The 72,089-nt window shown below is 35.4% G+C and overlaps 3 protein-coding genes across 6 annotated transcripts; 1 reads left to right on the forward strand and 2 right to left on the reverse strand.

The window, feature by feature from the left end:
* Positions 1-4,616: 4,616 nt before the first annotated feature.
* Positions 4,617-10,893, reverse strand: LOC133867776 (two-component response regulator ARR10-like). Of its 2 annotated transcripts, XM_062304537.1 has the most exons (8): positions 10,745-10,892; positions 10,433-10,552; positions 7,988-8,392; positions 7,584-7,660; positions 7,463-7,499; positions 6,624-6,831; positions 5,622-6,060; positions 4,617-5,160 (listed from the first exon to the last, which is right to left on the reverse strand). In XM_062304537.1, exons 3-8 carry the CDS (start codon positions 8,322-8,324, stop codon positions 5,014-5,016), a joined length of 1,245 nt encoding a protein of 414 aa, XP_062160521.1. In that variant the 5' UTR covers positions 8,325-8,392; positions 10,433-10,552; positions 10,745-10,892; the 3' UTR covers positions 4,617-5,013. The 2 variants fall into 2 exon arrangements, with proteins under 2 accessions (XP_062160521.1, XP_062160522.1); XM_062304538.1 differs by lacking the exon at positions 10,433-10,552 and having other exon boundaries at positions 10,745-10,893.
* A 15,295-nt stretch (positions 10,894-26,188) lies between these two features.
* LOC133868388 (plant cysteine oxidase 4-like) lies at positions 26,189-34,153 on the reverse strand. Its single transcript, XM_062305275.1, has 6 exons — positions 33,975-34,153; positions 33,090-33,452; positions 32,792-32,955; positions 32,498-32,645; positions 26,879-27,082; positions 26,189-26,765 (listed from the first exon to the last, which is right to left on the reverse strand). The coding sequence occupies exons 2-6, from the start codon at positions 33,187-33,189 to the stop codon at positions 26,647-26,649; spliced, it is 735 nt and encodes a 244-aa protein (XP_062161259.1). The 5' UTR covers positions 33,190-33,452; positions 33,975-34,153; the 3' UTR covers positions 26,189-26,646.
* An 18,165-nt stretch (positions 34,154-52,318) lies between these two features.
* LOC133869460 (protein MALE DISCOVERER 2-like) lies at positions 52,319-59,003 on the forward strand. 3 transcript variants are annotated; one of them, XM_062306465.1, is made up of 14 exons: positions 52,319-52,647; positions 52,778-53,227; positions 53,321-53,453; positions 53,677-53,748; positions 54,496-54,639; positions 54,719-54,859; positions 55,671-55,772; positions 55,868-55,929; positions 56,017-56,502; positions 57,128-57,318; positions 57,444-57,579; positions 57,673-57,830; positions 57,914-58,105; positions 58,247-59,003. In XM_062306465.1, the coding sequence occupies exons 2-14, from the start codon at positions 53,128-53,130 to the stop codon at positions 58,505-58,507; spliced, it is 2,178 nt and encodes a 725-aa protein (XP_062162449.1). In that variant the 5' UTR covers positions 52,319-52,647; positions 52,778-53,127; the 3' UTR covers positions 58,508-59,003. The 3 variants fall into 3 exon arrangements, with proteins under 3 accessions (XP_062162449.1, XP_062162451.1, XP_062162450.1); XM_062306467.1 differs by having other exon boundaries at positions 52,322-52,647; positions 56,020-56,502; XM_062306466.1 differs by lacking the exon at positions 52,319-52,647 and having other exon boundaries at positions 52,681-53,227.
* Positions 59,004-72,089: the final 13,086 nt, after the last annotated feature.

Genomic DNA, 72,089 nt, shown 5'->3' on the forward strand with positions numbered 1-72,089 from the left:
TTTTCTGACCCGATTAATAATCGGGTCGGGTTCGTGTCAAACCCGATTGTGTTTTCGGGTCAGCCGGGTTGACACGAACCCGACCCGCCGACCCAAATTGCCAACTCTACACCTCCTCCATAACCTTACCAGCCAGTACTACCTTCGGTGACCTGTTGATCAAGTAGCATGCCATACGCACTGCATCTGCCCAGAAAATCTTTGCAAGTCCAAAATTCAACCTGAGATATCGTGTTCTCTCTGCAATAGACTTGTTCATCCTTTCTGCCACACCATTTTGTTATGGTATCATGCGTACTGTGAAATGTCTCTTTAACCCATGTTGCTCACATAAATTTCTAAGCTTTTCATATGTGTACTCAATAGTGCTATTATCTATCACGAGGAATATAACCTTTCTTACAGTTTTGTTATCCACTTTAGCCTTCCATAACTTGAACTTGGCAAACGTCTCTGACTTGTGTTGCATGAAATACACCCAAACCTTTTTGGAAAAATCATCAATAAAAGTCAAGAAATGCATATGTCCTCCCCGTGATGTTGTCCTCACTTGTCCCCAAACATCAAATCCATAATACCCTCTGTCTTATTTGTGGCTGTCTTGAATTGCATCAGGTTCTACTTCCTCGGAACATAGAACTTACAGAACTCAAGTTTTAATTGCATGTTTTGACACCCTTCCACAGATTTCTCTTATGAAGCTCCAACATGCCTTGCTCACCCGGCCCATATGACCCAACCACATATGCCACAAACCAGTACAATCAGACTCAGACTCCACAGAGGCGACTCTACCTACAACTGTACTCCCTAATAGTTTATAGATATTCTTTGAACTTTTCTGCCTAGCTATCATCATTACCATTGCACCCTTAGTCACTGATGTAGTCTTGAGTCTGTCAATAATAAAATAGCCACTCGCAATAGAACGAATCTTTGTAGGATATGTTTATGTGAGGGTGTCGAACCTTAATGATATATTGTTGGTTTGGTTGTTAAGTTACAAAAATTAAATCTAATTTAATTCAGAAAATATTTTTGATTATTGATTTGCACTTGAAACTAAATAAAAATGTAAAAGTAAATAAAAGATAGTTAGGAGAAATGTAGGGGATTGATCTCACATCTAACTTCATCATAATCATAAATTGCATTTAACATGAAAATTTCATGTACATAAATATTATGACTCATGTGTTTGTGTCAAGCACTTAACAATGTTGTCAATAAAATTATTTTATTAATAAATATGCATAGTTCATCTTTCGGTAAGGTATAAATGCTCTACCTAAACTAGGGTATAGAAAAAATCATTCTTCCTAAGCATGGGCTATCAAATATCATAATTAGCTTACACATAATCAATGGATAATCATAACTCATCTTTCGGCAAGCATAAATTGATTTACCTAAATTAAACTAACTAGGGTGTAAAGCAATTTATTCTTCCTAGGCATGGCCTATCAAACCCTCTTGATTTTATGTCCATTAAAACCATTGTAAAACCATCGTTCACATAATCAGAGAAATTATGAACGTTGAATTCAATCAAGAAAATTAATTTTCTAAGACAAGATAAAAGATTTATCAAAATTGAATATAAACATTAGAAAAAAATCTCAAGATTAAACATTCAATACTCATGTTCGTCAAATTCCCAAGAGAAAACACAATTATACCATTACAACTTAGAAAGGGCTACATCAATACCCTACAGAACATTTAGCTGCTCATAGAGATCTGGACATCATCTTTATCGGAGAGAAATCCATCCCAAGTCACTACTAAAAAATCTTCACTTTTTCTCCATAACCCTAGCTTCTAATGCTATTGATTTCTATTCTTGAATGTAAACTAATCTCTATCTCCTTAATCTGGATGAGTCTAGGGTATTTATAGGGAGGACAAGTGAAATCCTTTACAGATTTGTACATATAAGAACATCTAATCCAACTAGAAATCGTAAAACAACTCCTAAGTGAATTTGGTGTCTTGCTCGAGCTCAGGTTGGCTCAAGCCAAGTTGCGTTGCGCTCAAGCCCAATGGGCTGGTGTCTTGTGTGCGCATGTCTTCTAGCTGTGCTCGAGCTCCTGATGCGCGCTCGACCCTCATGGCCTGATGCATTCCAGCCTAACTGATATGCGTTCGCACAGAATGGTCTTGCGCTCGAGCCCAGTGTATGCGCGCTCGACCCTCAAGATCACTTGTCTTGGTGAATGCTGGATTTTTTCTTAAGTACGGAAGATTACTTGCGTTTTTTCCTTGGTTCCTAAGAGTGCTGTTAACATAAAAACAATGCAAAATATCATATCATAATATAACTGAGAGGCTTATATATGCGAGCTAAGGGGCTTAAATGTGCAACATTCAATGCTCATTAGTCACCTTCATTATTCCACCTTCAGACTTATAACCAAAACCGTTAGAGTTTAAAGTACCAATGAAATTAGGTTCTTTTCCACATCTGGTGCATGTTTAAGATCACATAATGTTCTAACCATACCATCAAACATCTTAACTCTGATATTACATATTCCTGTAATTTTACAATGTGCACCACTACCCATAGTAAGTATATCAGAATTAACTAACCTGTAGGTGTCAAACAAATCTCTGTTGGACGTCACGTGAAATGAAAATGCTGAGTCCAGAATCCAAGGATTCACAGGATACTCTGAATTTGATACAACAAAAAGCATATAACCATCGGCAGCGTCTGAGTCATCCTCCACTATGTTAACAGATCTTGAGGAACCCTCATTCTCGTTGTCCTTATTCTTCTTTTGGTTTATACAGTCCCACTTTATGTGCCATTTCTTACTGCACTTATAAAAGTTGACATCCTTCCTCGTCCTGTACTTTGACCGAGAATTCTTTCCATTCCAACAACCCTTGTTACTGCTTCTTCCACGCTCCTGGTTACCCTTCACAATTAACCATTCTGCTTGAGAACTGTCATCACTGACTTTCTTCCTTTGATGAAAAGCTAAAAGGACTCCTATAACGTCCCCTAACTCCAATGACTCTTTCCCCCAAGTCAGAGATGTAACCAAATTCTCATACATGGTATAAGTTGGGAGTGAATTCAATAGCATCAACGCCTTATCTTCGTCTTCTAGCTTTACATCAACCCTATTCAAATCGCTGATTACTTGATTGAACACATTGATGTGTTGGCTCAAATCTAAGCCCTCCACCATCTTCAAGCCGTAGAGCCGCTACTTTAGGTAAAGCTTGTTAGTCAACAACTTTGACATATACTGACTCTCCAGTTTCAATCAAACTGCTGCCGGAGATTCTTCATCCATTACATGATACATCAAGTCATCCCCCAGACAAAGAAGAATAGTAGCCACCACTTTCGCCTCAAGCTCCTTCCAATCTATGTCTGGCATATCATCTGGTTTTGTCCCATATAAAGCCTTCACCATCTCTTGTTCCACCAACAAATCCTTGACACGCCTATACCATAACCCGAAGTTACCGGTTCCATCAAACTTCATCACGTCGAATTTCGCAGAAGATGTGCCAATCCCAGCCATCGCAGGTTTGGCTCTGATACCAATTGTTGTTACCATGCACAATAGTGATGAACAATATGGAATTGAAAAGAGAGAGAGCAAGAGAAAATCAAGACCTTTATGTGGTTCGACAATGTGCCTACGTCCACAGAAGTGCGGCTATATTTTAATAATATGATTTAGGGTTACAACATAACATATTTGTAAGTAAACCCTGATTGTACGAACATATTTTGGCCATTATACTGGTACTCTGGTATTACTCTCTATGCTCAAGAGAATATGAGCCACTTGTTCCAACATTATAAGTTTTAAACGTTGGGGGCTGGTGACGCTGGACAGAATAGTGATTATTCTGCAAGCTATTCAATAGGCAGTTTGCAAGAAAGAAAACAGAAAAATTATCCCAAAACACAGAGACAATCTCTAAAATTCAATGAAAATATCAATAATCAGTTGTCTTGGAAAATGCCCACAAGCCGGGCTAATATAGCTGAAAATTTGACCTTTAGTAGGCTTTTGCCAAAAATAGCAAAATCTTAATAACCCTAATAAAACGAAATACAGAATAAAATAAGTTAGCTGCCAAAAATCTGGCTCAAATCGGGCGATTTTGGGCTCGAAATGAGGCGGATCAAGCATAGCTCGGTGGCCTATACATGCACGCCGAAGAGAGCTTTCTGAATTGGAGTCATATGCGCGAATCGGACACTCGTAGCTAAAGTTATGGCCAAAATACTACAGCGCGCTCGAAAATTGCCCCAATTAAGCCAGATCACGATTTATTGCCAATCTTGAGGTGATCTGCCTGCTCCAGGTAATTCAACGTCATCAATGTACAATCTGATAGCTTAGTATCATCTGACTCGGATCCTCTTGCATCAGTCGGGCGTTACAGTAATTGTTGCTATGAAGTCACTATTGTTGCGGTCTTCTCAATCATCTGTCTAAATTAATTTTTTTGTTATCGTTGTTAAACAAAAAAATTTACCGGAAGATATGTTTAAGGGTTGGGAAGGAGTTCATTTGTATGCTTTGTTTGTATTTGAGAGAAATTTAACGTAATGCCATATGTCTTATATCCAGGGGAAAAACTTGAAGAAATGGGAGCTTTTTATATTGGAGGTGAGCTATCAATCAGGTCACAAGTTGCAGCTCCTTTTACGTACACCAAACTTTATCTGTGAAAGAACATGTGTAGACAAAGAATGAGTGTCCTCCACCACAAAATTAATGTTGGGTATACCTTTACGGAGATTGGATGACATAGTCAAGGAATTACCGAAAGCATTTATATGCTTCTAATGGCTTAAAGACAAGCACTTAGAACGATCTCACTCCTGTGGTGATTTTTTTTTTTTTTTTTTTTTTACATAATCAAATCCCAAGCACTCACTCTCAATTTGGCCTCCTTCTGTTGCACCAGATTTTTGTGTCTGTAATCTGTATGAATGTGTAAGTAGACTGTGCAAGCTGCCTTGACAAATATGAGCTAAGAAAGAGCAAGCTTAGTGCTAATTTCATGTGTTCCTTCTTCATGCATACTCTCATCATCATCGTCTACCCCAACTCTCTGGCTAAGTCTTAGCTGAAGATCAGGAAACCGTTCTTTGTCCTTCAATTTTCTCTCTTCATTCAACTGCATTTTAAAGAGAAATAAGTATAAACTAAAATAATGTCCATAGTTGGGATTAAATCCGAAACGACGTTGTTTTATAAGAGAATACTATTTTATATATATACATATATATATATAGGCAGAGACATATATATTCGCCTCGCCGACCCATATTCTGCCCGTTATCTATACATGTGTGCGGATATCAGAAGAAATAGTTTTATAGTAAAAAAAAAAAAAAAAAACAGAAATAAGGTTCATAAATGGGATTAAATCACGATATGACGTTGTTTTATAAGACGAAACTATATATGTAGACAAAGATGGATATATATTCGTCTCTGCCCATCCATATTTCATTATCCGCACATACGTGTGCGAATATCAGATATGTCTGTAACCTATGCATACGGGTGGAAAGCTGATAACTGCCCACCTGAAAAACCCTAGCCAAACGGTATTTCTGAAATTAAAAAAGTTACCTCAAGCCGAAATGGGGGCTCAAACTCTGGTTTGAAGCTAATGGAATTGCTGACAACATCGTCTGTGGTTGATGGCAACTGTCTAACCTTTGTCTTGTTTACAAGATTCCATTCAGTGGGTCTCGTATTGTAGGTTTCCTCAACGAACTTGGTCCCGTCACTAACCCACGCAATATTAGTAGGAGCCATTTTTACTTTCCATGGACCACTAATCATTTCGAATGGAGGCCATCTCTTTTCCTCAAGAAATCGGCTAGGTCTAATGGGACCTATTCCCATGCTCGTATCCATTGGAGGAGTTTGGTTTGAAGCTGATAACTTGCTTTGCGTTTGGAAGGCAGTTGAGCTGATCAAACCTTTGTCTCGTCCCACATCTTTGCTTATTATGTAACTTTGCCTTGTTACGCCATGCTGATTAGTAGGCCAGTACTGCTGCTGCCTGTTAATATGTGAGAGAGAGAGAGAGAGAGAGAGAGAGAGAGAGAGAGAGAGAGAGAGAGAGAGCAGCATGAATTCGAAGCAGTTTCTGTGTTATTCATAATTTTTTTAAAAATAAAATAAAAAAATAAAAAAGAAGCAATTTCTGTGTTTCCTAGAGTGCCATTAGCAATGTTGGAAAAATTTACTAGGAATTTTTTTTTTAATCAATATATGCCAATTAACCTTGATAGGTAAGAGGAAAATGATAGTACTGTCGGACCTAATTATGAGAGAATGGTTCAGAAGCGAGACCTACAAAGGTACTCCATCAAGATAATTGCTGATTGAAAAAAGACTCGTGATGCTTAAGAACTCATTTCGCCTCCCGCTCCTTGAATTATGTGGGACAAGCCCCATTTTCTTGACTAGGTTATTATTAAGTGGGGACTCTTCTTAACTTGAAAGAGTAAATATGACCGGCCAACTTCTCTCTTAATAGCCATAACACATCAGTAAGGGGAGTAGGTGATTATATGCAGTATGGTAGGAACTTTATTAGAAATTAATATTAGTTTTAATTACCTTGGAAAGCTAGCTTTGATATCTAACGGTAGTTGGGAGAGTGAAGACTGCAAAATACCCTGAGCAACATTATACTCATCAGAATGTCTTGCTAGAACTATTCCTCCATTCTCCATTCTGAATTGTTGATGAATACTCGTTGTTTGGTGCGACATGCTTTGAATATGATTTCTTCCAGCTTGCAATGGTCTGTAAGTTTGACCTAGTACTGAAAAAAACAAAAAACAAAAAACAAACGCAGTTTCATGAGTATTCTGAACTATATTTTTGTCTCCTTAATTAACTCATCCTCGGCGTTTGGAATTTGAAGGTTATTTGGTTCTTTTAAACTATACGTACCTGATAAATTTTAAATTCCAATGGAAAAAGTTGGAGAGTACTATAGCTGTGCAGTACTAAGAAACAATATCGATCACAACTTCTGATAAAAAATACAATAATGCCTTCGTTAAAAGTACCATGAAGCTGGAAGATTTTCTAAGTTTTATTAACCAATTGGTATTATTTGTTTCTTGTTCTAGATTTATCAAACACTTCTCATTTACAAGTTTATGTATATATTGTTAGAATATTAATTAAATAATTAAATTTATTATTTTTTATCCTAGTTCGAACCCTAACCCTACATTAATTAATTCACCCACTTTTAAATAATTAATTGAATATTCAAGGCTTTAAGTTGAAGGTTTCTAATATAGTAGTTACTGATTAGTTTTTATTCTCTCTGTAAATCTTTCTGTATATATCCAATGTTTCTCTTCAAACTTAAAGTTGGAGTCCTCTTTTTTTCCCCTAGATCATCACTACTATGTCATAAGCTAAGAATAACGAAACTTCACCTTGCCCGGCCTCATCAAGCTTCTTACTTCTGTACATCTGAAATAAGGAATTCCAAATTAGTAAACGACAACTAGCAAAAATAAATTAGAGATATAATCATAATTATACCGTTTGCAGTACCTGCAAGTGACTCTTTACATGGGCAATACTGAGTCCTCTAACGTTCATTAGCTGAAGAACTAATTTGGGAGTTGCTCCTGCACCAATCCAGATGAGTATTAAGTAATTAAATAGATAGGGCAAAATATAACTCATGTCCTCTATCAACATCTCATAGAGGGGAGAAAAGAGGTATTATGAATATCATTATTGAGATTTTGTATATATATATATATATATCATCGTTTTCTATAATTAATTAAGTATAGAGAAATGTTGTTTAGTAAATTGTTATACAACTGATGTACAACTGAGATGGCAGTGAAAATCAGCCTGAATAAACAAGGGACTGTAAAAAGGAAAAAAAGTTAATGACTGATTTTCACTACTACATCATTTCTCTTAAGTATATGATTGAAACTCACTCTCTTGTCCACCGAGCCTTTCAACAGCATGAACAAAAGATAGATGGAGGTCAGGAGTCCATCGAAGCCGAGGCATTTTGGATCTAACGTATTGCCTAACTTTAGCCGTCCTTTCATTTCCTTCACCATCACCAGAGGTATCATTGTTGGCTGAATTCCCGTCTGTTCTTTTATCATTATCCTCACCGCTGAGTTCAGCTACCTCTGCGATATTATCATCGTCTTGACTGCTGGCTTCTTCATTTAAGTCAAAAGACACTACAGATGCGTTTTCAGCCTGTTCCTGATCACTTCTGTCACTCTTTTCTTCACAATACACCTCTGCTCCTTCTGTCATACCTATTTGGATTTTCTTTATATCACCTCAGCTCCCAAAATTGAGTTCCTTCTTCAGTTGGTATATTGCTGAAAAAAAAAAAAAAAGAGCCGAAATTAATGATGTAAACTTGTTTAAGGCCATAAATAACTACATTTCATGGAAAAGGAAAGAGAATTGCGCCTGGTTCTTGTTTATGTACTTGATTAATTGCCTAACAAGTGGTAATTAAGATATTGCAAGCATATACATCTTTTCCATGTTCTATAAGAAGACTGTCAAACTTTATAAGTACAAATCAATATACATACATGTGTACATCTATATAAATCTTGGAGGTGCTGTGTGCTCTCTATTTATTAAAATTTGTTCTTGAAGAGTGATGGTCACCATATCCAACGTATTGTTGTTGCTCTCATAAATGATTTCTATTTGCTTTATTCCTTTTTCTTTTTTGAAACCCAGAAGAACTTATGTATTGAACTTTAAAATCTCTTCCTGTTCATGAACATATATCAACCGCAACAACTTAATAATGAATTGAAATTAAATCTGGGCCTTTGAAAAAATTAAAGTATTTTTACAGCACCTAATCCAAATCATTTAAAGAGTTTTAATTACTCCAAGTCTTTGATCTTAGAGGACTTTATTTTAGTTGATAGCTAACTGTGGAAACTTATTGCAGGAGACATTTAATATTGAAACCATAGACATAAGCTGTCTCATCCACCTTTATAAATGGCAGTAGTTTTTGATTTAAAGAATTTCAATTGAGAGAATGGTATCAATTTAAGTATTTTGAATTCACAGACTAACAACACTACTCTCTTTCCTATCCAGCTCATCCAAGTAGCTAGCTATGGTACCAACAGAGAAATACACACACACATGCACATGTACAGACTAAAGAGTTGACTATTGAGTGGACGTAGTCTGACAAATTCACCCCAAGAACTGTGTTCAGGAGATAAAAAAGGAAAGGAAACTACCGCGAACTAATATGGCCAAAAAAAAATAGAGCAAAGAAATTGAGAAAAAGGGGGAACTAAAACATTTTGCATGATCACAAGTTATGCTGCAAACTAAGTATCAAGTTAACGAAGAAGCAACTTGGTAAGGTTATCAAATGGTAATCGGAAAATTAACATTTTCCAATAATATAATTAGTTACAGTAACATGGTGAATGGAAAGACAGAATTTACCCCGATCTAACTAATTAACTAAGTAGGGATTATAGGTATCGGATTGATGTTCTCCAACTGTTAATCAGTGCATCGTATTTTCATTTTGTAACCTAATCAATATTTAGAGCACGAGCGATCAAATGGGTCCATGTGATCAAATGGCAAAAGCAAATATTTGTCCATTTAAAAAACAAGGTTGCTAGTTTTTCCCTTGATTCTTTCTTCAGAAAATGATCATTTAATGAAGAGATCGACAAATCAATGATATTGGAGTAGCTGTTTAATATTAATTAGATAACTATATTTCCAAGCTTTCTCTAAGATTATAGAGTTAGGTCATGAGAAAAAATGAAAGGAATGAATTTAAAAAGATAAGTAATTAATGATTCTTTCGGAAACTCTTGAAAGTTCCATTTAGATTCATAAGCAATCTGCAGGGAAAAACTCACAAAAGAGGAATATGTGATATTAGACATCGAAATCATCCTAAAGCTGAGGAGAAAGTGCTTCATGAGGTTGTTCGGGATGTAAAAAATAGAATTAGGGTGAAGAGAAAATTTAAAAAGAATGATCTAAATGTAGAAATTTGTAGAAATTGGGGTATAGCCCATGATGTCTTGTATTGATAGAGATTCGGTTGTATTGTTGTTAGCTGGTTTAGAAAGCTTTGGATTATCTAGATTCTGTTTTTTTAGCATCTGTTGTTCTAGCTTAGCTGCTAGAGTGTGGTGTATTTCTTGTTTTGTGTTAATACAAAATTCATTCATCAAAAAAAAAAAAAAACCAAACAAAACTCACAAAAGAGGAAGAACTACACCCAAGTGACGCGATATTGAAAGCATAAGATCTTGAGTTCATCTTTAGCATAAACTAGCAGAAAGATATATAGTAACTACATCACACATACAACTTTATTTTCTTGTTTTTTTTTCCTAAATACAAACCATTGACGATGAACATGCAACCTCACGAGTTTTCCCCCTTCCATGTCGCCGATCAATGATACGATCAAACGAATTTCTGAGCTGATCCTCGCATACTGGCCTCCTACGCTGCAAGCTTTTCTAAGGAAGTTCGACAGAGATCATATGAGAGAGAGAGAGAGAGAGAGAGAAGAACGTTGGTTTTGGGATGTTTTCTGGTTTCATCCAGCAGAGGAATAATGATATATTCTAAGACGACTGATGGTCTTTTTTTAAGAAATCAACGATATTCGGACACACCACTTGTGGTCTTTAAATTGCAATAATACTCACATTATGGATACAGATGCGACTGGTCCCTTTGGGCTGTTGGAAATCATGTGACTGCTCTCAGCCTTTTCTTCTTCCCCCCTCCTCTTTGACAGTTGTCCCTGTAAAATCTCTCTTTGTGGCTTGCTCGTGATTATCTTAATTGTTGACCTCTGTTAGAGACTCCTTCCATTGTTATTTTATGAATAACAGTTTTTTTTGTTTTCTTCATTGAGTTAGTCGAGACATGGCCGTAAGAAATGCGTGGGCCATTTCCTTCATCAACCTGTCAATTTCTTCCCACCTAAACTAAGACTTTCTTCACATATTATCATCACCTCTTTTCTTTGTCTCTATGATGTTATTGTTAGTTCCCACTCTTTATTTTATTTCCCCTATTTTGCCACGTCTTCTAATTTATTGGTCCTATATATATATTCAACAAATATAGTCCTAGCTTTGAATATACATGACAGAATTATGTGGGGTGAGTGAGATCTAGAAACTCTCAAACTAGTCAATTTTAGGATGGGACTCATCATTTTCGAACCTTTTCTATTGCAGGAAGAATAATGGTTTCATACATGCACACTAACAAATTAAGACTTCAACCTCTACACTGTCTGGGGAAAGAACAAGCAAGAAAGAATATATTAAAGATTTAAGTTGTTACATTCCAATGATATATATGCTCCAAATTAACAGAAATTGAATTCCGGGCTTTATCTAATTAGATTAATACAAGTAATACTATTTAATAGACTATTATACGATTGACATAAAATTGAGATGGTCTGTCAGTACAAATTTGTCATTGAATCAATAAAAAATTCTTTAATTATCAGGTCAATGCAGGTAGAATTCTCACGGCAATCGGCGAAAAAGCAAGCATTTCGTCTGCTGATTTTGAGGGAACGGAGACTTATTACCTACCTATTTGACTAAGTGCGATTTTAGGGCGCAAAGTTCACTGTCAACTTTATTGACAACTTTATCCAACTAAGCTTGATCGTTCTTTCTAGCGAGTAGGTTTAGTACTATGGCATTCACACCCCCCAAATATATGGTAATTGGGAAAGGGAAAGAGTTAGGGCGATTAGAACAAGTCCCAGAAGAAGAAAAATGAACGTAGCCAAGAAATTAATTAGACTAATGCTTATTATATATATTAAATATTTCTGTGAAAAAACAAAGGCTAGGAGACAATACAGATGCATGGATAGATTATTCTGAAAACTGCTCCCCATATTTTCCTTTTTCCGATCCGTACCATCTAATTATAGGATTTACTTTCCGAGGAAGCCAAGACAGAATTTGGCTTCTGCTCACATGACAGAAGGCAAAGCTCCTCCGATCCTCGTAGTCTTTGGGAAACGGACACACAAAACTAGCCAGTTATGCGTGACATATGCATATTTGTTGCCATCGAAAGAGAGAAAGATGAGAGATATTCGAAGGATTAAAGAAAGAAATTAGCAGATAGAACAACGTGGAAGAGAAGAAATTTGGGTATAGAAAATGAGGGACTCCCAGCCCTACGTACCTAGAAAATACTTGGAGTTTTGTCTTCTCGTGTGCATGGGGAGTTGACATTTCATTATTTTTATAGCTCATACGAACGAATCTTTCAAAGAATTACTTGTTTTTATACATTATTCAATGGATCGGATGAAAACGTCCAACTTACCAAATAGCATGGTCTTCAACATTTCCTAGTGGCTAATTTTTTTAATTTTAAGCATAAAGGAGAATCATGTCTGATTAGTGCATTAAGATAGTTTAACACCAATCTGGCCCACGTGTTAATTTGTTTGTTTCTTATGATTGTACCAGATCATCCAAAATATTTTTATTTTCTACTGATTTGGACCTTAGTATTAATTTCATTGGATTGGATCAGCTTTTTAGGCCTTAAGGTTATATATAATTAATCGGCCGTACTCATCCAAAAAAAAAAAAAAAATATCGGCTGAACAAAATGTCGTCTTTGGCCCCCTAGGTTAGCCCTTAGGAAAGTTCCAGGAGATGGCCTTAAAATGTGCCAACCCGTTTAGTTAGGCCTAAATTATATTAAGAGATGGATCAAATGTTAAAATATACGATTGCTTTGAATACCATCAAATTTAATTATGAAAAATTACAATCAAATTTTTGAAATCAAATCCCCTAATATATTCTAATATCAAAAACCTTTTTCTTTTCTTTTTTTTTCTTTTTCTTTTTTTTAATTTAATCACGCAGACCTTTCATAGATGTAGATTTTATAGATTATTGCGCACAGCAGTTATAAGGTCAAGGATACAAAGAGAGCCTTCCTCCATATGAACTTGTTTGTCCATAAGAGAAAACGTTTTCTTGGCTAACCTATGAGCTACTCGATCCATTTGCCTCCCTCCTAATATGGTTCACCCTCCATAACTACAAACTATTAAGCATAACTCGGGCATCTTCAATTAAGAGGCCATGACTACACCAATTTTTCCTTCTTTATTCAAGGCATGTACAATCTGGATTGCATCACCTTCTAGTTCTACTTGTTGATGTTCCAGCTCCCTAGCAAAAAATGTTGTCCTTAGAGCCGTCGTAGCTTCAGTCGTAGCAGGGTCAATGATATGTTGTCGAAGGGCTAAAAAAGTCGCAAAAACCTCTCCCTCGTGGTCTCTCACAATCACCCTAATGCCCATCTTACCTCCAGCCTTATTTACCGTTGCATCCCAGTTAATCTTTACATGACCCACTATGGGCGCTATCCACTTTTGAATAGACGAAGAAGAACCCTCACTTTCAGCATGCAGCTTAGCATTGGCAGTTTTAAATTCCTCAATGAATTCTAACGCTTTCCTAACAATAAGATTAGGATGGTTAAATATCCCCCCCAAAAAAATTACAGTGTTTCTCCGAAGCCACAAATTTCTAGCCACTACCACCAAAATAAAAAACTCTTTGTCATCCAACTTTTCAAGCAACTCTTCTGCAATATGAATAAATTCCTCATTCTTCACACTGCTTTTTTATAATCTTCTGCCACACATACTCCACACATCTTTGGCTAACGAACAACTCCATAGGATGTGCCCCGTGGTTTCTGATAAGTGCCAAATATTGTGTATTTAGACCCCTTGATTTACATTAGTTAGACCTTTAGCCTTGTTATTTTCTGATGCTTTAGTTAGTTTTTGTATTTTTTATGTTTTGTAGGTCAATAAGTGAGAAATTGCAAAATTCATGTGGAATTGCTTGGAAAATTCGGAAGTTCTGAAGAACTCAATCGATCGAATTTTTCCCGAAGTTGATCGATCGAATATTAATCGATCGATCGAAATTTCCCAGAACTTATTTTTGCAGAAGCGCGCCAGAACACCCAATCAGGAGCTTCTCCATGACAAAAAGCAGTTCTCCCTCTGATTTTCGCGGCAGAACACGCTGGTTCGTGTTCTTGGTTGTCTCTAGCAAGAGAGGAACCCTAGAGGGGGCTAGAGTAGTCATTTTACATGGGTTTCTAGCCCTAATTTCCTTTTATAAAAGCCATAGCCATGCCTCCTTATTGGAGAGTTCAGAGAACAGTAGCTAGGTTTAATTTCGTTCATTTTATAGTGTATTTCAGTAGCTTTTGTTCTTAGACACTTTCCCTTTATAAAACTTTTCTTTTATTTCCATGTTTGTTCTTCATTTTCTTGTGGTGTTCTTAGTCATGGAAAGCTAGTAACCTCAACTAAGGTTGAGGATGAAACATTTCCATTGATGACACTCACACTCTTGTTGTACTACTTGCACATTTGATGATATATCATATTTGTTGTTCAAGTTCCATTCATTTAAATGCTTTATCTTTTGCAATGAATGTGGGTGTTAGTAGATATAGGACATTTAATGTGTTTCAACCGATGGATACATTGTTTTATCGATTTAAATGATGATATCCATTGTGATTTGTTCATTGAATGGATATATTGGATGATTTGATTTCAAATGGGTACTCTTTGTGATTTATCTTTGAGTTGGATTCATTTAATGGTTCTAGAGTTTGTGGTTAAGACACTTGAATGACATCCAAAGCTTAATGTTCTTTGGGTGTTCAAGTGGAAACCAAGAGTGTGAGTTGTTGGATTTGGTTTGGTAGATTCCTTAGCCTTAGTTCCTTTTAATTTGCATATTCCATTTCATCTCTTTTATTTAGTCTTTTGTTCTTGAATCAATCCTCAAACCTTTGGAACTAGATTAAAATGAGGTTGATTAAACAAGACACCAATATTTGACCATTTTCCTGTGAATTCGACATCGCACTTGCACACACTATATTGCAAACGATTCGTGCACTTGCAAGTACTCATTAAAACACACATCAGTTTCCACAACTACTCCACAAATTAGACAGAACGGATCATCTACCAGTACTTTTCTCTTGATCAAATTTGCTTTAGTTGGCAAAGCATTCTTAGAGGCCATCCACATGAAATCTTTCACAACATTTGGGACTGTTATCTTCCAAATTCAACAGGAGATTGTCTATTAACATAACAGCATTCCCCTATGTTATTTGTTACTAGATTCATGTCTAAATGATACGCAATCTTCACCGTAAAGTCTTCATTCCATGTACATCTCCATATCTGTTGATCCCTACCATTGAAATTGCTAATAGGAATTTGACAGATTTCTGCCACCTCATTCTTAGCAAAGACTTCTTTGATCAGCGAGACATTCCAACACCTAGCATCCTTATCAATAATCTCTACAACTACAACATCATCACTTATTCCTCTACTAGGTGAATGTACAAGGAAGGCCATAGGGTTAGGAAGACATCTCCTTCCATATTTTAATATTTTCTCCATTCCCAACCCTCCATAACAAACCCTTATTTAATAAATTTCTAGTCTTCCAAAAGTTGCGCCATACATAAGACGGTTTGTTCCCCAGCTTGGCATTAAGAATATAACCAAAAGGGAAATATTTTACCTTAATCATTTGGGCCACCAAGGATTCCAGGTTTTGAAGTAGCCTCCAACACTGCTTTGCCAACAACGCCTTGTTAAAACTTTCAATATCATGAAACCCTAGGCCCCCTTAACATTTGGCAACTCCCATTTTTCCCCAGCTCGCCCAATGGATCTTCTCTTATTTTTCTTGTTGCCCCTACCAAAACTTCTGCATTAAGGAATTAATGTCCCGGAAAAGACATTGAGGCAGCATGAAGATACTCATTGATTTAAAATGGCTTGAACAACAACTTTCAATAAATATCATCTTCCTATTACTCATCTTACTCCAAATTCTGTCTTTAATGTTCTTGAATACCTGAATTCGCAATCTCCCCACCATTGCTAGTAAGCCAAGATATTTATCGAAAGGTTGTGTAGCTCGTAGTCCTGAAATTGCAGTAATCTGTCTCTTAGCCAACTTTGTGGTATTATTGCTAAAACATAGAGAAGTTTTCTCTTTATTTGACTTTTGCCTAGATGCCTTCTCATAGATGTCTAGTAATTGTTGTAAGTAAAAAATTAAAAAATTAAAAAAGGTTAACTCTCACTTTCCCTCTAGCAATAGGAACCCCTGTGAGTTTCTTATCCCTCTCTACCTTTTGTAGAAGTGCACTCAATGCCTTTGCATAGATGAAATAGATATTGGAATAATGAATCCCCCTGCCGAATGCTTCTAGTTAGTACAACTCTACCAGCTAGTTCACCATTGAACAAAATGGAATAGATCACTAATTATATACACATCATCATCAGTTGGATCCACCTTTCACCAAAACCCATCTTGCACATAATCCCCTCCAAGAAGCACCATTCCACTTTTTCATATGCCTTGCTCAAACATGACTTAAAAGTTTTTTTCCTAAATATATTTGGAAGTCACATGTGGCTTTATAGTTTGAGATGAGGTGGCACATGGGGAGTAGTTTGAATCCTCTAGGCCAAATCACCATAGTTTAAAGATTGATTTATTTCCCCTTTTCCTTTCCCCCATTTGGTTTGGCTTAGAATTTTTTATTTTATTTGATTGATTTTTAGGGGAAAAAACTATACAATTTTTTCTAGCATTTAAAAAACTAAAAATTCTCTCAAGATTTTTCTCAATATCTCTTTTTCTCTTCAAAAATCATATACCCTATGTTTCTCATTGACTATTGGTTTTAAATTTAAATCGAACACAAAAGAAGGGAAATTAAGATTGTTTAGGAAACTACTATGTTTGTATAGCTAGTTTCCTTAAAAGTCTCTTATTTTTCTACTCTTTATATGTAACCCCTTTTTGAGTTCAATTTCAGGGTAATATAATTGAAAGGAAAGAGATTACATCAAATGGGGACTTGAATAGTAATACTAAAAGGAAGACTTATGTCCTCCTTGAACCCTATCAAAATTGACGTGGCTTTTAAAATCACTATTAAATGTATTATAGATCACTATTAGATTTTGATTCAATTGTAATTTTAAAAAACAAATCAATTTTGGGAGGACTCAATGATGACATGGGTCATCTTTATAGCATTACTCAGTAAGTAGTATCACTCCACCTTAAAGTCTTTCATTAAAGATTAGTTTTCAAAATCTACTTAAAATCTCACCAAAATCGTGTGCCCCCTATAATTGATAGCATTAAAACTTTATTTCAAAAGCACCAAATTCTCTCTTAAACTCACACTTATCAAAATTAAATTTTAAAACCTAGATTTCTTTATCCAAGTAACACATTCCTAGGGGTTTTTTGAACATTTAGATTTTCTTTCTAGATTACACCAATTGTGTGATTTGAAAAGAAAGCACATAACCAAAAAAAAAAAAAAACTCTTCCTACGTAATTTCCAAACGTATTGTTAGGTTTTTATTGTTGGCTTATTCGGTTATCAAAGCAATGTATATGTAAGTGCTTTTAAACCTTATGGCTTTGGTCATCTTCAACTAGAGTTATTTAATGAAGAACTAAACTGACGCCAACAACCTCATCGGCAAAGACATCCTGACACAATCACAGGTGAAGGCCACCCAAGAGGCTCATCAACAACGCCGTCAAATGGGCATCTTGACGTGACCTTAACAAGTACTCCAAGGAGCCTCGTCAGCAAGCCGTCCTGGCGAGATTTGTTTAGAAGACAAAAAAAAAAAAAAAAAAAAATCATTTTTTTGGTTATGTTGTCCAAGAAAGACCTAGTTGGAGTAAAAATGTCAAATTTTTTGATTACGACATCAAATAAAGGAAAGCTTGATGGTGTTTAGAAAGATAAATCAAAATTATACAACTTTGTATTTCATGAATATTTTCAATTCTAATGTTTACTTGGTCAAAATGAGATGTCAATAGAAGTCTGAAAAATTGGGACAGAATAGCTAGTCAGGACGAGTAGGAGGAGGAGAAGCGTGTCAGCAAGCATGTCAGAAAACCTGTCCTAACACGGCATGTGGAAAAATTGCAAAACCCTAGCCGGCTTAACTTAAAATCCATGTTTTCTCCTATTCTATTTAAGCCTTATAACCTATGACTTTCAAAGATTTAGGGAGGCTATTTCTCAATTGTTGTGGAGAGGTTTTTATACGTTATTGAACCTAAATGGTGCCAAACCTTCTCCTTCATGTGTTAAAAGAGAAAATTCATCCTATGTGCTTACCATAGCATCCCTCTTAGAATTTGTGATCAAACCATTGTATATCATATATGGAAACAAAGGAATGCTATTAAACATTCAAATCATATATGTGAGGTCAGAAGAACAAATTAATGATTAAACAGATGAAGTGGGAAATAAGGTCTCGGGTGCTGGCTAGAGGAAGATTTCAGAGCACTCTAGAAAATATTTGTGCTGTCGATGGGGGATTTCCAATAGCATCCTTTGTAAATAGGATGAGATATTGTTGTTTTGCTTCTATTGATTGTTGATGTATAGCTTTGTTTACATATGATGTGGTGTATAAATTGTGTTTGTTCTGTTTTCTGCTTTGTGCAAATTTTGTTGTGTATTCTTTATGTAGAACCTGGGCTACTTGCAATTGTGTGGTTTTTGGTTGGTAAAATTTTTACATATTCATTAAAAAAAAAAAAAAAAAAAAAAAAAGATGAGATACATATGTAACTACAGATAATATAGTTAAATATTAAAAAATTGAAAAAAAATACACATACCCTCCTCAAACTATCACCTTATCGTCAATATCTCTTCCCAAACTACAAATTGTCTCAATCTCCCTCTCTCTCTCTCTCTCTCTCTCTCTCTCTCTCTCCCCCCCCCCCCCCCTCCCTTTCCCCAAACTACCAAAAAATGTCAACGTCCCCCCAATGACAAAAATATCCTTCATAAAATTATTAAAATTTAAAAAAAGAATAAAAAAAAATATTTTTAAAAAAATCTTAAGTAACAAAAAGTTATACAAAAACTAATAATAAAAACAAAAAACAAAAAATAAAAACAAAATAAATAAAAAATAAAAACAGGTTTTCGTTTGTTTTTTAAAAAATTTTATAATTTTCAGTTTTTTTTTCATTCGTTTTAGTTTTTTTTTTTTTAAAAAAAAAAAAAAAAAAAAAAAAAAAAAAAAAAAAAAATCGTTTTTTCCTTATTTTTAAATTTTTTTAATTTGTTTTTTAAAAAGTTATTTTTTTTATTTTTTTTATTTTTTTTTTCGAATTTATAAAGACATTTTTATCTTATTTATGGTCATTTTTATCTTTTTGTTAATCTTAGATGAGACATTGACATATTTTGATAGTTTGAAGAGAGGACATTGATACAATTAGTAGTTTGGGGGTAACATTGACAATTGAGTGGTAATTTGAAAGGAATATGTGTACTTTTCCCTAAAAAAATTCTTCAACTTCTATACATTTTTCTCTCTTGATACAGCCAAATTGTATTTTAAGGTAAATAGTTTTTTAACTTTTTTTTGGTTATTTAATGTCAATGTTGTAATTTTCTCAGGTTTAAAACGTTGTAAAGGTACATTTGTCTTCAGACTTTAGAATTTTGCCCAAGTGTTAATAAGTTTTAGAATATTTTTGCCGCTCTCAGCCTTTTCTTCTTTTTAAAAGTTATTTTTATGAATTTTTTATGCGTTATTTTTTAAAGAAAAATTGCTGAGAATTTCAATTCACATTCGATACCTGATTTTATTTTTCTAAGCGTATAGGCTGGAATTTTAGACACTTTTCTTTTGGACTTTTGTTTCTTTTGGTATATATTAGTGCCAACATGACTGCATGTTACCTTACTATCTATTTTGGCACATTTAATTATTTATGAAGTTTCATTGATATACTTTTTGTGATACTCACATTGTGTTATAAAGTACTCCATTTCTATTTTGAATTATATTTATCTTATTTATTTGTATATAGTATAAATATAGTATATAAAGAGAACAAAAAAAATTATCTTGTCATTACATTTTACTATTTTTTTTTTTTTAACAAAAGATCTGAATATTTCATTGATCAAAGATTACGAGTATAAAGGTCGTACATTACAAAGGATAAAGCTCTGCAAAATCATAGACATATGTTATAAGGTTACATAGTCATATACAAACAAAATTCTTACAATAAAGTGTTATTTATGACTTTTATCTTCCGCTAACTCATGCACAAAAATAGTTAAAGAGCAAATCTGCTCCGAGCAAACTAGATCTAAGACAAGGGTAGCCAAATTTCCTAGAAAAATTTATTTAAACCGGCTGTAAAAGATAACTCTTCACACTGAACTATCTAGACCATAAGAAATAACCCATCACACTTGACTAACCTTCATCTCATAAATCCCCATAAGAGCAAATCTAAAAAGAAGAAAATTATTATACAAAGCACAAACACAATCTGTACTATCTCCTTATTCACCACTATAACAGCAATAGTTTCTCAACAAGTTAGGCTGCCAAATGGGCAATTTGCATCTGTCACCCACATAGGAACTGTTAAACTTTCTGAATCCTTTGTTCTTACCAATGTTCTTTGCATTCCATCTTTTTCTTTCAATTTAATTTCTGTTAGTCAGCTAATCAAAAAGATGCAATATTGTCTCATTTTTTTGTCTCGTTTTTGTTTCATTCAGCACCTTGCACATTGGAGGACGATTGGAGTGGGTGAAGATGTTGATGGCTTATATCATTTACTGCCAGTACCAGTTTCTGCTAAGTCTTCTACAACTGTTTTTGCTGCCAATAATGTTGTTCTTTCATCCTTGGATAATAATCATAGTTCTGTTTTTTCAAATAAACATGTTTCTTCTGCTTCTCATGTACATTCTGTAGAAAATAGCTTATGGCACTACAGATTGGGACATTTGTCTGATAGGCCTCTTAAGAAACTTTCCTCTGTTCTTCCTCATTTTACAAATGAGAACAATAAACTTTGTACAATCTGTCCTTTGGCCAAACAGCATCGTTTCTCTTTTCCAAAAAGTGATCATACTTCTTTGCATCTATTTGACTTAATTCATTGTGATATTTGGGGTCCTTTTACCCCCAAATCTTTTAATGGTGCATCATATTTCTTAACCATTGTTGATGATCACTCTCAGTTTACTTGGGTCCATTTAATGCAAGATAAGTCTCAAACCCGGACATATCTTCAAAAAAAATTTGCTATGGTTGCTACTCAATTTAATAGCAAAATTAAATGTATTCGTTCTGACAATGGAGTGGAATTCAACATGAATGATTTCTACCTTTCTCAAGGAACTTTACATCAACTAATTTGTGTAAAGACACCCCAACAAAACTCAGTTGTTGAACGAAAGCATCAACACATCCTCAATGTTGCTAGGTCTCTTCGATTTCAAGCTCATCTTCCATTACAATTTTGGAGTGAATGTATTCTTACTGCTGTTCACTTGATAAACAGAATTCCTTCTCCTCTTTTGTCTCATAAATCTCCATATGAAGTTCTGTTTTCGGCTCAACCTTATGTCTTTCTTGATTATCCTGCTGGAATCAAAGGTTATAAACTATATAATCTTGTTTCCAAATCTTTTATTATATCCAGAGATTTTTTTTTCATGAGACTATCTTTCCTTTTGCTCTTTCTCAACATTCTTCTTATTATGTTCCTTCTCAGCCGGTTTTTCCTCTAGTTATTACAGATTCATCATCTTTTCCTATGTCTTCTCCTTCCAATGTTTCTGTTGATGTCTCTCTTCCCACTAGTTCTTCTTCATCATCTCTCCCTGTTGTTCCTTCCAGAAAATCATCTAGGCTTATATCCAGACCTGGTTACTTGCATAATTACCATTGTAATCTGGTTGATTCCTCGTCATCTTCTCCAAGGTCCTCTACATATGCAGGTATTCCTTATTCCATTTCTTCTTTTCTGTCTTATAATAAACTCTCATCTGCTCATAAACATTTTAGCTTATCCGTTTCTTCAATTGTTGAGCCTCAATATTATCATCAAGCTGTCCATCATGCCGAATGGCGTAAAGCCATGTCTAAAGAGATCCAAGCTCTTGAGTTGAATAATACCTGGACTGTAGTTGATCTCCCTCCTTCCAAGCGTCCAATCGGCTGCAAATGGGTTTACAAAGTTAAACTTAAATCTGATGGTTCTATTGAAATATATAAAGGTCGGCTAGTTGCCAAGGGCTACACTCAATGTGAAGGTCTCGATTATTATGAGACTTTTTCACCAGTAGCAAAACTCACTACTGTTCGAACTCTACTTGCTGTTGCTACTGCCCGTAATTGGCACCTTCACCAACTTGATGTGAACAATGCATTCCTTCATGGTGATCTTCCTGAAGAGGTGTACATGACCATGCCTCCTGGTTTTGGTAAAAAGGGGGAGACTAAAGTTTGCAAGTTAAATAAGTCTCTCTATGGTCTTAAGCAAGCCTCGTTAATGGTTTGCAAAATTTTCTTCTGCCCTTCTTGAGTTCAATTTTATTCAATCCAAGGCAGACTATACACTCTTCACTCGGCATCAGAATTCTTCCTTTATAGCTTTACTGGTTTATGTCGATGATATCGTCATTGCCAGTAATGATGTCATGGCTGTCTCTTAGTTAATTGATGTTCTTCATGCTAGATTTCAGTTGAAGGATCTTGGTTCTTTGAAGTTTTTTTTGGGATTGGAAATAGCTCGGACAAAAGATGGCATTTCTCTTAGTCAACGTAAGTATGCTCTTGAAATTTTGGAAGACACTAATTTTTTAGCATCTAAACCAGCAAAGTTCCCCATGGAACCCAATGCCAAGCTTTCCAAGACCTTAGGTTCTCCTTTATCTGATCCTTCTTCTTATAGACGTCTTGTGGGTCGTCTATTATACCTCACTATCAGTCGTCCTGATATTTCCTATGTTGTGCAAGTTCTCAGTCAGTTTATGGATCAACCTCATTCCACTCATTTGGATGATGTGCATAGGGTTCTTCGGTATATTAAAGGTTCTCCCGGTCAAGGTTTATTTTTCTCAACTCATTCTTCTCTTCAATTCAAAGCTTTTTGTGATTCTGATTGGGCCGGCTGTGTTGATACACGCCGATCAGTTACAGGCTTCTGCATTTTTCTTGACCATTCTTTGATTTCTTGGAAATCAAAGAAACAGGCTACTGTTTCTCGCTCTTCCGCTGAAGCTGAGTATCGTGCCATGGCTTCTACATGCTGTGAGTTAGTCTGGCTTCGATCTCTTTTACAGGATCTTCACGTATCTCCTTAGGTGGCTCTTCTTTACTGTGATAGCAAGGCAACTTTACACATTGCTGCTAATCCCGTGTTCCACGAGCGCACCAAGCATATCGACATTGATTGTCATATTGTTAGGGAGAAAATTCAACTTGGCATTATCCGAACATTTCATGTTGCTCCAGAACATCAGCTTGCCGACATGTTTACTAAAGCTATTGGTTTTTCATCGTTTTCTTCTTTGATGTCCAAGATGAGTCTCCACAACATTTACGTCTCATCTTGAGGGGGAGTATTGAATATTCATTCAGCAAAGTACACGTGTATACATTTCAGTTTGTATTGTTTGTATTTAGTTAAAAGACAGTTAGATTGTTTTTCTGTTAGTAGAATTAGTTAAGCTAGTTTATCTCTTCTTGAGTTGTATATAAGTAGAAGGCGCATGTAATCTTCAGTTAGTTTTTAATGAAATTGGGTTTTCTTCTCTTCTAAACTCAATTTCTAATACAACCAACAAACAACAACAGCGGCTAGAGAGGAAATGAAAGGCACAGCACGGAGATAGACGGACAGATGCATAGCGGAGAAGCTAAAATTACTGATCTGATCGGAGAACACCTACAAACAAAAGAAAAAACCAAAATGGGAGAGGGAAGGTAGGAGCGGGAAGTAGAAAGGGAAAGAGATCCTCTCAGATCTGTTTATGATGGGTGTAGTTTAGGGCCGACTTCTCTTCTGAAAATCCCTCCAATCAAGGTATAAGCTTTACATTTTACTATTTTTATTCGGCCTCTCAAATACAACTTTTTTGCTTCGCCACTGACCATGGATGGATCTAACAGGCATTGAAAATAAAATTCATTCAAAGGAATAAAATCCTCAAATAATTCCCGATAAGATCTTGCATAACCACAAGAGAAGCTTGAGATATATCCTTAAGTTGGATCCAGTGGCGGAGCTAGGAATCTGTCTTAGTAGGGGCGGAATTAAAATAATAAAATATAATGATAAATAATTTTTTTTTATTCTTTTTATATACTATATTTTTATAATATATAAAAGTATGGTAATTACAATTCAAAATATAAATTATAAATAATATATGTATCACAAAAAATGTATATCAAACTTCATAAATATATGTCAAATTGATATATCAGTTAACATGTAGACACTAATACAAAAAATAAAAATAAAAAACAAAATACAAAATTAACTTTAAAAAAAAAAAGGAAAAAAACATGTGGTTGTGGCCACGTTGACTAGTCACGTTGCAACTTGCAATGACTAAAATTCTGAAAAGTATCTATAAAAAAATAAAATTAAAAAAAAAAAAAAAAAAAAAAAAAAAAAAAAAGTAGAAGGCTTACGGTGCAAGAGATTGTCCAGAAAGAAGCGGAGATGCTGGAGGCCAAATAACAAGATTTGTGTTTTTTTAAAAGATTTGTGTTCTTAGCTTCCGATGGTTGGTTTTTCTATGTAGGAGTTCTAAAGTTTTTTCAAGATGGAGAGATAAATGTAATTTTTTTTTTTTTTTTTTGTGTTTTTTCACAAAATTGTTCCGTTCCTCTTTTTGAGCATTTAGTGGTTGTTTTTTTTTTTTTTGATAAATTCTTTTTTGACGGTTGGTTTTTCCATGTAATTTTTTTTTTCTTCTATTATGAGCAGGGGGCGGGCATCAGCATCAGCATTTTTTTTTTCTTCTTTTTAATGTAATTTTTTTTTTCTTTTTACAGATATCTAAAAAAAAAAAAAAAACTTTAGACATTTAGGGGGGGCGAGAGCCCCTGCTCGCCCCCCTTTGTCTCCGCCGTTGGTTGGATCCGAACCTTTCAAAATAAAATATTTGTTTTACTCCAAGATTAAAAAGGAGAAAAAAAAATATAACAATAAAACAGAATCCACATGTGAATATCTATAATGGCAGAGTAGTCGCCGCAAACATAGGCACTTTGTGGTGTCTGAGAGAGAGAGAGAGAGAGAGAGACACACACACACACACAGGCTCCTCGCTGACAACCACATCCAAAGCACTTGTTTTCTGGTTTTCCATTTTAAAAATGCACGCCAACGAGAGGGCTTTTGTGCTCTAACGTGCAAACGAAGGGAACCGTCTGTTCTTGAAAGACCACTGCATATGGTTAGAATTTAAACGATCTTGACTCACAATTTGATGGGTCACTACGGAAGGCACCTAAAAATAATCAAAATTAGTGGATTAGGATTGAAGTGTCTTACTCGTTTAATTAAAAATTGTTCAGATTAAAAGTGACTTATATATATTATACCCAACACGCAACATTTAAAACTAGTATTTTTTAACACGACTCACGAACTCGACACAAAACTAGCAAGTTATGATTAAAGGGTTTGACAGTTTAATTAAATGGATCAGGTTAAAATTAATTTATATAATCTTATATTCATACTTCGACATGAAGCAGACCCAATGCGTAAATATGAATTATCACCGGCACTCTCAAACATGTTTCCATTCTGAGGGCTTTCATAATACTTGCCGAGTTGAGAATTTGTTTTGACAGGTCAGGAGCCCGTAATTCCTTCTAGATACGAAGTTATACATACATTAAAAAAACTAGGCTCTAATATAGCCTCAAGCTTTGGACTTTTCACCTATTCTTCAGCGCTGGAAGGTCGATTGAATCTCATTCCACCTGAGACACCAATGTAACATTTTGTTGAAGGGGACTTTGATATATTTTATTGGTAACAAAATGTCACGTATGATTGAACAAATAAAGCTGGTCTTTGTTTACCAACGTTTATTGGTCCATTCTCATAATATATATAAATCTTCAGTTGTTTTATAATACTAATCCAATGTGCACATAACAATCGAGATGAAGAACTAAGATAATAAATTTAAGGCTGCCCGGCCACATATTCAAGCATGTAAATCGCATATTTGCAATCTGAACAGCTAATTACTATGTATCTCTATTCCAGCCTGTAGCCAAATGGCGACCCATGAGACCAGAAAATGTTTGTACCAAGAGCAGAAATCACTCTAAACCTGCTACCAAGGCGTTCAAGTTCAAGATCCAAGTGGAAAGTAAAATACCTCAAGGCTGCTTATTACAAAAAAGAAACAATCATGGGTATGTTGAGTACAGGATTTATGGTGGGGTATTCACCGCCAACCCATCGCAAGAGATATGTACAATCAAATGCCTCGCGATAGGAATGGCGGTATTTATTGCCAACGCAACAATATTCCAGCATTACTGCCACGGCGGTTGACACCCAACACTCCAGCAATCACCTCACTGCCTCCTCATCCCTTTTGTCCAAAAACTCTCTCAACGTCTAATAATGGGGCCCCTGTACTGCCCCCTGCACACAACTAAGTTTTCAGGAGGTTGAATTTCTTCCAACCAAGCCACTTCAGATGCTGTCATCCCACATAATTGATCAATATCTTCAGGCCAACAAAAAGGAGCAGAAATTATTAGTGCAGGAAATCAGAAGAAAACAAAAGGATTTGATCTCTCTTAACACACATGCACAAAGAGAGGGACAGGGAGCATATACCTGGTAGATCTCTCTTAGGGGATTTCCGGAAATAGGAGCAATGTCGGCCATCATCTGAGGAGTATGGCGGTGCAAGAATGTCAAAGAGAGCACAGGGAGTCAAGGCCTTGAAACAGTGAATATTGCCACCACTGTTTGGATAAAGGGTTGTTGTATCGCAGGGTGCACTCATCTGACAATCTCTAACAAGTTTTGCAGGTCTGGCTGTAAATTCCCACTAATCCACAGTCAGTATCTTTTTATTTTTAATTTTTATTTAAATTTTTATCATCTTAAATAAGTGGTCAGAAATTTTGAACAAAATAATTTTCTTTTAAAAAAAAAAAGGAGTGGGGGGGGGGGGAGGAAATAGGTAATCCTTTATCCTAATAAGAATCAAGAAAATGAGGAGAAGAAAAAGACAACAAATATGGACTGCTTGATTGACACATACATCAAAAATAAACATGCAGGTAAATGATGAGAACTAACTAAACTAGTGTTAAGATCATCAGGAGTGTTCCCAAACTTGAAGTTCCACTCATCGTTTATTAAAGATAGTAAGTTAATCATTGCAATGCCAGAACCAGTAATATTTCGATCAACCAAGTTATTTTCTTCAAACTTGTCAGTAAACTGGTTTAGTAACCATCACAACATAAGCAACATAAGAAATTGCTCACACCATTGACCCTGTGGCACGCACATAAACATTTCATTAGAATTTCTAAATGTCCCAACACTTAAACAATCCCTTTACAGGGACAATACGAATTTCAGGAAATAATCACATTGTTGTATCCTCCTATACCCAACAAACCAAGCAGCATGGAACAAGCATCAGTTAGCAAGTTAATCAGGTTGACATCTCCATTAAAGAGAGTTGTCCATCATTGCTTGATTGTCTACAATACATTAAGATCTTTGTATGAAAATTACAAAAAAAAAAAAAAAAAAATAGTCATTGTCCATTGAATATGATACCAGCATAAACTTGCCATTAACAAAATGTACTTATTAAAAGACGTTTCCATTCTCAAAAAGGCCAAATATTCAACAAATTAACCAGCATCATCAACATGTTAATTCCTGATACTTTAGTAGGGTTCTCAACATGTTGCAGCCAACATGTTGAGAACACTAAAAAGAGGTGGTTGCAGTGGTGCTGAGGTAATGACAAATTGGCAGAAACAAATCATTCTCCTAGATAAAAGGTCGGACCTATAAAAAGCATTTTCAATCATCCCTATAGGATTCTACACCACCTGGGGCTAATTTTACTTAAAGAGTCTAGGGTGCTTTTAGATACTAGTACATATCAGTTATTCATAATTCGTTGCCTAATATATTAGGAAATATATATCAGAGACGTTAAGGACTAAATCCCCGACTTTTGCCAAGCATTTGGCTTGGACAAAATCAAGTCCTATCATTACATATTGCTGTAGCACCATGGTTTTTAAGTATGGGCTGATACTAAGCAATATATCACAATATATACAAATATCATCTTGGATCAATTTTTCATTTTATCATCCAATACGAAAGACATGAAAATATTGTGACAGTAGCCTTGATGTATTTCAAAAATGGATAAAATGCATCTGCACCTCTTGTGGTTTGGGTCAGTTCTATTGACTCTAAATTTTTAATTTTATAATCACTCTCCATATCTTATCAACTTGTTCTAATTAACTAGTGTATCATTCCCTCATTTCAATAACAGTAATTTGTCCTAACGACATGACAGATCTGGCCCCGAGCAAACAAATTCCCATTACTTCAATTCTGTTCCCTACCAAATATGCATGTGGTGTTTCATATGCAATTTTTTTTTTTTTTTTTTTTTTATAAGTTTTCATATGCAATGAAAGTGCTTCTTATGTCATGTTAGTACAGTGAACGTCTATAATTGAGGTTTAATGTAGAGCTTGAGGGTGATATAAATAAAAAAATTGATACCATGGATTGTGTGATAAAAAAACCAAAAACCCTGAGAGTGTCAATAGAACTGATTAGGGCTATATCCGAGCCGAGCCAAACCGAGTATTGGTTGTTCGAACTCAGCTCGCCAGCATCGTGGGTATGATCAAACTTGGCTCGAACTCGAACGAGTTTTCAAAACTTGTTCTCGGCTCGCCAGGACCCTAGCCATGTTCAAGCTTCGCTCAAGCATGGCTAGTGTCCAGAGCCGAGTTCCCAATTGAGTACTCGAGCGGCTCAAGCTCGATTGGGCCTTTTTTTTTTTTAATTTCCTTATGCTTCATCGTGAAGCAAACTCAAAAATAAAAAAATAAAAAATAAAAAAAGACAAGGCAGAAAACGCGGAGCGACAATCCATGGTTCGCAGATGGACACACAGTAGAAAATGTGAGCAACAACCCACATCCAACATTGTTTCTTTCATTCTTAACTCAAAACCATGTCATCAACCAGTCATCAAGCTTTTTCTCTATCTCATCATCTCCCCTACAGAGTTGTAGGGAAGGAACCGAATTACAGTGAGAAACAGCCTGGTTCCTAGCCATGCGATCTGCATAACAAGCTCTTCCCTAGCATCTGCTCCTCCCAAAAACAACACTGCAAAATGGTGGACAGAATACTGTAAGGAGAATACTGGCAGCGGCTTTTGGAAATGACCTTTGTCAACAAGAATTCAACAGGACAAGGTGCATGGGCTATGACATTGAGGTTCACAGATCGGACTCTATAGTGGGTCTATGGTGGCCTTTGGCGAGAGACATCAAGGGGGATGAAGGAAAAAAGGGGGAAATAGAACAAGGGTGACCATGAGGGCACGATAAGGAGATAATTTCTAGGGTTTCAAAGGGGTAAGTGGGTGTGGCAATTCCACCAAGATCTCTTCTTTAGGTGGAAGGAACGAAAGAAATATCTTGTTCTTTCTTTAGCAATTTATGATCTCTAGTGGACCTCTTAGTAGGATTTGAACCCATATGAAGTTATGATCATCTGTCAGAGAAAAAACAACAAATGGATCTTGTAGGATTCCCAAGAAATTCTTCAATTTCTTCCGGAAGCAGATGGGATTTAGGAAGATCTAAGGGTTGAGATTGTATAGAGGAATGAAAGTGGCATTAAATACAGGTGGTGAGGAATTAACGGTGAGGATTTGTTTGGGCGAGTTCGAGGGTGTGGAATGGATGGCGTATTCAAAGGGTAGGGTTTAGTGCTGACAAAAAAGGGACGATCAAGATTTGCCCAAAAGAATCAACAGGTGATATTAAGGGGTGCGGTTCCAAGGTAGTTGCATGAATGACACATGTCTAGGGTGCTGTTGGGAGAATTAATGCAAGGGTTGAGGAAACAATACACAATATGTCTTCAATATTACAGAAATAAGACATATACTCTATAGGTAGCAATAAGCAAGACATAAATATATAATATAGTAAGACATATAACTAGTGTATTATATTTTTTTTTTTTTCGATCAGGGTATCCCACAGTACCTATAGCTATGATGTACCTCGTTCGCTGAACGACTGGCCCACACAAGGTGGTAGTCGAACCTTCCAAGCGTAGTGACCACCTACCAGGAACTGCAAACAAATCCCCGGCCCAATGTCCGACGCCACTCCAGGCATTGGGCCTTAAATCGCAGGCAGATGGTCAGAGGCCTGAAGACCCCCCCCCCCCCCCCCCACACACAACCTGGGTGGCTGGCCCCAAGAGGGAGTTTGCACCTACGAAGTTTCGAACTCGTGACCTCATGGGTATCATACCCTAGAAGCCCCAAGCCTTAGCCACTAGGCCAACCCCTTGGTGGCCTAAAGTAAGACATAGTGGACACAAGCTTAAAGACTATTTGAAACTTCTGATATGAAATAAAAGAACTACCGAAGAGAACTTCCCTTGTCACTATATGTCATATTAAGAGGACAGCTATGTCTTATACTTTAGAAGCCTTTCTTTCAAACATAATGCTACCCAATAATAATTAACTGATTTTCACTAAATAAAAAAACACTGCCACTATAAAGCTTGAAATTGCTGCAAACAGCGGGTCATAAGACAGTCATATCTGCTGAAATTATTCTTACAAAGCTACCTAAAGTGGCTATTCTTGTTTCAGAAACCCCCTCAGCCTCACAACACAAGATATAGCTTAGCAGGATTTGCCCTCCATATTGAGCATGGTGAATGCACCTCATACAGGTAACACACAAGAGAAAGTAATAAGAAAAAGAAGGGTTAAAATCATGAGGAAAAAAAAAAGGAAAATGCTCTACTTCCCAAATTTTTTTCCCCAAAAGTAGTTTTCAAATGATGTGTCACCATCCTATGAGATGGTGACACGTTTTCCAAAATAGTAGATCTCATCCATGATTAGCACATCATTTGGAAATGAATTTTTGGGAAAAAAAAAATTTGGTAAGTATAGCACTTCTCAACAAAAAAATAAATTGTAAGGAGAGAAATGAGGCTTATCAACCAGAACCTGCAGAAGGAATGAGACGAACAACATACATACCATGGAGCAGAATTGAGAGAGATTATAATTGATGATATCTTGAAGGCTAACTAGTTCACGAAGAAACCAACTAGAAATGAATAAGGATTCTGATGTATAATCTTTTTTTAAAGGGTTTCCTATTCTTGTATTTTTGTTAAATTTTAAAAAATAAATAAAATAAAATAAAAAAATCAATGGTTTGTCAAAAGGCAACAAGTAATACTTAATTGGGATCATTTAACACTATTAGCAAATTGGAGATACCCTATGGATATTAATACTGTAACTGTTATTAATTTTAAAAACATATTGAAATTGTCTAGATTCATTTCCAGCTCTCCTATTTGCTTCAAACCAAGACAATACTATTCTTGACCTTCCAAAAAAAATTATATTTTTTTTTTGATAAATAATAATAGTTTTATTGAGAGCGTAAGGCGCCCCTACGTACACTAGAAGTATACAACAGGAAACACCTAACTAGAAAGAGCAAAAGAAGCAAGAAAATCAGCAAAGCTGATAGATAAAGGGTACAGATAAGCCATCGACCAGATATACAGTGTATGGAGAAATAGCTCCAACACCTCCTCTAGGGAGCTCTCTAGGTTCTCAAAATGCCTAAGATTTCTCTCTCTCCAAATACACCAAAAAAGGCAAACAGGTACCATCTTCCATGTAGTAGCGCTCCCCGGTCTCCCAGACTTCCACCAACCATCAACTAAGTCCCGTACCCTCCTAGGCATGACCCACGAAATACCAAAGCGGGAGAAGATATTGTTCCAAAGAGAATAGGCTAAGTCACAATGCAGAAGAATATGGTCCACTGATTCCCCATCCCTCTTGCACAGACAGCATCTATCCACAATAATAATGTGCCTTCTCCTAAGATTGTCCAAGGTAAGTATACTGCCTAGAGCTGCAGACCACGTGAAGAAGGCTGCCCTCTGGGGAGCCTGAGACCGCCACACACACTTCCATGGGAACCACGTACCTCCAGAACCCATCATAGAACCAAAAAATGACTTCACCCCAAACAGACCGCCACACACACTTCCAAAAAAAATTATATTATAACTAAGTTACATTAAAGATATGCATACTTCAAAATATCAGTCCAAAGCCATGTTTTAATCTTTAAATATGCTAAGGTCAATGAAGATCGGCACCTTGGGATGGATCAGCAAACCCGGGTATATCAAGCCAGTCATATGATCTCACATGTAATGAACCATAAAGAAGCTTGCTCAACACAGTCATTCCAGGATGATTATGAAGTGGTATGATCGAGCCAGGTGGCATGCAGAAAATTCCTATCTGCAACAAAATCCAAAAATTTCCCTGAGTACATGTTATGCAGCTTTGAAGTTTTACAAATATTCAATCCACTCAACCAGAACCAAAAGTTCCAAAAAGAAAATCCAATTGATAACCGATACCCTACAGAGATTTAAATTGCTTACAGAGAATTTGTCACATTCATGCAAGTGCAAATATTTAATTGGAGGTGGGTACTGATGACTGCCATTCCGCCCTTTTTTGCCATTACTACTATTTACGGGAACTTTCCATTGACGAGACGATTGTGCCTCCTGTTCGAGACCCACATTAGAAGGCTTCAAATCATCTGGAATAGCATTATAAGATGGTGTTAACACAAAGGAAGTATTCTAAACTAAACTGTCTTGGACCAAATCCAAGTAAGGCACGTTCATGAGCAAAACGAGACAAATATGAATTAAGCTTCCTTTATCCTCCTACCTAAAGTAGAACGAACTTTTCCAAGGGCTTCTTCTGGTATCGGACCATTAGTAGAGAAGGACACTTTGCAGGCATCATATAACTTCTGAATAACAGGCATGGTATGAAGAATGTAGCAATCTAGCAACAAATCAATCTGAATATATATAGTAACTGAATTCTAATTATCAGTCACAGAACTTTGGTGTAGATCAACCATCTAAATCAAAAAGACCCCTTGAGTTGCCCCAGTTTACACAAGAGCGTTCAAAAACAACTTCCTTTCTCTACAACAATTCCAAAATCCAGCTCTACGTGAACCCAAGGGACAGCAATAGATATGCATGGTAGTTAATCAACCCCGTGCACTGTAGCTTAAATCACCTAGCAAACCAACATTACAAAAGTATCATATTAGTATATTTCACAGAAGAATATAACTAACTAGCTCCATTTCTAATGGCGAAGAAAAATAAGAGGAAAAAAAGAGTAATTTTAACCTATTTGATTTTTGTAACTACAAAATAATCCGATTCAATTAGCTGGTTAAGCTCACAAATTGAACCACACAAAGTAAGAAACTTCATATTTCTTTCCCTCGTTTTTCTCAGAAACCAAACAAAGGGTAAAGCTCAAAAATATCAACACGAGTGCAGCAACCATACTCATACACGTAATTATTCAACAAAATGAAACAAAACACAATCAGAGTCAAATTGAAGCAGCTAATCTCAAATGATCAGATTCAAAACAAATTCAATTACTCTGTCCAACGAATTGGAGGAAAAACCAAAGCAAAACGCATATCCATGGGGAAAACCTTTTCAGATTCAATCCCTAGATCGAATCGCAGTCCTTTATTCGAAATATACGCGATTGCGAACACACACACAACAAACAGAGTACCTGAGACCGAAGAGTCTATGGCGGAAGGGTTGTGTTGTGAGGAAGTTTTTGGTAAGAGAATAAAAGGGGATTTCATTGGAAATGGCGAGGATCGAAACGACGTCACTCAGCTCATTAAGCTATTTCCCAATTTGCCATATGCCAGAGCCTATGGCCATTTACAATGTATGGGTGCGGGGAATGGTGGACTCTTTTTGCGGCTGAGCACCTGGTAAAATTCATTGAATCTTACTTAAAAATAAAAAAATAATAAAAATAAAAATAAAAATAAAAATAAAATAAAATTCATTGAATCTATACCCACCTCCACGTGTTTCTTTCTTTTTCTTCTGAGATAAGATAAAATATTATTATTGTTCGTACTTTAGCAAAAGTGAAAAATAAAATAAATAAATAAATAAAAGTGAATAAGACATTTAATTGATCGTCGTTTTGGTTGGAAAAAAAAGGTTGGGAGTCTATGGTAATAAACGATTTCTGTGAACAAAAGTTGTCTGTCCAGCGAATAAAACAAAACTACCAGGCTTGATTTGATTTGATTTGATGTGATCTGATCCATTGATTGGTGTTCCGCCACGTATGTGTGTTAGTTATATGGAGTCCACGTCACTTAGTTATCTAAATTGCTCAGATATTTTCAGTAATATGAACTATTTTAGCTATTTAAAATAAATATTTTTTGTTTCTAATTATTAATTTTTTAATATGGACTTCAACAGATTCTTTATTTCATTCGATTTCTATTTTTTTTAAATATTATTTTTTTTTTGATGTTTTAAGAATAAAAATAAATGTAAAGATACAGAAAGCACATAATCCTGAAAATTCTTTCTTCGATAAGAGAAACAATATTTTATTCTTGTATTGTGTTACAGTGAGTTCACTTAGCAAAAAAATTATTCTACCTCTTCTGGATATAATCTGTTGGAGATAAAATTAGGTGATATTAGCTAAAAGTACTTATTATGAGGGGTTTATCTAATCTATTGGAGATGCTCTATATGCAGTTAGGATTTACTTGTCCAACTAAATTTTGAGTTATTTGATATTTATTTAGACAGACAAATTTTATATGAATCTCCTCATAATTACTGCTCAAATTTATTCCGAAGATCCGATCAATGTTAGTTGGTGCTGTTAATACACATGAGAAGTCAAAAGTTCTTAGGTTTGGTGGAGCAGTTGTGAGGAATGATACAAGTCAAACAAATTTGGAAGTAGGGGGGAGGTATGGGTGTTAAAAGGAAGAAAGTGAGGGCAGCAAAGAAAGGAGGGTGAGTTCTTAAGTTTGTAGTCTTAATTTGTTCAAATTTCTTTCCTCTAAAAGAAAATTGTTAGAATTTTGGGTTAACTTCACAGAAGGGTATCGAAATATCCGCGATTCCACAGAAGGGTACTAAACTATCATTTCTCTCGAACCCGGGGTTTTAAATATCAAAATGAGTCCCATAAGGGCATTCCGTCTATTCTCGACGTTAAAACGTGACGGAAGTCGATTCACGTGACTTCCACGTGACTTCTTTAATGCGTTTGGTCTTCTTTGCCCCTGAGAGAAATGATAGTTTAGTACCCTTCTGTGGAATCTCGGATAGTTCGATACCCTTCTGTGAAGTTAACCATTTTTTTAATTATAATATATATAAAAGTATGGTAAAAAAAATTTTAAAATAGAAATTATATTTTCATTTTTGAGATATTTTCATTTTTGAGAATAAAATGTATAGCACCCGTGCAAGCCTACACACTCCAATCTACACCGGTGTTAAGGGATTTGATATCTCGTTAAATCAGACGGAATATTTATTTTTTCAACGTTAAATCTTGTTAAATGATGTAAATAACTTCAAATAAAAAAAACATAAACATTAAACACTTAGAAAAACCAAAATTAGAAAAAAAAAAAAAAAAAAAAAAAAAAAAAAAAAAAAAAACAATACAAACGTTGAATTCAATCTTTTTTTTTTAAAAAAAAAAAAAAAAAAACCAATAATAATAATAGACTTGGGGTTGGTGAACCACCCCTAGGTGTTGGGTGGCGCCAAGGTGGTAACTGGACCACCTCCGAGTGGTTCAAAGTGGTCAAACAAGCCCCCCAAGTACCTCCTATGGGCTTGGGGGTGGCCAATCCACCCACTAGGAGGTGGTTTGGCCACACCCAAGTGTGGTATTTTAAAAAAAAATAATAATAATAAGCATAAGTTTTGTTTTTTTTATTTAGTTTTTCTTTAATTCTCAAGTTTTAATTTTTAATATAGTTTTTTAATTTTTGGTTTTGATACTCCTTTTTTTTTTTTTTTTTTTTTCCTGTTGGAAAAGTTTTTTTTAAACTAAACTGTTTAATTTTAAGGCTATTTTATGTAAATTTTGTTTTATAAACTTAGCAAATTTGCGTTATTTCAAGTTTTTTATAACGAGGTTGACTAATAAAATGTTGATTTTGATAAGTAAATGGTAGTTCATTACGGCTGAGTATCAAGAATGTCAGTTCGTGGTACCATGTTGAAAATGCGTGACAGTTCATTAGTGCAAAAGATAATTAAAAAAAAAAAGGGTTAACTTCACAGAAGGGTATCGAACTATCCGAGATTCCACAGAAGGGTACTAAACTATCATTTCTCTCAGGGGCAAAGAAGACCAAACGCATTGAAAAAGTCACGTGGAAGTCACGTGAATCGATTTCCGTCACGTTTTAACATCGAGAATAGACGGAATGCCCTTATGGGACTCATTTTGATATTTAAAACCCCGGGTTCGAGAGAAATGATAGTTTAGTACCCTTCTGTGGAATCGCGGATAGTTCGATACCCTTCTGTGAAGTTAACCCTAGAAATTTTGTTCAAAATTACTAGGAAAATGTTTAAGATACTACAATTTTTATTAAAATACATTTAAAAGCTTACATAGCAGTTAGGGTTGGCAAAACGAGTTACCGTGTTAGACTCGGGTCAACCCGTTTAGGACAATTTGAGCTCGACACGATTAGTTAAGCAAGTTAAAACACAAAATTCGGGCACGACATGTTTATAAATCAAGTTACACAACACGACAGGACATGATTAACACGTTTACTAAATAGGTCATGTCGGGCCCGATACTAAGCAATTATTTTTTACATTAATTCTCAACTAAAAAATGTACAAAACAAATTTGTCATATATGGGTTAACGAGTCAACCCACTTATGAACCGAACCTGTTTAGTCTAAACTCAAACCCTATAACTTCGTGTCGGATTCACGGGTCGTATAAAAAATTATCAACCATAATAACAGCCCACATTTTAAACAAATAAGTATTACGTGAGCTATCATGTAATCATTTATATTTTAATGATTAATGTAGTAAATATTACGTAGATTGTCATGTCAATTTGTAATTAAAACCCGTTAACTATTACATAGACCATCATTTCACGGTGCACATTTACTACCTAACAATATAAGTGTTAGGTGAATTGCTAGTAGTAACCCTACCAACCTTCAAACCACACTTAAAAGAGATTTTTTTATTTTTATTTTTTTTTAAAAAAAAAAAGTAAACTGGTCAAATATCAGGACATAGGGAGCTAGCGTGGCACCCTCATACTTTCTTTCTCTTTCTTCTTTCATCTTTAATGAACGTGATGAGCCTTAATCCAAGAAACTACACTTTTTCTTCAACCAAACAGGCAGACCAACTGTTTTCCAATATATATATATATATATATATATATATATATATATATATATATATAGTTTTAAATTTGTTATAGAATTATACACCGTCGAAAGGTTGAGATTGAGACTACATTATTGCAAAGTTAAATGTCCCTCAACTTCTAAAGACAGCCTGGATTATTTACGGGACAGATATTTTCCTTGCCCTTGCTTTTTGACAGTGGATGGGAGGTTGTGGGGCTCTTTTTGTCCGATCAAGATTTACACCAATTTACTTACAAATAATAATAATAATAATAATAATAATAATAATAAGTTACACCAATTATATGTCCCCAATGTTAGTAATTTAAATAGCTAAGAGCATTTTTATTGGTTTAATCATTTTTTGGGTCAGGCTAAAATGGCTAACTAATTTACTAAAAAGTTCATTCATCCGATTATGTAAAATGCATTTGTGAATAGTACAAACATGCATCTCTTTTTTTATTTGTTTCTCTTTCTTTCACTCTCTCTCCATCTTTCTCTCACCAAAAATTATTTATGTCATAATAATATTTTAATATATCTCTGAATCTGAAAAATTGTATTTCAGAGTATGTTTATATGACAAAATCCATGTTTGTCATTTTAAGATCACACTCATACGAACCACTTCAAATGAGAACAAAAAGTTTTGTTGACTTTATAACAAATAATTATCCAAACAAAATTACCACGTTGAAAAAAAAAAAAAGGACTTGTTGAAACAATATCTAAGAATTAAAATAAAGAAAAAATAATAATAAAAAGAATATTTAAATGAAATAGTAAAACAATAAATAATCGGACGTATGATACATTTTGAAACTCATTAGTTAATATAGATAAAGTACGTTTTGATTAGCTATTTTGCATATAAAAATGCATAAACCATTAAGAATGCTCTAACTTGAGAGGAATGGCTAAACAAGGACAACGGGCAGGAGAAATAAAGCTCATGAGACTTATTTGGTAGATGATCGATCAAATAGTCTAAAAAAAATTTTGAGATCAAAATAAGTCTCATTTTGAATTTTTTTTATATTATCTGTCTGAATTACTAGTGGTTTAAACAGGTAATGTGATAAATTTCATATGGGTTATACAACTCAAAATTTATTACATCATCTACATAAATTAGTAACAATTCAAACATATAATTATCGTAAATCTCAATCCGTTTGGTTGCTGTAGGAGTTTTTTTTTTGTTTGGGTAGAGAGAAAAAAGAAAAAAGAAAAAAAATCACATTTTTCTGTCTCTTCTTCTTTGAGCAGGAGGGAATTGGAAAAAGATGCCAATCGATTTGTATTTTACTTTTTCAAGAGTAGGCCGGTGTTAGTAGTACATGAACTTTTTGGGGGACAGATTTTTGTTTTACGAATCGAACATTGGATGAGGTTGGGTACAAACTTTCAGTACATGAACTGAAACATTGGATGCCAAAATAATAGGGACGAGTGGTTGAGACAAAAAGGAGAAAAAATCATCAAGCACGTTCAGACTTCATAGATTCTTTTACTAAAAAAAGACGCTTAGGTGCCTCACTTTCATCTTAGTCATATTATACATTTATCTACGTGGACTAATAATATGAAATATATTAAAAAAAGTTTAAGGAGAGAAACAATGTTATCTTTGGGAGGATATTAGCCATCCCTCTCATGTTGTACGCAATGATGGGGATTCCCTTGTGAATTTCAAAAAATGCCAAGGTTAGGCCGCAAGCTAACAATGGTAACTCCCTCTTTCAAAAGTAGACAATGACCGCAATGAGTCACGTGAAGGTTAATTGAAATGCAGCAGTGGATATAAAGATTAAAAAAAAAAATGGGTATTGCTGTGGTGGTGAGAAACGATGAGAGAAATGTCTTGACAATTTACAAGCTTTTAGATTATAAATCAGTGATCAGGCTATGGCATAAGCTACGACGGTATTTAGGGGCGCAATTTTTGCCAAGGAATTGGCATATAAAAAAGTGGAATTATAAGGTAATGCTCTCTAGATTGTGTATGCATTGAAAAACAAAAGAAATCATTGGTGCAGGTATGGCCAATTGACTGAAGATGACAAAGTTATATTGAATAATTTGTAGTTCTGGAGTGTGCACTATGTCTAGAGAGAGGCAAACAAAGTAATTCGGAGGCTAGCTAAGGAAACCCTTTATCTGATGGACAAACAAATTCATGTGAAGAAAGCCCATCATTGTATTCTTGACATTGTAACTACTGAGCATAGTACTTTTACTTTTTCACATTAATCAAAGAAATGCATGGCTGAATTAAAAAAATAAAAATAAAAATTTTAATAATGAAATTCTCTCCCAAAGCATTTTTTTTTCCCCATTTATTACGTAGAAAAAATAATATCATTTTTGCTGTACAGCATGGAACTTGTTAAAAGTACTAAAATGCCCTTTTACTATACAAAAAAACCACAATTGTATATGATATTTTTTCACCAACCTCAACTATATTACACTTTTTTTTTTTTGAAAAGAACTATATTACACTTGTATTACTGCAATATAATATATGTTTGGCATAAATATATTTTGGCCCTTTAAATTTACAGTCATTTTTTATTTAGTCTTATAAACTGACAGTGTGACAGTTAGGTCCCTCAAACTGTCATTTGTCGCAACTTAGCCCCATCTATCAGTCTTTACTGTTATAATGGATGAAAAATTAAATTTGATCAAAATATTTTGAAAATACCATTATTTTAACCATTGAAAAACAAAAATTACTCTTTGTAATTGGTAATTAGTAGAAAAAGACTAATTTTTATTTTTTTTTTAAAAAAGAAAGAAATAAAAAATGACTGTTATATATAAATATATTCATATGTACATCATAAATCTATTCAAAATAATAAAAATATAATTTTATTAGGCATTGTAAACCATGGGTGTAAGCGTCTAAGATTGAATCACCTCAAATTTTTATATTTTCCCTTTGTTTTTATTTCTTTTTTCTCAATATTCTTTCACTTAAAAAAAATAATAATTCTTTTTTATTTTTTATGCTCCACGCACCTCCATACATCAACTTTAGCCATAATTCAAGTCAATTTCGCCACCCTGCATCATCTAAGTTTAAAAGGGAAGTTTCAGAGTTTTCCGTGCAAATCCAATAGATCGAGCCAGATTTTTGTGCAGAAAAATAAACGACCGATATTGAAGTTTGGTTGTAACACCCGAGACAAATGAAAGCCCAAAGAAAATTAAGATTTTGAAGATAATGAAATATAAGATAACAAATTAAGTATACTTTCTGAAGCCGTCCGAAACTATGAATGTTCTGACAACATGCGGTAATAAGTAAGAATTTACAGTTGAAGGTGAAAGGAAATTTAGGAGGAAAGAGATAATCCCGAATAGAAAAAAAAAAAAGAAACGTATATGGCAAAAAATAAACTTAAAATAATGATTTGGAGGAAAAGACTTTGGATTTTCGGTCCACTTTTAAGGGTACGTGTAACACTCCGGTCCCATATTGAAAATAGATGAATAGCTCATATAGAGTAAGTGGTTTATAAAGATACTCACGGGTATTAAGTCTTGCATTGCCTAATTACTATGTGAAATTGGACTTTATAAGTGATTATAGGAAAACTTCAAATTGATTAATCCTTTTAGTGTGTGATAAGTCTCACATTGCATAGTTATTAGGTGAACTAAGTTTTATAAGTGATTTTAGGGACACTTCAAATTGACTAATCCTTTTGAAGTGATAGCGCATATGTGACTAGCGTTTTTTCTCAGGATCGTTACGGTATGTGTTTATCATGGGTGGCAGAACCATTAGTTGGAGTGTGAAAGAATCGTGTATTGTTAACTCCCATGGAAGCCATGTATGTTGCTGCACGCAGCAAATGATGCTGTTTGGCTCAAGAAATTCTAATGGATCTTGGGATTGTATGTTTGGAGCCATCTTTTATTTGCAACAAATATTGAACGATTGCACAATTTAAGGAACCGAGAAATCACAACAGAGGAAAACTCATTTAGCATGTACAAGTATATTTTCAAAGAGATTGTTACACGTGGGGGTGTGGTTGTAGCAAATATTACATATGCAGGGAACTTGGCATACACCCCTTTACTAAGATTTTGGCACATAATACCTTTGATCTCATTAAGGAGAGTTGGTTGTCATATGCATGCCAAATTATTAGGATTAATGCCCTAAAACTGGCCAATTTGTTTTGTATGCATTCTGGTTAATTATTAATAAAGTTGCTTATTTTTTAGATGGACAAGAAAAATGGGCATTGCACATTCATTTGAAGAACGTAATATGTGATTTAGATGTGTTAATGAGATTAATATAGAGAAGATCTAAATCTCAATAACTCATGATTTATATATAGTTTAATTCATAGTCAATGATGAAATTTGGCATTTCATTTGCTAATTCTATAATATATCAATCATGATTATTTATCTTGATAATGAATGTAGAGATTTCTAATTGATATGTTGGGTGTATTTGGAATATACTGAACTGGGTCACAATGAATTGTTATTGTATAAACTACTGTCAACCGAATAACTTGAACTCACGACTGCTTATAGCATTGACTCTCAAACCTGAGAAAAATGTGAACTCAAGTGTGATGTGTATGTCACTTCAATACATTTAGGAAAAAGATATTTCTTGATCAAAACCACGATGCATTGAGTGATTGCATGTAAAATTGTGAGAATACTACTCGTCAAGGTGGAAATCCATAATCTCTTTAATAGGAATTCAAGAGACAAGAAATATCTTATTGAGATTGATTTAATGGGAATTGATTATTCTAGTCTCGAGCCATAGAATTTTAGGGCATGTTTGAGTGATAATTATTTTTCAAATACTGTTTTTTAGGATTCAAATTCTACTCAGATTTTACCCAACTTTTTTTTTTGTCTCAGGTTTTCTAAATTATCCAAACATAATTTCAAAAAACAGATTCTCTTAGTATTCGCAATTTTAAATATTTTTCAAAAAAATCTCACACACAAACGAGCCCTTAGTAAAGAGTTACTAAAATAAATATCCTCAAGAATTTGATTCTAAGAGTATAAGAATCATAAAGAGATTCAATTGAGGACTAAAGAAATAAATAGATAGTGAAAGTAAATTTAATTTAACTTTATTTCATTATGAATATTTCATGGAATGGTCAAATGTAATTATAAGAAGTCAATGGAGATATTTTATAATTAAATAAACAATATAGTTTTGTAATTACAACTTTTTATAGGAATAAGTTGTAATTAATGGTAATCTAGGATAAGTCATAAAATGACATATATCCTTGGCCCATTTGACCTAGTTTTATTTTTTCCTTAGGTCCCTCCTCAATCTACTATTTCCCTTGGGGGAGAGAGAGAGCATCTCCAGGGGAAGCTAGTTGTTCAGGGAGGGGCGGGGTTTCACACCTCTCTCCTCCCGATGGTGGTTCTCACCTAGCCCTCATTGTGTTATGGAGGATTTTGTTCCTCCATAATTAGATCTAGTGGAGGTTAAGTGTCCCCCAGCCATTAGGGTTGTAGCGTTTTTGTTCCTCTCGGGTTTTTCGGCTCTGGCTGATGTCTCCTGGCAGAAGACGTCACAGGACTATTGGTGTTGGGGAGTGGCTTTTTGGTGTGTCTCCGGCGAAGTTTTTAACCATGCTTCGTTCGGATGAGTGTTTTATTTGGAGTCAGATCTACTCACTTCAGTTGGGTCTACCATGACACGTACCTCTCCACGATGATTGCCGGCCTCTTTCAGTCCTGCAGCCCTTAGCCTCAACCGTGTTGCATGTCCTTGCTTGGCTCGTGGCCAACTCGCTCCAGGGAGGTCACTCCCTGGACCGGCGCATGAGGACCACAGCTTGTCTCCTAGGACGCAACTAGTGGCTGGTGTTTCTGGTGTCTTCGGTGGTCATCTGCTGAAATGGGAGGTCCCTGGTGGTGGCGCGTGTTCTACACGCACCGTCATTGGTGACTACCGTTTTTTAGGTTGTTTTGTTATTTTATTTTTCTGTTCACAGTCTACCTTTGTGATGATTAAATTTTGCTAGACTATTTGTTGGCTTAGGTGCTAGATCTGCCATATTTTATTAGTGGTTGTGTTTAATTGTAAAGAGTAGCTCATTGTTGTTTCTGTAATGTTTATGATTTGTCTTGGTTGCTGTTCAAGTCAGATTTATCTGACTTAGGGTGTAGGGGGTCTAGTACGTCTTGTATTTGTTCATGTCCTGGAACTTTCTTCAGTAATATATAATAGTGCATGCTATTTGTTAATAATAATAATAATAATAATAATAAAAAAATTTACTATTTCCCATGTGAGATAGGCCGAATTGCATTAGAATTGTGTCTCGTGCAGCGCGCGGCTAACATTGACTCTAAGACTTGGTCTCCAAGTATTGGAGTCTAGGAGTTAGCACATCTATTAATAGAGTGGTTCGCATGATGGGCCAGCACTCTTGGCAGAACGATAATTATTGAGGAAACTAATTCTAGTGTTTCAAAAGCAACAAAATTAGTTTTTGAATTTAATAACAGCAATGCTCGTGATTTATTTATTTATTTTTATTTTTGAATAATATTGTAACACTTTTATTGCACAATAAAAAAATAAAGCAGATTTTTCTAACAAGACAACATCACAAATACAATCCATAATTTCTTTCAAAATTTTACCAATGATATGTTTAACGGCTTATTCTTTAAGTTATGTTGATTATTTAGTGAGTTTAATTATTTTTTATTTTTTTAGTGCATAGAATATGTGTTAGCTTCTGAGAGATGTTGACGTGGACTTCCGTCAATTTTTTACTGAAGTTAGACAAAAGTACCATCTCTATCTTTAGCCTTAAACGATATATCATCGATAATACGAAATGAACCACAAGGAACAAAAAATAAAAGTGTTAAATCACAGGGAAGTCAAACGTATTTAGCCCTTCAATAAATACGGGTCTTTCTTGCTCCACAAAATAAACTCAAGATTTTCGGCATTTGGCTTGTTCGAAAAAATCACTAGCGGCAAAAAACAACTAACAATGAGATTCCAGCGATGATGGTCGGAATCCGTCACCAACCTACTAGAATCTTGCCATTGTGCTGAATTCCGACCAGTTTCACCAGAATCCGGCAACACTATGCAGATTCTGGCATCGGCCGGACGAAAACCAGCAACACCGGCTAGTGGCCGAAATTCGGAGGTGCTAGCCAGATTTCGGCATCTCTGGACAGATCTAGCGAACTGGCTGGATTCCGGTGATGGAATCCTGAAATTTGGGGACCTTTGGCGGTAGATTCGAAATACTAACAAACTCCAATGCTCGGCGGTCGCGGATTCCCACAAACGTGCGTGCAATAATAAAGAGTTTAAATTCAGAATATAATTTATGGTTTTTAAAATCGCAAATCTTTTTTCAAAAATTAAAGAAGCATATTCGGTTAAATTGAAAATGATTTCCATTGACTATCATTTTCGGTTGCACCAAATACCTAAAAATACAGAAAATATTTTAAGCTCCGTTTGTTTTGGCATAAAATGTTTTTAGGAAAATCATTTTCAAGAAAAAGTATTCCGCCGAAAATATTTTCCTGCGTTTGATGCATATGGAAAATCAAAAATATATTTTAATTCAATCATATTAACATATAAAAATTAATTTTTATTCACAACATAAAAATATTAATACAAAATAATTAAAAAAAATAACCTAAGAATTTGAGTTATAGCAGTGGTCTAGTGGAAGCCTGTTGGTGGTTTGACAATGGCCAATGGTGGCATGGTGGTGGTTCGACAGTTGTCTGGCGTTGCCCAGTGGTGGTCTAGTGGTTGCTTGGTGGTGGCACAGTGGTGATTTAAGGGTGGCTCAGTAATGGTCCGGGGGTGTCTCAGTAGTTGTTTGGTGGTAGTTCTTGGTGTCCCGAAAGTGGCTTTGTGGTGGTCAGAGTTGATCCGAGGATGGCTTGGTAGTGATTTAGTAGTGGTATGGGGGTAGCTCGATGGTAGTCCTTGGTGGCTCGGAGGTGGTCTAGCGGTAACACAGTGCTGGCTTAGTGGCGGCCGGCTCAGTGGTGGTCCGGTGGTTTGAGAAGGAAAAACTCAAATTTGAAAAATGATTTATGAAATTTAAAATGGAAATCATTTTCTAAAACTAAATAAACTTTTTTGCTCAAACTAAAAATATTTTCGGTTTGACTATTATTTTCGTCACACCAAACAACAACAAAAATGAAAAATACTTAAATATTCTACGCCAAAATAAATGGAGCCTTTAAGGCATGGAGATAGATACAAGTAGTTGGTTTTGATGGACAAAAATAAGTGTATAATAAATGTATAATGAATTAATTCCCTTAAAGTTCAATATCCTGCTAAACCAAAGTTCGAGAAAAGCATGCAACGTCTCTAGCTTAATGGCTACCACGAGCAAAGAAGCAGAGGGCATCTGGTTCCCTTGCTAAAATAATGATCACGAGTTGCCCTTGTTCCAAAGCACCAAGAGGAAATATCAAGCATGCATCCAAAAATTGAAATTATAAGTACTTAGGGAGCGAAAGAAAAGATAAAATAAAAGAAATTAAAAGAGAACAAAGAAAAATTTGCGTGATTCAGTTTATTATTTACGTCTATCTATACGATATGTTTATAGATTAAAAGCCTTAAGGGTTATATTTTGCTCTTATTTATTAATAAAGTTTACAACACAAAACATCTCTATTTATAGAAAGTTATAAATAATACAAAATGATATGGGAGATCAAATAAAATTATATTTTATTGTATTCATAATCAAATTATTTGATTATAAAAGATTATAATTAATTGCAATCAAATTTATAAAATCAAATTCCATAATATATTCCGCCAATGACTAATATCAAATTTAACATAACAACTTCATGATAACATTAGAAAACAGATTTGAGAGAAGGAGGGAGTAGATTTGCTCATTCTTCATTTCCTTTTCTACTCTCCGTTCCTACTCTCCCCCTCTCATTTTGGTTTTTTCTTTTGTTTGTTGGTGTTCTCTAACTAGATCAGTAATTTTGGCATCTCCGCTATACATTTGTCCATCTACATCCGTTCTGTGCCGTTCATCTTCTCCCTGGCTGCCGCTGCTGTTTGCTGGTTGTGTTTTTTACTTTGAATAAGAGTTTTCCTCTCTTTAGATTTGCGGGATAAATGATAGTTAGATGTGAGGGGTTATCTTTCACAGCTTGGATAGTTCGGTGTGATGGGTTATTTCTCACGACCGGTTTAAATAAATTTTTCAAGGATATTTGGCTACCCTTGTTTTAAATCTAGTATGCTCGGAACAGATTTTCTCTTTAACTATTTTTGTACATGAGTTAGCGGAAGATGAAAGTCATAAATAACACCTTATTATAAGAATTTTATTTTGATCTATGATTATACATGTAACCTCATAGCATGTGGTTATGATTTCGCAAAACCTTATGCTTTGTGACGTAAGAATTTTATGTTCGTGATCTTTGATCAATGAAATATTCAGATCTTTCGTTAAAAAAAAAAAAAAAATCATAATAGGTGAGACAGTTTATGTAGACAGTGTCACATCTGTTTTTGGTAAGATTATTATACTAAAGTCACCCTCTAAACATTTTACAATTTTATTTAATTTTTTTTTTTAATTAATCAATGCGGGGTTGGGGAAAGGGGTACATTTTACAATTGAAATAAAAAGACCATAATTATGAAAGTAGCAAAATTTGCACTAACTCATCTATTGGGTAAAGAATTACCGTAAGTGAACACTTTTTGGTTTCCTAAAGGCTAGCTTTTCTTTCTTTCTTTCTTTTTTCTTTTCTTCTTCTTCTTCTTCTTTTTTATTTTTTTATTTTTTTTTTAATGTAAAGTAGAAATGAAAACACCAGATTTTTCAACCAAATCAACCCACCCATCAATCTTTTTCTCCAGATTTTTCAACCAAACCCCACCAATGGACAGAAAGCGATCGCCGGAAACCGCCTCACTTGACCCAAACAGCACCAGCCACGCCCGTGTTCTCTCTCTTTGCCTTCATCATGGGCTCTGGGAACTTGGGTGGCCTGGCCTCTTTGTAATTCATGTGATTATTGCTAAATGTCTGTAAGGAGAATATGTTGGATAGAGTTTTTGTGTTTGATTATATGTGCTTTTCCGTATGAGTGTTTTGCGGGTGAGGAATTGATGGTGAAGAATGTAGAAATAGGTAAGAAGTTGAAAAAGAAGGGGTATATGATGCCAAAAAGTGTGCGCAGGGGCATTGGGGATTAAGAAATCAAGAATAAATGAGGACTGAGGTTAATGACTCAGATTGAATCAGAAGAAATATTGATGAAGATTACCTGAAACTTGTGGTTGGAAATTAAATTTTTCTATTCTTCAGATTTGCCCAAGTGTAGGGACATGGAGTACTGGCCGGAGCCGGAAGGGACGCCAAAGACCACCGGGGGCGGTGGAGGATTGGGGAGTGGAACATAACACCATTTTTGCGTGGAAAAGATCTTTTGGGTCTAAAAATCATGTGTGTTAATCTCTATTCTATGTGGTGTCTTTAGCTGATGTGTTGATTATTTATTAGAGGCCGTAAAATAGATGTTTTACACCACATCCGGAAGAAAGGTTTTCTCTTTAATTAAACACGTAGATTATTTCTAGTAGGCTCATCAGATTTTACTAGATAAAATAGCTAAAAATTACTTCTTCTTCTTTTTTTTTCTTTTTTTTTTTTTTTTTTTTTTTTCTTTTCTATTTTAGCTATCTACTTTTTTAAAGCACTCATAGCAGCCTCACAATTTTAGCTATTCACTTTCACTATTTCATTTAAATATATATATTTTTTTCAAATATTTCTTTATTATTTCTCTAATATATATATTTTTTAATATTTATCTTTTCTTAATAGTAATATTTCTAAATATTTGTCTTATTCTAACGGCCATATTTTCAAAATAAATTCTTTATCTAACTGTCATATTTTTTTAATATTTATCTTATCATAATGGTCATATTTTTGAAATATTTTTCTTATCTTAACAGGCCAACGGCTGTATTTATGAAAACTTGTGTTTTCCTAACCGTCATATTTTTTTTTAAATACTTTTCAAAAAAGGTCGTATGCTTTCAATATAAATAAACATTAAGATAATAAATAAAAAATGGAGAGAGAAATGAACGTTTGCTTGAGGGTAAAAAAAAAAATAAAAAAGGGAGAGATAAATTTTATTATTATTATTTTTTTATTATTTTAGTTTGTGAATAGTTGGTGAGTAATGTTCAATTACCAAACAAAAATCACTATTTTGGTGAGGCTATTGGGGAGGGTTTTTAGTGATTTGGCTTACAAAAATAGCTAAAAAACTATTTTGAGGAGTATACTATGAATGTTCTTTGTTAAAAAAATAAAAAAAGAAAAAAGAAGACGATTGTTAGACTTGGATTTCTTTCGATTGGGATTGCAAGGATCTCCTAAATTTTGTGAGGCTTGAACAAAGTCATTTAGGAACCATACGAGGTCTACCTGTCTAAATAGGTGCTTCGATAATTCAAACAAGTAGGTTTCATAGAAAATTGCATGAGATTCCAATTCTATGCTGTTGTGAGATCTCAATCCTATGGTTAAGATACAAACCTGACGGCTTGTAAATATAGATTTGAATCTTTTGTACTTGGGGGACAGTCTCACATAGAGAGGGATTACGGAGCTCACCTACCTCAGGCAATCTCCACTTACTCGAGGAAGGGGCTCGAACATGTGGGCTTCGAAATCCCCATCTATAGAAATACTCAAATTGCTAGTAGTTTGAATACCTAAATGCAACATATCCCCCATTCTGTTAAGTCATAAATGAGAATTTTTGCTAGAATAATATTATATACTACATTTTTATTTTAAAACTATTTTACAATGTGGACGTAGCAGTTTTAATCGACCTTTGATTTTTTTTAAACAAAAATTAATCAAAAAATTTAGTTTTAAGTGTCACGTCAACATCGTAAAATAGCTTTGAAATTAAAAACAAAAAAAAGTGTATAACTTATAGCATTAATCTTTGGTGGATTAGCAGTTGGTACGGAAAGAATGAAGTGGTGCGGATGTGTTACTTGTCAACCAACCTCCGGTTGCTAATTGCAATTATCCAAAAGTCCACACGATATGACAAGTTTCGTCGCATGGTGGATCTACTCTTTGCTTTTTCTTTACCAACCTTCAACCTTCAACCTTTCACCTCATCCGGATACCCAAACACAACTAACCAACCACCATGCCTAAGACCATTTGAATAATTTTATTTTTTTATTTTTTTTTTAAAAAGAAAAAAACCCTACCAATTAAGCCAAAAGAACTAAAGAAGGTTGGTGGATCGTACTAAAATATCTATTCTGTTGAAGAAGAAGCTAAATCGCAAAATTTCACCTTTTGGTGAAATCCTAGATTCATATATATATATATATAATTTTTTTTTTAAATTTTTACGGGTAAGAGACGAAGATTATCACATACCTTCTTCCAATTAACACTCATTTTGCAATGAAAAAATGTTTGTTGTAGGACTCTTGACATAACTTTTGTGCAATTTTAACAATTTTTTCTCAAATTAACTATTGAATTTATTTTTATATGCATGGGTCCTACATATCTAATGATTGATTTTAAAAAAAAAATACTGTTAGAATTGTATAAAAGTTGTATAGAAGTTGTAAACGTATCATATCATTTTACAATGTCACATGAACGATTGCATTAATGTCCATCAAACTATCAAAAATTTACATGGACAAAAATGCCCATAAACTTCTTTTTTTTTTTTTTTTTTTCAATAAGCTAAAAATACTCTTATAAATTCGAAAAAAAAAAGAAGAATGAAAAAGCATATTAAGGAATAATTTTAAAATAAACTCTTTATGATAATAGACGTGCCTATTAGCGCCATAGTTTGCCCGTCATCTCAAAAACATCTCAGTGCCTGTAATAATAATCATTACTTGATATTTTTGAATAACAGTACTTTTTTTTCTTTTTTTTCTTTTTTTTTTTAACTTTATTAAGTGTATTTTGTTATTTAGGGTACATTTCAAATTTTTGATAATTTGGAGACGATATTGATGCAATCTTTAGATCGAAAGAAGCATTACAAATTAGGTATTAGTTTGATGTTACGTGTACTTTTTCCTTAATAATATTAATTAGCCGATGAACTTTGTCAAGTTATTAACTAGCATCTTTAAACTTTGGAGTGTTTTCATTTTAAAGATGTTGAGTTTAATCATCAAATGGAAAGATTATCCTTTGACTCCATAAAGAAAATGGTTAAATAGAAAAGTTGTCCATATGCTTTTGGTGTGTATCAAATTGGTTCTTGAGTTTTTAAAAGCGATAAAATTAGTTTTTGTCCTTTGTGACAATTAAGAATTAATCTTTTGGTCTATTTCCATTAGCGGGTTGTTTGCCTTGCCATGCGAAAAAGGAATAAGCCAATTGGTCCAATCACGTTGCGTCATGTGTACCATCTCTTCATAACCATTACCCCCATCGATCTCAATCCCGCCACATTACCAGAAACAAAATCGCACTTAACCCATCATCAAATTGAGAGTTTTCTTCTATGCTTAACCTATCATCGTTGTCCCTACATTGCCATTTTTTACTTATAACTAAGAATCACTCAAAAAAAAGAATTTAGTCTATTAATTAACGGAAGTAGCTAGTCAAAATAATTGATTTTACACCGTTAAAAAAAGCACAAAAACTAATCTTATCCCTTTGGAAAACTCAAGAACCAATTTGATACACACCAAAAATACATGACCATTTTTATATTTAACCCAAAAGTTTTTTTTTTTTTTTTTTTTTTGGGTCATTACTATTCTTGGAGGATATTTTTTCACAAATCATCTACCTGTTTTTGATAGTGATATATCATACAACTTCCTCTTACAAACAGTGTCCAAATCTCATTGTAAAATTAAAAAAAAAAAAAAACTTTTTATAAGATTTTTGTATTAAATCGTGCTCTGAAAGAGAGAGAGAGAGAGAGAGAGAGAGAGAGAGAGAGAGACGAAGAGGCGGGCACGCAAGAGAAGGCGAAGAGAAAAAGGTGGGCCCGGTCAACGTTTAGAAGGAAAAAAAAAAACACGAACTGAAAGCGCGTCCGAGTACAACGAAAGTGGGGGCCCTCACCACCACTCAACTAGAACACGCGGGAACTCGCACCCACGCAAATGCCGTCGACCGAAATGACGGTTAAACTGATTCTAAGTTCCCGCCGATAAAAAAAAAAAAAATCAAGAACTTTGTTGGTTAAGATTTTTGTTTTCTGCTTTCAAAATAAAAAAACAAAAAATTCAAAACGCTTTTAAAATTATAAAAGCATTTTTTTTAATTATTATTATCTGTAAATTAGTTGATTTATATTTTAAAAATAAATATTGATTCAATAAGATCTGAAAAACTGTGTTAAAATATAAAGATATTTTAGACGTCTTTATCAGAAAAATAATCTCCATAGTGTCATTGGAACTCAAAAAAAATAAAATAAAATAGAAATTTAGAGAAATTAAAATTAGGGAAAAAAGGGCAAAAAAGAAAAGAAGGAAAAACAGAAGACAGCTGAGCTGGTGAGGGGTGGCTGGTGGGGGTTAGAGAGAGAGAGAGAGAGAGAGAGAGAGAGAAACCCAGAGAAAGAAAGAAGGAACAGAGAGAGAGAGCCCTGAAAGAGACCCAAAGATGGTCGAAGAGAAAGTCCTCTGAGATCATCCTGAGAAGGGCAGTAATAGAAAATAATTAATTTATTTTTTGACATTATTATTATTGTTCAATTTTTTTCTTTGCTGCCTTTTGAAGTATCAATCTCCCCCACCTATCGCCACTCCTGATCTTCATTCATTCATTCATTTATTCGTTAACTTGCATTATTCAAAGATTTCCATTATTACCGTCAACAGCAGCAGCAGCCGCGAAAAAGACTTATTCCCTCACACCCTTCCTTTATGGTAAATTCCCTCTCTTTTTCTCTTTTGCTTTTCAACGTTACTTGTGAATGAGGGTGTTCCTTCTTCCATTCTGAGGTGACCCATTAACTTTGTTTGTTTCCTTGTTCCTGTAAATGTGGTGGCATTGCAGAGCCAGCTCCCATTATATTGGAGAAGCTGCTGAGCCGCGCTATGCGGTTGTCGACCAGAAGGGTGTTGTGAGATCCATTAAAACATTAAAAAGATGAGGGACCATGATATGTTCATCGCACGATAAAGCCTCCATGAATTTGCGTCTGTTTGTAACATAGTTTTATCTAGTTAGTATATATTTGCGTCCATAATACCCATAAAAGGTAGTTCTTTTTTGGGTTCATTGTGGTTGGGTTTTGGAGCAGATTGAAGGGGGTGAATTGTATAAAAAAACCTGGCGATTTTGTATAGTGTATTGTATAGCGTCGTGGCTGACCTCCACCACTGCTGCATTTGGTTCATCAAGCAATGGGGGGTAGATGGGACCCTTATGGATTCGGGGTCTCGTGTTTCTTGGCATTGATTCTGGTTTCTGGTATTCCAGGGTGTTGGTCGCTTAACGGTGAAGGTAATTGTCGTTTGAGCATTCTTTGTGGTTGTTCGTTGAATATGATGTCTGTTGTGGTCTAACGTTGTTGTTGCAATTGGAGTGGGAATGCAGGATTGGCTTTGTTGGAATTCCAGGCCAGAATTGATTGGGATCCTTATCGTGCTCTTGAAAATTGGAGTCCTAATGACGCCGATCCCTGTATGTGGTCGGGAGTTTCTTGCGTGGATGGTGAAGTGCAAATGCTGTAAGTCTCTATTGCGTGGTTTTCGATTGCAAAATATATGTTTTTCTGAGGATTAAACGATTAGCTTTTTGTTTCATTTATTAAGCATACGTAATTTTCTTGTAGCACTTGTCTGATATAAAACATTGTAGACCTTAATTGTAGAGGTTTTGGTTGGAAAGGTTCAGTATGGCAGTATGGTACAGAGTAATTGCTTTAATTTTGTGTTGAATTCTTCTTGTAGGGATCTGAGTGGGCTTTCTTTGGTAGGGACACTGGCGCCGGAGCTTGGGAAACTTTGTAACTTACGATCTCTGTAAGGATTCACAATGTTATGTGGTCAAAGTTTGTGTTTTTCTGTCTTTGTGGAGTTTTTGATTTGTACGGTCAATCATTGTCTGTAGAACTTGTGTTCTTCTTGTTCTCCTGTGCTGTATTGTTGCATTACATGTTGACAAAGTCTGGTACTCTTCACAATGAGATATTTTCTTAAGTGTTTACCCCTTGCATCTGTTTCACTTAAAAAGCCATATTTTGCGAAAATAAATTATTTTTCATCTCTGAAATTCCTTCACTATGTGTATATGCATGTTCAAACCCACAATTTGACAGGAGAACATGAATGGCGTTAGCCTAGTTTCATTTTGGAAGACACATATACATGGTGTTCCTCTTACTAAGCACTAACGGCAAATAATTGTAGCAAAAATCGAAGAATGCGGATAATATCCCTTTCTTAAGGATTTATTTTTTAAGTCTTTTACTCTAATCATATCTTTTGAACCTACTACCAACCATTCTTTGTTTATGTAAGTTTTTGTGGTACCATTTTTTGTCATACTGTATTATGTACTTATTGACGTTTTAGTCTTCAATAACTTTTGAACATGTTTGTGGTTATATCGGTGTTTTTTTTGGCATTTATAAGTGAACCATTCCAGTATTATGGGCTCCCCCAAATGTAGGGTCTTGTTATGCATTTTGACACTAGTCGATGTCACTGTGTGCCTTTTTAATCTTATTGAAATATTCTGGTTCTTGCTTCCGCTGTTTTTATTGACAGTGTACTCTTCAAGAACCATTTCTCTGGTGCCATTCCTAAAGAGATTGGAGAGCTTACAAAACTGGAATGGTTAGACTTGAGGGACAATAACTTGAGTGGAGCTATTCCAGCAGAATTAGGCAGGATGCTGTCACTAAAACGCTTGTAAGTTAACTGTTACATATTTAATCTGCATTTGATGCTATAACTGATAAGTTCCTGATAGAATTCATGTTATTTCCAGGTTGCTTTGTGACAATGAATTTGAAGGCAGCATTCCTTTGGAGATCAGCCTTGATTTGCTCACTGAATTGGAATTTGATGATAACCTCACAGCTGCTGTGGCTACTGGAATCAGCTGTGTGAATAGAAAGTTTGGACACTGGTAAGAAATTTCTTATTGCACTGAACTTGTCCTCTTTGGGTGCTTTGATCCACTTCCCCCACCCCCCACAACTACATGTGGCAGCCATTCTCTTTCCCTCCTCATTTCCCCATCTGCCTCAACAAGACACATATTGCCCATTTACATTTTGATCAGGACCCTTTAGTTTATTGTTGACTGCTTCTCCCTACAAGATATGTGATATCAACCTCATGCTTAGTAGAGGATCTTCTTACTGTTGTTGACGCATGTTCAAATTTACCTAACAAGATGGAGAAACTCTTTTTGGTATGCGAAAGTTTTAAATGGAAAATGGAGCACATGGATGCTCTTTTAATTATCTGATTAAAATACTAAAATGAAAGGTAAAAAAATCTGATGATGAAAGGGTTTCATTCAAATAATTTGTTTCTAGTTATGAGCTTATAGGCCATTCAGAATATAATGAAATTATTAGATGATCTAATGTTTAGCTTTATCCTCTTAATGGGAGAAAATTTTTGGGTTCAATGTATATTAAATTATTGAGTTTCTCATTGATCTGCATCCATTTATCTGTGAGTGCTTTGCACTAATTACAGTAGTGCGAGATTCTCCTACTGGAACTATTTGTAGGATGCAAGATAATGCTGTCTCTTGCATTTTCAGTTGTAATTGATGGATGCATGATGAGTACTCTTAAATCATGCCCCAGCATTTGGGAGATTAACCAGCAACACCTTGCTCAAAAATTTCTTCTAGTTGATAATGCAGAAATATCTACAGTTTTTACCTTCTAGTTTTCTGATTATTCTTCGAATTTCTTGGGCAGCATTGGGCAGAGCAATTCAAGACAATTCAACAAGGCAGATTCGTTTATAATCCCAATTAAAGGAGCTCTTACACGTTTTCTCCGTATCCCGCCCCTGTCATTGTATGGAATCAACATTTTTATTTTACCACCCTAATTTTATATTTGGTTTTCTTTCATCATGTTATGTTTATTGAGCCTTTTACTATTCTTTCAAGGTTCAAGTTTGGAAAGGACACTCTGTATGGAAATGGAGACAGTTGCTGCAATAATCGACATGGTGAGTGGAGCGGTTTACAAATCTTCACCCATTGAATTTAAAAAATTATGCTTCTGAATCACAACATGATTTGTTTCTTGCATAAAGCAGGTGCTTCTGAACCACAAAAGGTCCACATTGCACAGAAGCTTGTCAAGTTTGCACGTCGTAAGCTACTTGAGCATTCCAGTAACCTTGCAGCTGCACCTGCTGGTGATGGGTCATCCTCTGGACAAATCATTGATCTTCCAACTACCAGGAGTAGTGGGGCTTTCCCAGCTGTACCAAATAAAAAGAGGAAAGAACCTCCCCCATCTGCACCACTGCCTTCGCCTGCTGATTCTAATGGTTCGAAACCTGACGAACTGTCTATCCAATCCCCTGGCAGTTTTTCTGCAACGCCAACAAATCAACAACATTCTAGTGGTGGCACCTCTGGAAATACATGGAAGTATTTTATTGTTATTGCAGGTGTAGCTGTCTTGCTCATTGTTTCTGCAGCTGTTTTCTGCATGTTCCGAAGCCAGGCAGTGACATCCATAGGTCCTTGGAAGACTGGATTGAGTGGACAGTTGCAGAAAGCATTCATAACAGGTGATGCTTGTGACATGTGATAGAAAATAATTGTTCTATCTCAGAGGAAAGAAACAGTTAAATAAACAACAAAGAATCTGCAATCTAGTTTGGCTGGTGGAACTCAATTAGACCCATATTTCATATGGTTTAACATGTAGTGAGTTAGACAATGTTATGAATTGAAGTTAATGGGACTATTGCTTGTGACTGGGAAAAATCAGATTGGTTGAACTGGTATATGAACTCCAGATCCTTCATCCATTAAATTGTTATTTGAGGATAATAGAATTGTCAACAGATATTGAATGGCTCGGTTGTGTATCATGAAAATTGAAGTTTTCAATACATTATCATCAATAGTATCATTACAGGAATGGCTAATCTCATAAAAATGCTGTATAAATGGAAGTGACAAATAAAAACAAATTAATTGTGTTGTGAAGGCTCCCATCTTTAATAGTGGCACCGCTTTTGATTATGGAGCTTTTCTGCTTGTAGTGATATGCAATATGGTGTCCACTGAGTTCCAATTGTGACCAAATGTACCCATAAGCTGATGTCTTTAAAAAGAGAAGCATATGATGTCTTGTATTCTTTCCAGTTAATAACGTGAGACTGATTCAGGTGCATATATCAAATGCAGGGGTTCCCAAGTTGAATCGATCAGAGCTGGAAACAGCTTGTGAAGATTTCAGCAATATCATTGACACTCTTGATGATTGCACTATATATAAGGGAACACTCTCCAGTGGAGTTGAGATTGCTGTTGCGTCAACATTAATTAAATCTTCAAAAGACTGGCCCAAGAACTCAGAGATGGCTTACCGGAAAAAGGTCTTTTGTTTCTGTGGTCACTGAAAAATTCAAGAACAGTGTCAAACACGTTTTGCACTTGAGTCCCATGCTCTTTTTTTTTTTTTGTCAGTTTATTGATTTATCTTGTTTTTGACCTGGTGTAGATTGATACGCTGTCACGGGTGAATCATAAGAACTTTGTCAATCTTATTGGCTACTGTGAGGAGGATGAACCCCCATTTGTTAGGATGATGGTGTTTGAGTATGCTCCAAATGGCTCCCTCTTTGAGCATCTGCATGGTAGTACTCTTAACTTATATCTACTGTTTGAAAATTAAGAAAATTATTGGAGGCTTGATATTGGAGAGGCTAAAATATTTTCCCCTTTTTCAGTTAAAGAAGTTGAACATCTTGACTGGAATGTGAGGATGAGGGTTATTATGGGAACAGCTTATTGTCTTCAATATATGCACCATGATCTAAATCCACCTATAGCACATTCGAACTTAAATTCAACTGCTATCTATTTAACAGATGATTATGCTGCTAAGGTAAACTTTCTTTCTAACATTATGATGCCTTCACCAAATTTTGACCATTGCTAATCCGCTCTTGCTATCTTGTGCTTCCTCAGATTGCCGAAATCAGTTTCGGGTTACACGGTGCATCCAAGTCAAAGACCTCAGTTGAAGATGAAAAAGAGAATTCAGAATTGCCGCCACTTTCTGATCCAGAAACCAATGTCTACAGTTTTGGAATATTGTTGCTTGAAATAATTTCTGGAAAGCTCCCATACTCGGAAGAACAAGGTCACCTTGTTAGCTGGGTAAGTTGCAATTGAGTCTCGTGATCTTAGTGTGTTAGTGGCCCCCCTTGCTCCATAAGTTTTGCTTTGGGGCTAAGTCAGTGATGTAGGGGCATTGTTGAATACTTTTTGATCAATAATCCATTATGATGAACTTGCTAGGCTGCTGAATATATAAATGACAAGCGGAGCATCAGCTACATGATTGACCCGACACTCAAGTCGTTCAAAAATGATGAGCTTGATGTCATCTGTGAAGTTATCCAAGAATGCATCCAACTGGATCCAATGCAGAGACCAACTATGAAGTCCATTATTGCCAAATTGAGGGAGGTAATTTCTATTACACCTGATCAAGCGACTCCAAGACTTTCTCCCCTCTGGTGGGCTGAACTCGAGATCTTATCCGTGGAGGCGACTTAAGTATCCTCGGACTCTCTTCTCTGTGTTGTAAGTCAAGTCTCTCTCTTTCTCTCTAGTCAAAATGCCACATAATAGCCTTTTGTTGTTCTACTCCCACATAATCAAATCCTATCAATACTTGTTCTCAAAATCTGTTTTTGTCTCTCTTCATACATATGTTCTTATTTTTCATCCTATTCAGATTCTTTGTGTGTCTCCCCTCGCATTTCGAGCAATAAAAAGTGTGCTATAGTGTTGCACAAGTGTGGAGTTGTTGTCCTGATTTAATTTATACCACATATTTGTAATTGTGTGTTCAAAATTTGGGATGTAAACTACTAACATACCACTGGGAAGTCAGTCCCAGTGAAGATAAGAGTCTGTGAACCTTTTTATATATAGGTTGTTTTCTTTTGTTTACTTAGGTTGTTGAGAACTCTCAAATCTCTAATCATCCATTGCTTACTTGATTTTTGTTTTTAATGAAATATATGGATTTAGGGCTTGTGATTCAAAATGTTATTGTTTTTGTACCAACTTTTCTACCATGAGAATTGGTCAAATTTGAAGTTGTTAGGTTTATGTTTTAGCTATAAAAGGCCTCTTATTTTGGGCATTAGAACCGGTCAACAGTACTATGCTGGAATAGGGTGTAACTAACACAATTATCACTCGAAAACTTCTTGCATTATATGTGGATGAAATCTGCCAAGGCCTAGAGATTTGGGGTAATGCATGTGTTGAATCAAACGAAGCCCCATTAGCAAAGGAGTCCAACTCTTGGGCTCCGAAAGCATGGTCGTATGCACTTACGAGTCTTTAATGGATATAAATTTCCTTCAAATTGGGTTGAGAAAATTCTTTCAACCCAATCTATAAAATTGTCATGTTTTTTTAACATGTGAAAACCACACGCTTTTTTTTAATAGAACATGACAGTTTCATAGACTTAGTCCTTCAATCTAGTTTGGAGGAAATTTTTGTCTGTTTGTAACCGTCTCCATTAATAAAAACTAATTTTTTGAAATAAATCTAGCCATTCAACTTAAACCCGCCTTCTTTGGGTGACCAACTTGGTCCCCAAAATTTAGGAGGCTGGTCTAAAGTTGGTGTTGATTTATCTAAAACAAGAACTTGATACCAACTTTATTAAAAGGTAAATTATACTCTACACCCCTATACTTCAGTCTCATTTCATTCAGATTTCTTTTTTTCTTTTTTCTTTTTCCTATTAACACCCCATGCTATTACTCATTCTAAATGGGTTATTTCCGTCACAGTTCATGTTCAATTTAGAAACAGAAACATGTTTTGCGGATCTTATTTATAAACAGAAACATGTTTTGTGGATCCAATAAGAGCACTAACAGCAGCTTCCTTAAATTTGCTTTATGTTCTAGGAAAACTTTTAAAAAAACCACTTGAGTTAAATTTCTTTGTTGTTTCATAAACTAAGGAAATACTAAGGGAACCAAATGTTCAACCCTACATTTAAGAAAGCAACAATGTTTTCCTTAACATTTTTTTAATATAAAAAACTGTATCTTTCCTCTCTTATTCTTGTAGCATTTATTCGAAACAATATTTAAATAATTTATATTTGCTCTCTTTCTCTTAGCATTTATTTAAGGGATAATTGCACCACTGGTCATTGAAGATGACCTAAATTACGAATCACTCCTTATGATACAAAAAGTTCATAGAAAGTTCTTGTGGTAAACTATAATTATAAATCATTCACTAAACTCATTTTTCGTCTACCAAGTTAACAGAGACCGTTAGTAGATTACAATACAAATGATATTTAGACGTCTTATTATTTATATGACGTGGCAAACTAATGGATTTTGTTAACTTGGTGGACGAAAACGGGTTTATGGAGTGATTCGTAATTATAGTTTACCACAAGGACCTTCCATAAACTTTTCTGTACCACATAGAGTGATTTGTAATTTAGACCAACCCCAAAGGACTAGTGATGCAATTATCCCTTTAATTAAAGAATATTTAAATGGTACAGAGGAAAGATAAGGGAAGCTATTGTGGATACATTTAAATAGGAAAGCAAAAAGTGATTTGATTCCCTCAATTAAAGAAAAGCTTAAGGGAAGCTGCTGTTACTGTTTTAAGCCACAACAGATATATATCAGCAAAAAAAAAAAAAAAAAAGAAAAAAAAAGAAAAAAAAAAAAGAAAAAGAAAAAGAAAAGAAAAGAAAAAAAAAGAATGCCTTATGCTAAATTTCCCTTTTTCTCGTGCCAGCCCCCACCATTAACCCCCACATCGTATACCAAAGGAACCCTAGGCCTTCCACCGTGGCATTTTCGTTCGTCGTGGTTGAAGCTGCTTCTTCTACCGTATACTTCAGTGCCTACAAGTTAGGGAAGTCACCTGTGCTTCTTCCATTTTGTCGATTATAATGGTGACGAAGGATCAGGCAGCTCAATACATTTTGAGGTCTAAGGCGAAAAATTTAGGTGGAACCTTTTTTATATTTAAATATTTAATCTTTTCCGAACGACTTATAAAATTTATTTTTATTAGGCGACATTTAATTTCAACAAATGTCATATTTTGTGTTGAGTTACATATAATTATTTTTATCTATAATTTAATTTACTTCATTCTAAAAATTATTTTAATGGACAACTTAGTCTAACTTTTTAAGTTCATATAAAATTATGAGTTTAGTAACTGTTTTAGGGTAACAATTAATGTTACATTCCATTTTTCTTTATTTTCCTCCTTAATATCTTGAAATTCAATTTTTTGTATTTATTTTTTACAGTAATTGATGTCTTAATTAAAGAGCACTAACTAACTTTTTTGTCATAATATTATTTTTTACCATAATTGGGACCTTAATTAAAGATGATTGACTAACATTTTTGCCATAGTATTATTTTTTACCATAATTGGAGCCTTAATTAAGAAGCATTGACTAACTTTTTTTTTTATCATAATTGAGGCATTAATTTTTTTTATAAAAGGAAATTCAATTATATTATTACTATTTGGGGCCTTATTTAATTGGGGGCCTTAAGCGATTGCCTAATTTGCCTATACATATGAGCCGGCCCTGCCAAGGATCGTACGTTGATCATGCAACGAAGGCTTGCCATGGCTATATATATAGATATATATCGAGTGGAAAATGGTTGAGAAAAAGCTAAGACAATCAACGGTTGCTTTCCGTTTTTGTTAATTTTAGGATTTTATTTATTTATTTATTTATTTAATTTAAAGAGAATATATCTCGAAAATGTATTTTCTGTTTATCAATTACAAATTTACAAAGATGGAAAGAGTTTATTTGGACTAAAAAATATTAAGGTAAAATTCTTGGTTTTTATCTTTTTTTCAAATAAAAATGCAAACATAAAACTATAAAAATTTATGTACGAATATGAAAGAAGGAATAATAGTGGAAGAAAATAAAGAGAAAATAGACAAGGAATTTTGGAGTGGTTTGGCTTTAGACACCAACGTTCACTATTAAGGAAGAGTCTAAAAGACTACATTGTGCTCTAATTCAACTTGATTTGTTTATAATACAAAATTTTCTATTTATAGGAGAACTGTAGTAGGTAAACAGAATACAAGTATGATAATTAAATCTAAAGAATTCGATTACGAGATATGATATGTTGTCACTCCATGACAAAACTATTTACTTTTTTATTAAACAAAATATCACAAAACCATGTAAATGGGTTGGAAGTCTGATTTTGTGTGTGTGTGTGTGTGTGTGTTTTTTTTTTTTTTTTTTTTTTTTTTTTTTTTTTTTTCTTTTAAGAAAAAAAGAGTTAATAGTTATGTTTTTGGGTGGCAAAATGTCATTTCTCTTCTGACAAACACACTATTTAAAAACAAGAAATAGTTTTGATATTTATATCACATCATAACAATTTTTTCAAACATAAAACAAAAAAATACCTTCAAAACACATGAACAAAGAGATCATAAAAGCTTTAGAGCAATGCTATATAAAGCTTCGTTTGTTTCGGCGTAAAATGATTTTTAGAAAATGATTTCGGTATTTTACGGTGTTTGGTAGGGGCGAAAATAACGGTCAACGAAAATCATTTTCGGTTTGACCGTAAAACCTTATTTAATTTTTGGAAAACGATTTACGGTTTTTAAAACCGTAAATCGTTTTCCAAAATTATATTTTTCGTCCTTACACGCACGTTTGATATCTGACTGTCCGAATCCGACAATAGTCAGTCGTTCGAAAATAGGCAGCACCGGAATTCGGCATCATCAAGTCACTAGAATAATGCCGGCGTCGGAATCCGACCACCGGAATACAGCCGGAATCCGGCGACATCCGGCAACTGCGCCGAATGCCGGCGGAATCTGGCCGGAATCCGGCCATGGACAGAAACCGGCCGGAATCCGGCCTGATCTGACCGGATCTGACCGGATCCAGACACTGACCTGACCGGATCTGGCCGGATCCGGACATTGATCCGGCCGGATCTGACCGGGCCCGGAGGTTTCCCACCGGAATCCGGCAATTTTGGCCGGATCCGGCCAAACATGTTCGCCGGATTCCGGCAACAGTTGCATTTTCACTTTTCGTAATTTTTTCGTGCGAACCAAACGCCGAAAAATATTTTTGAGAAAATAATTTCTTTTGAAATTGATTTCATCGAAAATATTTTACGACGGAAACCATTTTACGTCGAAACAAACGGAGCATAAATCTATAAAATTTTTCAACTCATAATTTCAAAGGAAATCGCTACAAACATCATTTCACTTTCGGCATGACCTTCAACATTTTATTTATTTATTTATTTTCTAAATATATGGTTCTTTTTCTTTATTTTTGCTAAGACTATAGTCATCTTCTACCTCACCTGTGTAGGAATAATTTGTGGTTTAAACTTTTGTTTGCATTTGAGTATTGATGATAAAATCCTACATCAATAATAATTAGAAAATAACTTCTATCAGGCTTTTGTGTAAACCCCATTCTTTTACAGCCTCCAGTAGAAATTTAACACCTCATCTTGAAACACCAAATAAAATGAACATGAAAACAGCAGATCACGCCACTAAATTTCCATTTACTCGTGATTTCATCTTCTTATTGCCACCTTTCCTTCAACTGCAAGTAAACCCAATCCGTTTGGTTGCTAAGATCGAAAATCCTTGGGAGTGTGGAAGGGAAGCTTTGGACTCCTACGACCTTTCCTCTATGAAGGACCCAGTGTCCCTACACCTTCACGATCAGCACCAATCCACTATTAATTATTGAAAATCTGCTACAGTTTTCTATTCTATTTCCCTTGTCTGGGTGTTCCACCCTTCGACTAATATATAAAGAGGTAATGCCCAATGAAAGCGGACAATCACCACAATATTCTTCCTTCGGCACTATTGTACGAATCAATTTATCTCATTTTATCAATTTCCCCTTCCAACTCCACACACTATTCCTTCTTCCTCCTCACCCTCAAGAAAGAGACAGTCTGGTAGTGGTGGAGGTTAGGAGGATAGGTTGGGACGCTGGGTCTTTCAAAGAAGAAAGGCCGTAGGAATGCAAAGCTTCAAAATTTTCTCGAGCTTCCACGCTCTCAAGGAGTTTCTCGGAAATCAAACGGACCGTAGAGAGAGAGAGAGAGGGTGAAAATGGGTATACTTAATTGGTGGGAGGAAATGCCGCAGAAAGAAGAAAAAATTTACTAGCATTGATTTTGTGTTTTCGTGTTTTTTCTATTTTGTGTTTCAAACTTATGTGTCAAAGTATTAATGGATGCTGTAAATATATAAAGGAGTTTACACAGCATTGTGATTGTAGGGGCTCTCTAATAATTAATGTCACAATATTAAGATTAATGGATTAATTATATTATCTATTAAAAAGTATATATTAATAAATTTCAATATAAATTCTTAATTAATAATTCTGCTCCCAAAAAGAAAAATTAATTAAATATAAGAAAATGACGAGAGAGACAGAGTGTGTGTGATGAAGGGAGTGCCACCGATGCTCCCTGAATTCTTTTTATTCTTTGTAATATTTTATTTGAGTAATGTTAGGATTATTTTTTTAAGGAAAAATTTTATAAAAGAGTACTGAATTATTACGCTTTGAAAAATGTTAGAGGTACTTGTACTTTTACAAAGAGAGGTTTACAAACTGACATGACATTTTCTACAAAGACTAAAATACCATTCCCTTCACCAGTCCAAAAATCTCTCCGGCACTCTCTCCTCTAGCGGGCCGTTCTTCCTCTCTTCGGCACACTCTCTCTCTCCCCACTCATTGGTCGGCCGAATCTCTGATCGGATTCGGTCAGAAACCCCCGCTAGGCCGGCGTGGGTTTGAGAAATCTAGTTAGATCTGAGATACGGCCGAACCCATGCTTGGCCAGATCTGAGATTCGGCCGGATCTCCTGCCGGGATACCCACGCTAGCCAGATCTGGCTGGCAGCCAAAGATCCGGTCTTCTCGAACCCAGATCCTGCCGACCGTCCATTCCTGAACCTAGATCAGCTGGCTGGAAACTCACCCCTGTCGCCGTCGTTCCCGTACTTCATCCTCACAGGCCGGATCTACTAGTCGGGCTTCCACTGGGCCGGTCGGGGTCGTGGTTGGCCGGTGTGTTGGATTTTCGACAGTGTCTAGATTGAACCGGAATGAAAAAGATATTTTTGTTCTATGTATTTAAATTTTTTTTTTTTTTTTTTTTTTTTTTTTTTTTTTTACTATTTTTACATTAAATTGACCGTGGAAAGCTCAGCATCAGTTTGTAAATTTGTTGGTAAGCTTCTCTTTGTACGTAGCTGCTCTCTTGCGCTTTTTTACGAAAAGGTATTGAAGTAACAATTCTCTTTAACCGAAGTTTTTAACCGTAACCGTTCACCGACCCTCACATAGAAGCATTCCGTATTTCCGTTAGAATTCGATATTAAATCAGTGGAGTTTCATGACTTTCACGTGACTTTTCTAATGTCTTTTGTCCGTTTTACCCGTCTTCAACAGATAAACCACGTAGCATCCCACCAAAGCTTCCAGAACCAAAAAAGACGCATGAACTGATTCACATTTTTCAAATTTCTCGTCTCTTCCTCATCCATGGCCTTTCTTCAACCTTTCCTTCTTCTTGTTCTCCACACGCCTCTACACGTGCTCAACCTATAACCATCCACGAGTGTATTGATCCGACGGTCCCAAAAAACTCTGTCCATCTTAGAAGACTTGTACTGGTCCCCCGCCGGCCACCGCTATTTAATTATACGTGACGCCTAGTGAAATTCTACTGACTAATAAGGACTCTTTCACAGTAGGATAATAATAATTGAAAACAGATAGGATAATAACAACTAAAGACTCTTTCACAGTGGGGTAATAACAACCGTTAAACAGATAAACAGATAATGAAAAACAGGAAATAACAAACAGCTAATTATAAGGGCGACAGCTGAGGGCTTGACATCACTTTCCTTCCCCCCCCCCCGGGCTTCCTATTGATCAAAAGCACCATTGGCATCATGGCAGTAGCCAGTAGAAAGAGTTAAGCTATAGCTAAGCTGCTACTGGGACTTCGCCAAAAGTGATTTGCTGCTTCCACCTCTCTAGGCTTCAACATAGATGTAGGATGATAACACTCCAGGGAACAAGCTTAAGCATTGTGCAAGCTGTCCATCACTAAATTATTCTATTGGTTTGATAAGGGCCAGAGCATTTGATAAGCAAGTAGCCAATGTTGTAATTCTCGAGAATGATCCTTTCTATAAGCAACAAATACATGAGACTCCTACTTTCAAACTGCATGGAACGCTGAAATTGACCCCACTTTCATTGTCTAATAATTGATAGCTATAAGCTTCACAAAAAGATCCATGGGACCAACTGAATCCAATATCATGACATGATCGAAGTTCAATTCACAACTTTGAGAAAACAGATGAGATGGTATACCCATTTTGACACATTCAAGAAATCAGTCACTCATAGATGAGAGGTGTTGACAATGTGAGATTTACTGCATGGCTTTCAGCCTCTTGATTCAGCTTCGTTAGTTTGAGCTCAGAGTAGCACAAACCGTTTTTAGAAACCGCATTCCTGAGCCTAGTCCTTAAGAGGCTGGGCCTGAGTCTTTCTCAGCCACCGTAGAAGGCACCAACCAGAAGCTCCATGAGTTCCGCTTTTCTGCAATTTCCTGAGGTGGAAGATACAGAAAAGTGTTGTGGGTGGCCGGAACGGCATTTGTCGAGGTGATCGAGCACTGGTTTGAGAGATGCACAACCGATGAACTGGAACTCCATGCAGAAGTGGCACGTCGGCTTTGGGTTTAGACGCAATAAAGTTGTACACGGAGGGGAATTCCTTCATCCCAATGATTTGATCCTTCTTCGTTGTCGTGCCTTTATGTTTTAATTTGCAGTAGTTATGTTGGTTATAGAAATAATAGCAAAAGGCTCTGGGCTCTCGTTTCGGCTTGTTCAGCTCGAATTTCCATGCCAAGAAGTGGGCCTTCCTGAAGGATACGAGAACCTTGACATCCTGCCCTCAAGAGACCTACTGAGAAAGTTCTATAAAGCTCTCAGTATGTTCCAACAGCCACTAGAAAAACACCTCGAGAAAGAAATTCCCCCTCCAACTTGCATAATATCTGACAAGTGCCTCTCTTGGATACTGCAAGTTTGCAATGTAAGCAGACTAATTTATATTCGAAAAAAAACCACTCTGTTCTCCCCTGTTCTACACAACATAAACAGAGGAGGAGAGAGAAAGAGTATAATGCATGTGCTTTACGTCTTGGTCGTCACCCGAAGTGCACTAGCCATGGTCTCTATTAGATTTTGAGTTCAGAAGAGTATAAAACTCAATTTCATTCAAAACTTAACTGAAGATTACATGCACCTACTGTTTATATACAACTCAAGAAGATATAAACTAGCTTAACTAATTCTACTAACAGAAAACAATCTAACTGTCATTTAACTAAATACAAACAATACTAACTGAAATGTATACACGTGTACTTTGCTGAATGAATATTCAATACTCCCCCTCAAGATGAGACGTAAATGTTGTGGAGACTCATATTAGACAGCAAAGAAGAAAACAATGAAAAACCAATAGCTTTAGTAAACATGTCGGCAAGCTGATGTTCTGAAGCAACATGAAAGGTTCGGATAATGCCAAGTTGAAGTTTCTCCCCAACAATATGACTGTCAATGTCGATATGCTTGGTGCGCTCGTGGAACACGGGATTAGCAGCAATGTGTAAAGCTGCCGTGCTATCACAGTAAAGAAGAGCCACATGAGGAGAGACTTGAAGATCTTGTAAAAGAGATCGAAGCCAGACTAACTCACAGCATGTAGAAGCCATGGCACGATATTCAGCTTCAGCCGAAGAGCGAGAAACAGTGGCCTGTTTCTTTGATTTCCAAGAAATCAAAGAATGGTCAAGAAAAATGCAGAAGCCTGTAACTGAACGGCGTGTATCCACACAACCTGCCCAATCGGAATCACAAAAAGCTTTGAGCTAAAGGGAAGAATGAGCTGAGAAAAATAAACCTTGACCGGGAGAACCTTTAACATATCGAAGAACCCTATGCACAGCATCCAAATGAGTGGAATGAGGCTGATCCATAAACTGACTGAGAACTTGCACAACATAGGAAATATCAGGTCGACTGATAGTGAGGTATAGAAGACGACCCACAAGACGTTTGTAAGAAGAAGGATCAGATAAAGGAGAACCCGAGTTCTTGGAAAGCTTGGCATTTGGTTCCATGGGGAACTTTGCTGGTTTAGATGCTAAAAAACCAGTGTCTTCCAAAATTTCAAGAGCATACTTACGTTGACTAAGAGAAATGCCATCTGTTGTCCGAGCTATTTCTAATCCCAAAAAAAACTTCAAAGAGCCAAGATCCTTCAGCTGAAATCTAGCATGAAGAACATCAATTAACTGAGAAACAGCCACAACATCATTACTGGCAATGACTATATCATCGACATAAACCAGTAAAGCTATAAAGGAAGAATTCTGATGCCGAGTGAAGAGTGTATAATCTGCCTTGGACTGAATAAAATTGAACTCAAGAAGGGCCGAAGAAAATTTTGCAAACCATTGATGGGAGGCTTGCTTAAGACCATAGAGAGACTTATTTAACTTGCAAACTTTAGTCTCTCCCTTTTTAGCAAAACCAGGAGGCATGGTCATATACACCTCTTCAGGAAGATCACCATGAAGGAACGCATTGTTCACATCAAGCTGGTGAAGGTGCCAATTACGGGCAGCAGCAACAGCAAGTAAAGTGCAGACAGTAGTGAGTTTTGCTACTAGTGAAAAAGTCTCATAGTAATCGAGACCTTCACATTGAGTGTAGCCCTTGGCAACTAGCCGGGCTTTATATCTTTCAATAGAGCCATCAGATTTAAGCTTGACTTTGTAAACCCATTTGCAGCCGATTGGATGCTTGGAAAGAGGGAGATCAACTACAGTCCAGGTATTATTCAACTCAAGAGCTTGGATCTCTTTAGACATGGCTTCATGCCATTCGACATGTTGGACGGCTTGATGATAATATTGAGGCTCAACAATTGAAGAAACGGATAAGCTAAAATGTTTGTGTGAGGATGAGAGTTTATTATAAGACAGAAAAGAAGAAATGGGATAAGGAATACCTGCGTATGTAGAAGACCTTGGAGAAGATGACGAGGAATCGGCCAGATTACAATGGCAATTATGCAAGTAACCAGGTCTGTATCTAAGCCTAGAGGATTTTCTAGAAGGAACAACAGGAAGAGATGATGAAGAAGAAATGGGAATATCAAGAACTGGAACTGAATTGGGAATATCAGGAACAGGAATCGAAATAGTGGGAGGAGAGGCATCAGAAATATTGGAAGGAGAAGATATAGGAAAAGATGCTGAATCTGTAATAACTAGAGGAAAAACTGGCTGAGAAGGAACAGAAAAAGAATGTTGAGAAAGAGCAAAAGAAAAGATAGTCTCATGAAAATGAACATCTCTGGAGATAATAAAAGATTTGGAAATAAGATTATATAGTTTATAACCTTTGATTCCAGCAGGATAGCCAAGAAAGACAAGGTTGAGCTCGAGCATCAAATTTATGTCTAGATCTAGTAAGAGTGTTAGCATAACATAAACAACCAAACACCCTTAATTGAGAATAAACTGGTTGAGTAGAAAAAAGAACTTCATATGGGGATTTGTGAGACAAAAGAGGAGAAGGAATTCTGTTTATCAAGTGTACAGCAGTAAGAATACATTCACTCCAAAATTGTAATGGAAGATGAGCTTGAAATCTAAGAGACCTAGCAACATTAAGGATGTGTTGATGCTTTCTTTCAACAACTGAGTTTTGTTGGGATGTCTCTACACAACTTAGTTGATGTAAAGTTCCTTGAGAAAGGTAGAAATCATTCATGTTGAATTCCACTCCATTATTAGAAAGAATACACTTAATTTTGCTATTAAATTGATTAGCAACCATAGCAAAAAAATTTTGAAGATGGGTCCGGGTTTGAGACTTATGTTGCATTAAATGGACCCAAGTAAACCTAGAATGATCATCAACAATGATTAAGAAATATGATGCACCATTAAAAGATTTGGGGTAAAAGGACCCCAAATATCACAATAAATTAAGTCAAATAGATGCAGAGAAGTATGATCACTATTTGGAAAAGATAAACGATGCTGTTTGGCCAAAGGAAAGATTGTACAAAGTTTATTGTTTTCATCCGTAAAATGAGGAAGAACATATGAAAGTTTCTTAAGAGGCCTATCAGACAAATGTCCCAAGCTGTAGTGCCATAAGCTATTTTCTACAGAATGTACATGAGAAGCAGAAGAAACATGTTTATTTGGAAAATCAGATGAAAGAACAACATTATTGGCAGCAAAAATAGATGTAGAAGACTTAGCAGAAATTGATACTGGCAGTAAATGATATAAGCCATCAACCTCTTCACCCACTCCAATCGTCCTCCAATGTGCAAGGTGCTGAATGAAACAAAAACGAGACAAAAAAATGAGACTGCATTGTATCTTTTTGATTAGCTGACTAACAGAAATTAAATTGAAAGAAAAAGATGAAATGCAAAGAACATTGGTAAGAACAAAGGACTCAGAAAGTTTAACAGTTCCTATGTGGGTGACAGATGCAAATTGCCCATTTGGCAGTCTAACTTGTTGAGAAACTACTGCTGTTATAGTGGTGAATAAGGAGATAGTACAGATCATATGATCTGTGGCTCCAGTATCTATGATCCATGGAGCATGAATAGAATTGGTTAACGAAGATTTCTGAAAAACAGAAAAAGAAGAAGCAAAAATAGAGAATTTAGGATTGAAAGAAACAGTACTAGTCATGTGAGAGATCAATTGCTCTTGAGGAGAAGAAGACACTTGATTTATTGCAGGAGTCTGAGAACAACCTTCCAAATTGTTATTCTTGAAAAGATTAATGAGCTGCTGGCACTGCTCATAAGTAATCGGCAATTGAGGCATTGCTGAATGATCAACATCAGAAGAAATCTGATTAGCAGCAGAAACAGAATTCTTGCCCTTTGTAAACTTGTATCCGGGTGGGAAACCATGGAGTCTATAACATTTCTCCATAGTATGACCTGTGATTCCACAGTGAGAACAAACAAGGCGATCTTTGCTCTTAGGATGATTCTTAAAACGAGGTTGAGGAGCATGAGCTGTCTTGGTGAGCAAAGCAGTGGTATTCAGATTCAAAGAACTACCAGAAATAGAAAGACCTCGTTGTCTTTCTTCTTGAAGAACAAGAGAGAATACCTTGTTCATTGGAGGCAAAGGATCAAGCAACAAAATTTGACCCCTAACATGTGAATAGCTCTCATTCAAGCCTATGAGAAACTGATAAACATACTGCCGCTGATGTTTAGCTTGAATAGCCTTTGCAGCACCACATGTGCAACAAGGCAGAGATTCTTGATGCTCAAGTTCATCCCAAAGAGCCTTCAGAGTAGTAAAATAAGTGCTGACAGAATCATTCTCTTGAGAAAGAGAAGATAACTTCTACTGCAATTGAAAAACCCTTGGACCATTGAGATGAGAAAATCAATCCTGAAGGTCTGTCCACATTTCTGCTGCGGAATCAATGTAGATTATACTGGCTGCAATCTCTTTAGAAATAGAGTTGATCAACCAAGATAGCACCATGTTATTGCATCGGCACCATGAAAAATTGAGAGGATCGGATTCAGGAACATTTGGTGGAGACAAAGTACCAGTAACAAACCCTAGCTTATTCTTTGCAGTTAAAGCCATGATCATAGCTCGCCTCCAGGAGCTATAGTTGTCACCGGTGAGTGGTTGAGAAACCAGTACAGCACCTGGCCTATCGCCATGATGAAGAAAAAAAGGATTAGAATAATCCATATCAGAAAGAAAAGAATGAACATCAGTTGGAACAGAGGACGCCATAGAGAAGAAAGGTTGAAATGATTGAGAAGAAGAAAAAAAATGCGGAAAGTTTAGAGAAAATGCTCTGATACCATATTAGATTTTGAGTTTAGAAGAGTATAAAACTCAATTTCATTCAAAACTTAACTGAAGATTACATGCGCCTACTGTTT

The sequence above is a fragment of the Alnus glutinosa genome, chromosome 5, assembly GCF_958979055.1.
Source record: "Alnus glutinosa chromosome 5, dhAlnGlut1.1, whole genome shotgun sequence".
In the NCBI taxonomy this organism is placed as follows: Eukaryota; Viridiplantae; Streptophyta; class Magnoliopsida; order Fagales; family Betulaceae; genus Alnus; species Alnus glutinosa.

Excerpts from the sequence above, each read along its gene's own strand:
- LOC133867776 (XM_062304538.1), bottom strand. The coding sequence starts at position 8,324 with ATGACAGAAGGAGCAGAGGTGTATTGTGAAGAAAAGAGTGACAGAAGT. Across the intron at positions 7,661-7,987 it reads AAGGCTCGGTGGACAAGAGA|GAGCAACTCCCAAATTAGTT; the intron begins GTGAGTTTCAAT and ends GGATTGGTGCAG. Across the intron at positions 6,832-7,462 it reads GCTTGATGAGGCCGGGCAAG|TACTAGGTCAAACTTACAGA; the intron begins GTGAAGTTTCGT and ends TGTTTTTTTCAG.
- LOC133868388 (XM_062305275.1), bottom strand. The coding sequence starts at position 33,189 with ATGCCTGTTATTCAGAAGTTATATGATGCCTGCAAAGTGTCCTTCTCT. Across the intron at positions 32,646-32,791 it reads ATGAATGTGACAAATTCTCT|ATAGGAATTTTCTGCATGCC; the intron begins GTAAGCAATTTA and ends ATTTTGTTGCAG. Across the intron at positions 27,083-32,497 it reads GTTTGCTGATCCATCCCAAG|CCAGACCTGCAAAACTTGTT; the intron begins GTGCCGATCTTC and ends GGGAATTTACAG.
- LOC133869460 (XM_062306465.1), top strand. The coding sequence starts at position 53,128 with ATGGGGGGTAGATGGGACCCTTATGGATTCGGGGTCTCGTGTTTCTTG. Across the intron at positions 54,640-54,718 it reads ATGCTGTCACTAAAACGCTT|GTTGCTTTGTGACAATGAAT; the intron begins GTAAGTTAACTG and ends TGTTATTTCCAG. Across the intron at positions 55,773-55,867 it reads CGTATCCCGCCCCTGTCATT|GTTCAAGTTTGGAAAGGACA; the intron begins GTATGGAATCAA and ends TATTCTTTCAAG.